General features: G+C 36.0%; 4 protein-coding genes across 6 annotated transcripts; 2 read left to right on the forward strand and 2 right to left on the reverse strand.

The window, feature by feature from the left end:
- The first annotated feature begins 10,853 nt into the window (after window positions 1-10,853).
- On the forward strand, window positions 10,854-13,004 carry LOC110921375 (TVP38/TMEM64 family membrane protein slr0305). Of its 2 annotated transcripts, none has more exons than XM_022165695.2 (4): window positions 10,854-11,426; window positions 11,629-11,865; window positions 12,301-12,518; window positions 12,593-13,004. In XM_022165695.2, exons 1-4 carry the CDS (start codon window positions 11,190-11,192, stop codon window positions 12,774-12,776), a joined length of 876 nt encoding a protein of 291 aa, XP_022021387.1. In that variant the 5' UTR covers window positions 10,854-11,189; the 3' UTR covers window positions 12,777-13,004. The 2 variants fall into 2 exon arrangements, with proteins under 2 accessions (XP_022021387.1, XP_022021395.1); XM_022165703.2 differs by having other exon boundaries at window positions 12,301-12,349; window positions 12,593-12,732.
- Window positions 13,005-39,433: 26,429 nt separating this feature from the next.
- On the forward strand, window positions 39,434-41,164 carry LOC110895407 (protein FAR1-RELATED SEQUENCE 1-like). The gene is made up of 3 exons (XM_035982157.1): window positions 39,434-39,445; window positions 39,806-40,198; window positions 40,541-41,164. Exons 1-3 carry the CDS (start codon window positions 39,434-39,436, stop codon window positions 41,162-41,164), a joined length of 1,029 nt encoding a protein of 342 aa, XP_035838050.1.
- A 17,040-nt stretch (window positions 41,165-58,204) lies between these two features.
- LOC110921391 (probable aminotransferase ACS10) lies at window positions 58,205-61,760 on the reverse strand. 2 transcript variants are annotated; one of them, XM_022165713.2, is made up of 4 exons: window positions 61,102-61,760; window positions 60,504-60,629; window positions 60,001-60,161; window positions 58,205-59,240 (listed from the first exon to the last, which is right to left on the reverse strand). In XM_022165713.2, the coding sequence occupies exons 1-4, from the start codon at window positions 61,561-61,563 to the stop codon at window positions 58,403-58,405; spliced, it is 1,587 nt and encodes a 528-aa protein (XP_022021405.1). In that variant the 5' UTR covers window positions 61,564-61,760; the 3' UTR covers window positions 58,205-58,402. The 2 variants fall into 2 exon arrangements, with proteins under 2 accessions (XP_022021405.1, XP_022021411.1); XM_022165719.2 differs by lacking the exon at window positions 61,102-61,760 and adding an exon at window positions 61,014-61,019.
- A 1,794-nt stretch (window positions 61,761-63,554) lies between these two features.
- On the reverse strand, window positions 63,555-64,721 carry LOC110895416. Its single transcript, XM_022142730.1, has one exon. The coding sequence runs from the start codon at window positions 64,719-64,721 to the stop codon at window positions 63,555-63,557; it is 1,167 nt and encodes a 388-aa protein (XP_021998422.1).
- Window positions 64,722-72,089: the final 7,368 nt, after the last annotated feature.

The following is a 72,089-nucleotide window of genomic DNA, read 5'->3' on the forward strand; positions in this document are numbered from 1 at the left end:
GATGTTGAGAAATAAACCTGATTTTGACAATTTATCGCTGAGTGATTTTATTGAACAACTCGAAGCTCAAGAGATGGAACAATGAAAGATAGCAAGAATGAAGAACCATGATGGTGAACAAGACATTGGTCTGTATTACAAAGGTGGTGTTGGTGATAAGACCAACATTGCGCCAAAGATTGAAACTGCTTTCAATGCAAAAAGCTCGTCTGGAAGTTCATCTCAAAGATCAAGTAGCAAAACTGGATTTTCTTCATATCCATCGTTTGATCCAAATTTTTCAGCAACAAAGAGTGGCAAAGTTCTTCAATGCAACATTGCTTTAAATCTTGAGAATGATCAAAATTACTCGGAAGAAGTTGCCAAAAGTCATATGTCTCTGTTGGTTACTGTGTTAGAGTCATATGGAAGTTTGGTTGCAGGTAGGATTGGAAATCCGATGCTGACAAAAGAGGATTATGATTAGATCGATGCTGAGGAGATGGAATTGATGGATATAAAGTGGTGTTTGGCGAGCGTGTTAAGAAGAGCTGAAAAGTTTAAACAAATTACGGTAAGAGATGATTTTCGTGATGCAAATGTTTCTACTTTAGGATTTGATAAATCTAAAGTTACTCGTTTTCGTTGCAGGGAGAAAGGGCATTTCAAGAGAGAATGCATAAACCGCGAAGCAAGTGGAGTTCAAAATCCATTCAGCAACAATGATTATTATCGAAAAGCGATTTATCATCAAGTTGCTCAACAGCCATATCAACAACAGGAACCACAAACTGCACATGCTAAGAAGGCGATTGAAGAGTCATCAAAGAGAGCTTGTTATGGTATAATAGATCAAGATGATGAAAAATTACCAGAAGGTTTTAGCTGGGACAATTACTGTCCAGACAAAGAATTCTTGGCTAAAGCTTTTGTTGCTAAAGTCGTTGAAGATGATGAAGATGATTATTGGGCAAATAGTATGAAAAAACATTTAAAGTATCTAGCTGAGAGAGATGCTAAGAGAGATGTTGAAAATGCTCGAATGGCAAAGGAAAGGGAAGTTAAACAACAAGATGATAGTGATGATGATTATTATGCAGAAAAAATGAAAGAGCATTTAAATTTTTTAGCAGAGAGAGATGCAGAAAGAATGAAAAGTAAACATGATGATGAAGAAGTCCAAGTGATAAAGGTTAAAGAAGTTCCAGCTTTCAAGGTTGATGAGAAAACTGTTGCAGAAAAGACACCTGAAATCTGTGAAAATTGTGAGACAGTAAAAAAAACAAAACAGCGAGTTGATTCACAACATGAACAGGTTGAAAGAATCGTATGATGTTCTGAACAAAGCTATGAATCAATACAATGAATCAAGTAGTGAACAAGCAACTACTTTGAAAACACTTCAAGGAGCGTTCATGTCGAAGCAGTCATGCATCAATCATTACATTGATAAATGTGCTGAACTTGAACACAAGTTGGAAACCCAGAGAATAGAGACTGAAAGGGTTGAGAGATTATTGAGAAGTTAGTCATGTGCTTCTTATGTTATTGACAGGATTTACCCCACCGTTGAAGGCATGAAGGCATTTGAAGAATTCACATCTGAAGTGAAGACTGCTGAAACAAAAGAAGAAAGTGAAGTGAAAAATTCTGGTAAGAAACAAAGTGTCAGTTACAACAAGTGTCTACCTCCGCTTGAAAATGGATATTCTCCACGAAATCCAAATTCAGAAAGAGTCAAAAAGGCAACCAACTTACAGTGGGAGTCTGAGTCTTCAGAAAATTTGCCAGACAACATTGATGTTACTTTTACATCGTCTGACACTGATCATGAGTCCGTGTTAATAAAGAAAGTGGTCGATCAGGTGTTGGATAAAGATGAAACGGAGGACTCAAAGTCAGAGTCAAAGTCTGAGTCCGACAATTCAATTCCAACAGTCAAAAAGAACAAACGGGTTTATAATAAAGAATTTCTGTTATCACAAAATAATTTGAATGACGAAATATTCAAAGTAGCATATACTTTGAATGATTCTGACAAATTATATTCTGATGAAGAATTTCCAATAAGAGGTGTTAAAACTGAAATGATCAAAAAGATTTTCAAACTAACAGAAATTAATATTTCTGAAATAAAAGATGTAAATCTTTCTAAAAAACCTAAAAAGTACACCTCAAGAGTTCAACAAAAGTTAAACAAGAAAAGAGGTTACAATTCTGGTTCTGGTTATCAAAAGAAACCAAACCATAATGGTAATTTCAAAAAGAAGGGATTAGGTTTTACTCCACCAGAAAATTATAAAAATGAGGAAACTTATAAACAAAAAATTGTTTTTGTTTTAGGAACATCATTTGAAAAAGAAAAAGAAAATCTCTTCAGGAAGCAGACAAACAAAGAATTCTTTGCTAAGAAGAAAGAGGAAATGAAGAAGAATGTTGCTCAGAAAAAGGAGACGGGAACCTGTTTTCAATGCAAAACAATTGGTCATATTGCCAGGAATTGTCCAAAGGCAATCCAAACAAAACAGGGAGTCTCTGAAAAATTCAAAGAAAAAGTTGTTGAAAATGAACCACCAACAACCACCAACCAAACAATATAAAGTTTTCAAAAATTCAAAGTTTGAGGTTGGTGAATGTTCAAAGAGTGGTTACAAAAGAAAAGCAAAGCTTAACAACAAAAAATGGGTTGTTAAGAAATCTGATGAAAATTCTAGCAATGATTCTGATTCGTCAAAATCAGAGGAGCTATTTTCAGGCGATGAATCTGACTCATCAAAGTTAGAAGAGCCACAGGTTGAGCTAAAAAGTGAAAATTCAGTGCCGCCATTGGATGATGAAAATTTTCCACCATTGCGGGCTGAAAATTTAAAATCAAAAGTTGGCAAGGTTGAAATTTCAAATCAATTTTTTCCTGAAAAGAAAGATTTTGATATTGAAAAGGCCTTTAACCCCACAGTTCAAAATATTTTTGGAAAAATGATTGACGGGAAAGTCAAAGGGGTAAAGGAATTTTATGAGAAGAAAACGAAGAAACCAGATGAAGATGGTTCATCCCAGGTTAGTAACTGGGATAGAACTTATCATGACTGAGAAATCTGGACTTGCCGGAGCTCCCAAGTTGGTAATCGTGGAGCAGGAATCAGCATCATTATTGAATATGTTTGTTTGAGTAAACCTACAAGTGGTAGAAAAGTGGGTTTTCACCTGCCAGTGGTTAATCAAGGTCATTAAGTTGAGCTTGATTTAACTGTTATAACAAATGGTTGAAAAACAAAGTGATGAGTTTATCCCTGACCTACAAGTGGTTGGCAAAATTTAACAAAACTTATTTTCTGGAAAAACCATTTTGATTAAAACAAACTTAAGTGTTTTGAAATCATAATGGGAAAATAGTTTGTTGTCAGGGGGAGTTCTGATTGTTTATGCCAAGTGGATGGCGAATTGAAGCAATTCACAATAGTTGTCATTTTGTTGTATAGTTTGTTTTCAAATTTTCCTTGAAAATAAAAAATTGGAACATATTTTTTATTTTAGGGGGAGTAGAAAATTTTAGAAATTTCGAAAATTTGAAAAATCCAAAAACATGATAAAATCTCAAAATCCAAAAACATTAAAAATTTAAAAATGAGTTTTGTTGAAAAAAGAGGAAATGATAGTACATCAGTGGACGATCACAGCACGCTAAAGAAATGAAAAGTCAAATGTAATAAATGATCTCACTGCCGATATGCCAGTAGGTTTTTACACATTCAGTAGAGTGTTTTCGAGATAAACCTAAATCAAAAACTTACTTATATCGTGGGGAACATCTTTTGGATATATGGGTAACCCCCGAAATCTTGTTTGAAAGGTTTCTATTTCTGAAGTACTAGGTCTTTGTGCGTGATGATATCTGGGGTATTATACCAGGACTTCTGATTTTGCGGAAGCAATAGCCTAGTCCTCGTATAATACTTTATACAGCTTTAATTTTAAAGCTCACCCTCAGCATAAAAAATGATAAAACATTGAAAAATGCTAATCATGTGTTGTTGAAGAAAATATCCCTAAACGGGACACACCTAAAGACGAGCCATCATCTCTTTGTCTGAACGGAAGTTCTAACCTGAGCTCTCATGGTCTCGCATTACCTGCTTACAGATATCATTAGTGTACGTTCACCTGTAAGACTGAATATAGAAGTCTGGATACGGGAGTATATTCTGAGGTGGTACACGCGAATAAGTTTAAGTGCGTAAAACACTAAACTCGTATCTCGAAACAATTGAACTTTGTGTGAAAATTTAAGTGGATCAATATACTGACAATCTAAGTGAATTGTTTCGAACTTAAAATGTTTAAAGCTTAACGGTGTTAGTGATTTGTCTCAAAAACTGATATGATCCTCTTACACAAACTCACAAAAATAGTGTCTGTAAATATTTCTTTAATACATTTCATTTAAAAGAAACCAAAAAGATTTTCAGTGTGTTTTAGCATAAATTTTGAAAAATTCAGAAAGATTTTCGACAATTGATGCTGAAAAGCTGATTTTCAAAATTCCGAGTGCTAAACATGATGAACAACAGGGTTGGGAGAGTTGGTTTTTGAAATGAAAAATTATATTTTTCAAATGGTCTTCAGAGATTTTAACTGTTAAATCATTCTGAACGATACCTGCAATGTGGCTTCTAAATTTGTAAAATTTTAAATTTGTGAAATTTATTGTGAGGTAGAGAATGTGCAGGTATGAAGTTTGCAAAGAGCCAGGTTACAATCTTAGAACTTGTGAAGAGTTATAAGAGCCAGGTTTCTGATCTAAAGCCTGTAGATTGTAAATTCGAAACTGCGATCCCAGCTTATCGAAAGGGGGAGTCTGAAGACAATCAAGAGGGAGTGGTTAGAGCCAGTGTTAGTTTCTGGAACTGTATCCACGCAAGATGCTGATGCTGAAAAACTTAAGGAATCAAGAGACCTGGTCAAGAGAATTAGAAAGCTCAAGAGCCAGGTTGCGATTCTGATCCTGTGAAGAAAAGTGAAAGAGGAAAAAAGAGAAGATAGATTCAGATTGAGATTCAAGAAGAAGAGAAAGAGATTGATTGAGGATCCGTACAATGGAGAATCTTTAGAGAGAGCATGAAGACTGATAAAGGCTGAAGATTTGACATACCGAAGACTCGACACCAAAGACTTCGTCAACATCCAAGGGGGAGTCTGTTGGTGCATATGTCTGTCGACTTCGTCTTGTATCGAGTCTTGTTTTAGTTTGGTTAGATCAGGGCACGATATTCGAGAAAATGTTGAAATTATGTAGGATAGTCCGTTTTCGCACGAAATGGCAATGGCCATTTTGTACGAAATGGAGAAGCCATTTCATGTGAGATCGTTTCGTGCGAAATGGGATTCCCTATATATACGTGTCTTGTGATTTCATTTGTAACGATTCGATTCCGGTAGCGAAGCTTTGTCGAAGTGTCTCCAGCATTGTAAAATGATCTGATATCAATATAGAGACAGTTTAAAGAGAATCTTCGTGCATTCCAGCTGAAATAACTCTGATACGTTTGTTTCCGCCACTCGTATTAGACAAGATCTCTTCTGAACGACTCGTTTGGTCGTGCAAACGATTCTACAACTATAATATATACAAGCTTCCTTTTTAACTAAATAAATAGGGTAAGTCCACCCTAATCGGGGCTATGTAAAAAAAACTAACTAAATATGGTGCATTACACATTTCCTTCAATATGTACGAAGGGGATGGATCATGAGAAAACTGGTTTAAATGAAAACCAAAAAACTAACTAAAAAGCCTAAAAAACATACCAAAATTTTTATTTTATTTTATCTTTTTGAATTTTTTTTAATAAAATCACTATATTTTATGTATAAAAAATTTTCAAAATTTGTTTTTACTGCATATGTGCATTAATACGAAAAAGTCTAAACCACCTAACCCACCCCCCACCGACACCCCCCAGAAACCTAAACCCCCCCACCCCCACCCTCCAAAAACCTAAATCCACCCTCCCACCAAAAGCCTAACCCCCCCCCCACACACACACACAACAACAAACCTCAATAGGGCCGTTCAAATCGCTCGCCGCTCGCTCGACGCTCGTTCGGAAATTGCTCGGAAAATGCTCGTTCGATTTGACGCTCGGTTGTAAATGAACCGCTCTGCTCGGTTCGGTTTGTAAATGAGCAATCCGCTCGGCTCGGTTCGACTCGAATTATTGATTTAATGAGTGTATATATATATACATATACACATACATATATAAACATGTATATACATAAAGATAAATTATACCTATATATACACACACCTATATATATACACACTTACACATACTTATATACTTAAATATAAATTAAATTTATAGTTTTATATGTACCACTTTATTAGATTTCGGTCCACTATATACAAATTTACAACTATATCTTTACGTACTAGCCCAACCACGCCAATAAAAAAATTAATATCAAAACTAAAAGTTAAACCCTAAACCGATAAATGACAATCTGTTCATCACCTCAATGTTTTATGTCGTTACCCTAAGTCGATCGTCTCCTGCTCCCAATGTAACTGTTCACGCAATACGATCATCGCCTCGCCGGCCACAACATTGTTATTCACAAGGAAAATACAGTGCCATGAAATGTGCATGTTTTTAAAGACATAAAAAATTGAGACCCAACATTGTCACTATTTCTCTCAGCAAGTTTAAATCGGGCGACATGGTTGTCCAAATCACTTGAACTTCGCTCGAAGCTCGCTCGGAATTTTTACTGCTTGAAAAATGCTCGCTTGATTTGAGGCTCGTTTTTAAATGAGCCGCTCCGCTTGGTTCGGTTTGTAAACAAGCCAAGCACGAGCAAAGGTCCGCTCGGTTCGGTTCGGCTCGCCTCGTGAACAGCCCTAAACCTCAACCGTATGCACCTCAAAGGCAAATGCCAAGGCAAGCGAGTCAACAACCAAAAGTACCATTGGGTTTTCCAAGAAGACATAACCACGAGGTAGTAAGGGGAATTGAAGCTCACTTTAGACCGGTCATTACTAATAACACTTCTCCGGTGGTGATTCCTCAAAATCACGAGGGAAGAACGTTTGAGGTAAGGACAAATTCACTTCAAAGTTTGCCAAATTATAAAGAGCTGGCAACGGAAGAACCACATTTCCATTTGGAAGCGTATGACTCCATTTTCAATACTATTGGAGGTCAAGACTTTTATTCGGATGATGTTAAGTTAGTGCTTTTTCAATTTTCATTGGAAGATAAAGCGAAGAGGTGGTTCAATACTATTGGAGGTCAAGGCTTTTCTTCATATTTAACCCTATTTGTTCCTATAATATTTACGATACCTTCCGGTTCTTACGTCCGGTCCGACCGGTTGGACTGGTCACACCATTGAACCGATAAGAAGACCGATTCGACTTCCGGTCCGATTCTGAAAACATTGGTTCTAAGTGTTATGCAATTACACCCTTAGCTACATGGGATGTTTTGATTGGCTAACAAATTAATTCCACACAAATATCTATACATATCCGCCCAACGACCCATGACACACTTTCGTTTTAACCTTTTACGCCCCATTAAAAACGTGTTTCACAACGTTGCACTTTAAACCGTATCACATTGTCTAAATTGAAATGTAAACCAATGAGTGGTGGTCTATTGGCAAACACAAAACATTTAAACACCAGGGTTTTGAAAAGGGAAGGTCCCAGGTTCAAGTCTCAGTGACAGAAATTAAAATAAATTTGCCGTTAAAAATAATTGATTTTTTCCCATAGTGGTGTTGGTGGAAAAAGTAATTAACAAAATGGTGTTGTGAGAAAAATATTTACCAAAATAGTGTTTTTAAAATGTTTATTTGTTTCTCACTCCTACCCTTATTGGATAAACACAATTAATTAAATAAATATCAGATTAATCATGTTATTTGATATCTCATGTAACTTACTTTTTTGTTAAGAATCTTACTGAAACTTATTTTTTATTTATAAAACTTTAGTTTAAAAAATGATATTTTGAAAATCTAAAAATCAATAATTAATAAAACAGAACCTACTACTTGTCTTCAACTATACCCTCATTACACTGTACTAAAAAACAAACTCAAAATTCACTCAAATAACAAATTATATTGTGTTATGTTATGTGTTGAACATATATTCAACTAGCAAGTGCTAATATAACAAACTATATTATGTTGTTTATATAAAAAAATAATATAAGCGGAAGAAATTATGAGAGTGGTCGTATATAGATTTGAGTGATTTTTTCAGTTTTTTTTTTCTTATTAAATAAAGAGGGTACAACTAATGTCATTCAAATCATATGTGGGTTATTTTTAATTTGCTACAGATTTTAATATCTTTATTGTAGGTTTTTTTTAAGTAGATTTAAAAAATAGTCTTTTTTCAATATTCTTAAAAAGATAAATTTGGTGAGAGACTCAATAAAGCAATAGTTATTTAATGAATTGGGCTTATCTAATGGGAATGGGATTGAGAAACAAATTAACTTTCAAAAACACTATTTTGGTAAATATTTTTCTGACAATATCATTTTGGTAAATACTTTTTCCACCAACACCGTTATCAGAAAAAAACTAAAAAAAAAATGAAATGTAAAAGGTTATAAAAAAATTCTTGAACAAATTTCATAAATTAACGCGTGATGCTTTAAATCATAGGTGCCACTTGTCAAATCACCTGCACTTTAGACAACTCCATGCACCACTAGAACCCAATCCAATCACAAACAGCTGGCGACGCTTTGGAGTGGAGGGAGTCACATACAGTCACGCTACAATCTCCTTTAACTCAACAATATCCTTTAGCTCAACTATTGAAAGAAAATAAAAATAAACGGATTTCAACGTTTAATTGTATTATTTTTTCAACAATAAATTTCACCGGTCATAAGTCAGCCTATCATATTTTGTTCTAAATTAAAAATTTTAACGTTAACGCAAAATACACACACTGACACACACATATCAGAGGGTGCCCGCATGATGCGACGAGTAATACGGACATTGATAATTACGTGACATGTTAACTTTTTCTGGAAATTAAAAAAAAAAAGAAAGAAACTACGTAATACCATATACTTAAATTAAGGTGAATAAAATGTTCGGGTGTAATTCAAGCAGAAGACAAATCAAATCGATCAAAGCTTTACAAGAAAATAGGGCAGAGCATGAAAAAAAAACTTAAATTGAAGATATAAGAAGGTGTAACTAAAACGTTAACACTAAATGGCTTGTAACGTAGTAATATTAAGGTGTGTTGGAAAGGTTGCCCTGTCTTGAGATTGAAGGTTCAAGTTTCATGATGAATAAATGTGTAAATTTAGGGATAAGATTAAAGGGGCGTGTTTGCTAGCCGTTAAAAATAATTAAACACTCACCTTATGATCACCGCCCCGGTCCTAGCCCCTCACCCCCTTTTTCCTAGTGCATCGCCACTTTGAACTACCTAGGTCACACATCACGACAATCAAACTACCTAGGTCACACATCACGACAATCAAACCACCATAACTTTAATTATGTCACTCTTGTCTCCGCCAACAGGCTTGTAGTCTAGTGGTATTAAGGTGTTGGAAATGTGGAATTCTCCTTGAGTTCAAAAATTTTAGTCACATAGTGGACAAAATGTGTAGATTTAAAAGTAAGATAATAGTAGTATGAGAGTTAGCTATTCTAAAAAAAACTTGTCTTTGTAGTCATCGATGATTTTATCAACACTAGCCATTGTTTCTAGCCCCACCTTCTCTTGCAAATCTCTCTCTCATTTAGGGCGTAAACGTCGAGCTCAAGTTTGAGCCGTTTAACTAATGAGAGCTTGAGCTTGAATTTGGCTTATTTCAAGCTCTATTTTTAAAACTCGAGTTTGGTGCGTTAATAGTTTTTCAAGCTCGAGCTTGGTGGGAGCTCTGTTCATTTATTATTAATTTATTATTTTATATAAAAAAATAAATAACTATTTTTTAAATGTGTTTTAATTATATTCATATATTTCTTGTTATAATTTTTAGATATGACATACCATATTGTTTAGTTATTTTTTTATCATTTTGTTTCTCTATAATAATAAAAATATATATTTAATACATTAAATTAAATTTATAGATACAAGAGGCTCTAAGTCAATTCGTACTCAATTAGTGAAGCTAAAGCTCGAGCTCAATTTATTAACAATTTTTATTTTTTTAAATTGGGATATTGGATTTAAATAACCTTGACTTTCACCAATTGGCTGATAGCACTTCCAACTATCGATTTGTATCACAACACTCCCAACTTTCAACTTATTTTCCTCTGACACTCCCAAACTAACTGAACCCTAAACCAGTTAGCTGACATCAGATGCCATGTCAACAAACCGCCACATCAGATGTCACGTCAGCAAAAAATGCCCCGTAAGATGCCACATCAGTAAAAAAACTAAATGAGTCTTGGTTCGGATTCAGTTAGTTTGAAAGTGTTAGAGGAAAATAAGTTGGAAGTTGAGAGTGATATTGTACAATTTATAAAATAAAAGTGTTATCGGCCAAATAGTAAAACTTCGGTTTATTAAAATCCAAAATCCCTTTTAAATTTAGAGGCTCAAACTTGTTACAAGTTGAACTCACTTTAAGATTTTAACTAGACAATCACATATAGCTTCCAATTAGGTTAACTCCTTTACACTACTAGTCCCACACTCTCTCTCCAGCCAACAAACCCAACCCCAACACCCACCAAACACAACCCAACCCACAATATATACACACTCAATTATAAGACATTTATTGGACATTGTATCCTTCTCATTGACTTTAGTCGGTATGAGTTTTCTATCATTCAATATTCCCTTTCTAATCTTCTTTACTAATAAAAATAACAATAAACAAAATAAATACAATTAAATAACAATAAACAAATAAATACAATTTAATTATAGAATTTGGTTGGTGAATTATTATACAACTAGACGTTGCATAATTAAATATTCAAACCCTATATAACATCATCACACACTTTATCTTGCCCTTGCAGTCACTCTACCTCTCACAATTGTTTCCAATTTCATACCTTTATCTTGCCCTTACTCTTCAATTTCTTCTTTGATCCAATCCCTCAAACCCCTTCAAAAATCCCATTTTAATTCCACCTTGATCCCACTAAATTCTGCTCAATTCACGTGATTTTGATCACCATTAGTTGTTATTATGACTTATAAGGAGAACAGTGATGTTGTTACGTTGATAAAGATCGCAATTGAAGAACCCAGAGATGATTACGTGGCATTGACCGAAACAGAGGAGTTGGGTGGTGGTTGTTGCGGCGGCGGTGGTGGTGGTTGTGGTGGGTTTTGGTGGTGGATAAAGCTTGTGGTTGTGATTATCTTTGTGGGTTTTTGTGGGGTTTGTTTCTTTTTATGGATTGGACCTTTTTTGATGAATAAGGTATGTTAATTTGTAATTTATTATTTATTTGAAATTAATTATTATTTTAACAAAATTTGTTACTGAATTCAGTGAATTGTGGATGTAAGCTATCATTAGTAACTGACCCTAATTTGTGTTTTTGAAAAAAAAAAATTCATAATTTGTGTATTAAGTAGATTTAATTTTAGATTTTTAATTGCTCTGTGTTGTTCTGTTTTAGGGGATTATTCCAGTATTGAATTGGGAAACAGAGACTTTTAGCAAACCACTGTTGACAGTTTTGGTATTTGGTTCAGTGGCTTTGTTTCCAACAGTGTTTATACCGTCTACTCCGTCGATGTGGGTGGCCGGAATGAGCTTCGGGTATGGTTTCGGGTTCCTTCTGATCATCGGTGGAGTGACGATCGGTGCTTCACTTCCTTATTTTATTGGGTCTCTCTTTTACCACAAGATTCAAGTGAGTATTATTCTCTTACTGTTTAATTGTGGTGTTTTCGAAACTCTGGTAACCAGATAATCAGTTGATTTAAAATGTGCACGTAAGAAGCGCATAATGCATTAATGCGCACATCACATAATGCGGTGATGAGATCACGTTGATGCGCATGTGACGTGGTTTGATGAGGCGCCTTATGTAGTTAACCAGTATTTGAACAATATAAAGGCGCATCGGTATTTTAGTGTTTGAAAGTTAACAAGTTGAAATATTATCTTTAAATATTTTTTTTAGTATTTGTTAATAACAAACGCCTCGCATATTACTTTAAGCATTGGCTTTTTGGATCAAAATGCATCGGAAGGGCCACACAGTAAATACAGATAAGCACAATGCCAAACATACAATTGCTTATCTTATAATTCCATTAATGTCACACGTATCGTGGCTATGCAGGGGTGGTTAGAAAGGTACCCGAAGAAGGCTTCATTCTTGAAGTTAGCAGGTGAGGGAAACTGGTTTAACCAATTTAGAGCGGTCGCCTTATTGCGAATATCACCCTTCCCATATATGGTCTACAATTACATTGCCGTAGCAACTGATGTTAAATTCGGTCCCTATTTGTTGGGAACATTATTGGGAATGGTGCCTGAGATCTTCGTTGCAATATGCACGTAAGATATCCCACACATTACCATTTTCGCCCCGTTACACAACGTGGATCTTGATTTTGAATTGATTATTTCAGGGGTATAATGATCCGGACATTGGCGGACGCTTCAGATGATCAACAGACGCTTTCCGTGCCACAGATTATTTGTACGGTTTTTGGGTTTGTGTTAACTGTTGTAACCACTGTGGTGGTTACGGTTTACTCTAAAAGACGGTTGAGTGACTTGCAGAAGGATGAAGAACAGCTACTGCTGCAGTAAGATGATGAAGACAAACACAAAAACTAACAAAATAAAGTGTTTTTTTTTTATAAATTATTTGTACATAAGTGTTGAACCATATCTTTGTTTTGTTTCTTGTTCCAATTATAAGTTTATACCCTCTGGTAAGTTGTATATAATTGAAATAATTCTTCCATTTGTTATCTTTTTCGGGTTTTTGATGACCGAAAGAGGGATGTAATTACATGTTTTTAGTCTTGGAAATAATTGCAAGCTTACGTCTTTGAGGGTATTTTAGTCATTGCATGTTGCGAGCAACGTGAAGATATTAACATCAATATCAAATCTCTGTTAACATCTTTCTTTTTAATGACCGGAAGACGGATGTAGTTACATGTTATTAGTCATGGAAATAATTACAAGCTTACGTTTTTAGGGTATTTTAGTCATTGCATGTTGGGAGCGATGTGTACGTCGATATCAAATTTCTGTTAACATTGGTCTTTTAATGACCGAAAGACGGATGTAATTACATGTTTTTAGTCATGGAAACAATTACAAGTTTACGAGGGTATTTTAATCATTTCATGTCACGAGTGATGCGAAGATATTAATATCGACATCAAATTTCTGTTAATATCTGTGTTTTTTGGTTTTCAGTAACATATTCAGATATTTATTCAGATGGTCAATTTGTTTGTTTTGGTTTGGAAAATGATGTTTTTAGAAATATGGACTATGCCAATATGGACATCAAATTTCTGTTAATATCTGCCTTTTGGGTTTACCTTTTCTTGTCTTATTCAACATGGTTTTCGTCTTCTTCCTATATCGGTGATCTTTGTGAATGAGAGTCATCGATAGTGGATCTAGGGCAACACAAGTATATCAATTCAAGATATCGATTATGCCAACTTGCCATTGTCTTCGGTCAACGCAGGTAATGAGATTTTTTTGAACGACCAACTAAATCACCGGATAAGCATCCTGGGATGCTCTCAATCGAGCAAATGCATCTTCTCCTTCATAACGGTTGATGCATACTCGAGCCACCAATCCACCACTTCCGGGGAAACCCCGCCCGAAGGCCCATTGTGGTAAACCCGGGTTCGGCTCGGTTTCGAACTGACGACCTCCAGAGAGTCCTAGTTCTAAACTTCATTGCCACCACCAATGTCCTTCAAAGTGATACTAGTGGACGTTGAACTTGGGACCTCAAGGGGAGAGAAACCAAGTAACTAAGCATTAGACCAATTTGTCAGAACAGGTAATGAGATTCTTGATTTGTGTTCTTGAGAAACGGGTTAGTTCTCCCATGCTCCCTAGAAATAAGATTTTTAATGGAATATTTCCGGTTATTTGTTGGAAGTAGTCGTGTTGCGTTGGGACCTAATAGATGTTGCGATGGTGAGAAAGCAAAATGACGGTAGGCTTTTGTTGGCTCAACGTCATAGCTACAAATGCTAAGGCTACTCGATGTGAAGGAGGGTAGTCCTCAAAGGATGCTCCGTCACGTAGGATGGGTGTGAGGATGGGCCGGAAGTGGATGGACCTAGGGAAATGGATGATGGAGCTCTCTCTATATATGTGTGTGTGTGTGTGTTGTATGTATATGTGTGTGTGTGAGAAGGGGGAGGCCCGACTTGAACGGCAACAGGAAGACGTTCACGACGCCGACATCCCTGTGGAAACGGTGTGGAGGGCCGACGACGGTCCAAGACGGGCGGGGACGTGCCTCGTACCGTTTAGCCTAATGCAAACATGGCGATAGTGAATAAGGAGGGAGCTACTAGTATTAGCAATATACATACATACACACATACACATATGCACACATACACACATGCACACATGCACACATGCACGCACACACACATACACACATACGAGTGTATTGCTTATAACTCGTCTATGGCTGGTTCACCCCTCACGGATGTCTTACGCACATATTTATTTTTGCAACATTTTTACTCAAACATATGTTGTTTATAAGTAAGAATTAGTCGTTCTTGCTTCATAACTTTTATTTTCCTTTAGTATTGTTTATAGTTGTTTATCACACTATCTAATTTTTTTTATTTAGAGTTAACTGTCATTTACGTTCCTGTGGTTTGTCAACCTTTGCCATTTCAGACCAATTTTCAAAATTGTACAATTTTCCTCCCCGACATTCTCGAAATGTACCATTTCAGTCCAAAAACATAACCCTAGTTAAAAACTTTTTTTTAATGAAGGGCAAAACCGTCATTTTACATTTTCTTTTAGTTTTACTTTATTTATGTATATATTAAGACCCAGATTTATTTATAAATTAAATATAGGGTTGAGATCCCGTACAAACAGTGCTAATTGTAAGAACCGTAAAAACAGATCTGAGCCATTGATAGTTTAAATGAAGGGTTGGTATTGATTACAAATAAAACCCATATAATTAATAATTAATACTATCAAGTTAGGGTATTTTAGTCATTTAGTCATTTCCCATAAAATACTAATTCCACCAAGTTTTTTAAACTAAAATAACTTTTATATATTTCATTAAATTTGGAAAAAATTTATACCATAAAATCAAATATTTTTTTATCTTTAATATGAGTACCATATTGCTATACTTTTTTTAATTATAAAAATGACTTTTAAAAAAGTTACAAAAAGATGTTTTATAATTGTGCTAGTTACGTGGTTGGAATGTGCTAATATGAAAATGTATTGTGTTAATTTTAAATCTATACGTATGTTCTAATTTTATTATGTAATTCTTATGTGTTGTTATTTTTTTCCTTTTGTATTGTTATTGGGAGCCTATATATAAATAAATTTGTTTTCTACCAGTTATGTAATAGTATGTGCTATTTATAAAATTAAAACAAAAATATGAAATTGTGCTAATTATGTAATAATTATGAAATTGTGCTAGTATGTGTTTATAAGATTAAAAAAAAAATTGTGCTAGTATGTACCAGTATGTGTTGTTTATAAAATAAAAAAAAATGAAATTGTGCTAGTATAGAACAATATGTGTTGTTTATAAAATAAAAAAAATGAAATTGTGCTAGTTATGTAATAGTATCTGTTGTTATTTTTTTTTCCTTCTGTGTTGTTATTGGGAGCCTATTTAGAAATAAATTCGTTGGAATGTCGTATTTTTATTGTGCTAATGTTGTTTTGTTGGTGTTACCGTCGGATGCCCAGACGGTGGTGTTAAGAGAGTGCTAATGTCGTTTTTTGATTGTGCTAATGTCGTTATTTGATTGTGCTAATGTTGTTTTTTGATTGTGCTAAATTCAAATTCTGGTTTGAATTAATCTGCATGGATTTAGGGATATCTTTTTAATTTTAATTAGTTATAAATAAATAGGGTTAAAATGTCTAAATTATCCCTAAACTAATTTTTAATTGAATAACACTTGTCATTTATATATTGGTTCTTATGGTTCTTACAAACATAAGAGTTTGTATTTGATCTCATGCCATTAAATATATATAAAAATTTATAAGAAGTCAACCACCATTGCCGGTCAAAATCATACCGTTGCCATCTCCACTAGAACTTCTCTTCCCCGTTACATAAGCCTAAACCCCTCCCACTATCACTCCCTCCACCGCATTCGACGCCGGCACAACCACCACCGGACTCGATGCTATCAACGCCACCACAAAAACCCCTTCCACCACCTGCCTCTCGCCCCACTCATAAACACCGACAACCCACTAGCACCCTCCGGCGCCGGCTGAAGCAACGTGACGTCAGCGACGACACCTATACCACTCAAAACAGACACTCCTCTGTAAGATTAAATATATTATTATTGTAGTATTTAATCTTGTAGCCATATAATCATTTATATTATATAGATCAAAATATATTAAAACCTATTATATAATTAGTTGGTAATTGTTGATGGACCATATTATCCTTATTAACTAATTGGGTTTCATCTTGGGTAAGGAGATTATTAGAGAGATTAAGGGTTACACAACTTAGACAATTATCATAACATCATCATCATCATCAAAATCGCCCATCTCTCTCTCCATCTGAATCCACCCTTTAATTCGGTTTCACCATCATAATCATACACCCTAAGGAGGAACCAGATCAAGCTGACAATCATGTCAAACTCTATGGCTGCTTCTCTAACTGGATTCTCTGCTGGCCTTTCTACTGTCACATGTATTTCATTTATTTATGTTTTCCATTATGTTTAAAACTGAACTGATCAACATGTGGTATCAGAGCATATATTGATCAATCAGTTCTGTTTTGTATCCATTAATCTAGAATAAGAATCTGGAAAACAGAATTTTTGAAAACTTAATAATAATTCGAATTACTGTTCCGAAATCACATAACTTGTGAGTTAAAATTCGGATCTTATGTTTAATTGGTAAATCACTGTTCCGAAACCTGTTTAAAGAACTTAAAAATTTCAGATTTCAGATTCCACACGTTATTTTATATTTTTAGGGTTCATGTTCTTATGAAAATTCGAAAAAAATCCCTTATTTTGGAATCAATTTTGGATTATTGGGTGTTTTTCCTGGTTTTGATCTATGTTATCAACTTAAAGTTTTCGAAATCTGTTATTATTAATAAATGGATATTATTTTCGAAATAAATAGATAAACATTATCGACATTAAAACAGGAAGTTTGTCACCCATGATGCCTGAAAATTCGAATTTCAACCATATCACTATTAACTGCCAAATTAAGGATTTCGAATCTTGGAGAACACGTCTCGGATGAATCCGAGACTAATTCGAACTTACTATCTCGGACAGATCCGAGATCAACTCGAGCTTACACATCTCGGATAGATCCGAGATCATTCGAACTAACTCATCTCGGATGGATTCGAGATCATTCGAACTAACTAATCTCGGATGGATTCGAGATCATTCGAACTAACTAATCTCGGATGGATTCGAGATCATTCGAACTAATACATCTCGGATGGATTCGAGATCATTCGAACTAACTCATCTCGGATGGATTCGAGATCATTCGAACTAACCCATCTCGGATGGATTCGAGATCATTCGAACTAACACATCTCGGATGGATTCGAGATCATTCGAACTAACTCATCTTGGATGGATTCGAGATCATTCGAACTAACTCATCTCGGATGGATTCGAGATCAATTCGAATTTACACATCTCGGACATATCCGAAATCATTCGAACTTATCCATCTCAAACAGATCCGAGATCATTCGAACTCATACGTTTCTGATGAATCTGAGATATAACTTATTCAAAATCATAAATGTTCTTGAAATATCAAGATTTAATCCAAAATCTCATTACTTTATTAGGCTGTTAATATGAACAAAATTTTGGCTCGGGGCTTCGCCCTGAACCCCGTGCGGGGGCACACTGTCCCCCTGCAACCCCCCGTGAACTCACCCCGCGCTAACAGATGGTTTGCTATTAATAATTGGTTTTCTAAATACTTAACTAATCAAAATCAGATAATTTTTCACAAAAACCAAATAGCTTAACTCGAATGAACTTCTGATGTATCACTTCTGCCCAAAGGTGATTTAATGCATCTATTTATTGTTCAAGTATTATAAAAGCTATGTTAATTATGCATTACAAATGTGAATGTCTTATTTCTGGCCAAAGCTGATTTAATTCATCCTTGTCTAGCATACTTAACAAGTGCATAACTAAGTTGATTGTCTCATTTCTGGACAAAGCTGATTTGTCACAATTACTTTGCACACATTCTTAGATGATCACACTTCTGCTCAAAGGTGATTTATCTTCATTTAAGTAGAATCTTAACTAAGTCTATTATTTTGATGTTAGTAATAGACAATATCACAGCTTCATAACTAAAATTTATTTATGCCTGCCTTAGTATAAGATGCCCTTAGATCACATTAAGACTTCTTTCTTAGTATCATAATTCGCTCATCTTATTTCCACTCTCAGTACCCAATTGCAGGATTCCACCATTGACTGGTAATAACTTTGCTGCATGGAAGGACTCTCTCATGCTTACTCTTGCATTACTGGATTTCGATTATGCTTTAAGGGAGAATAAGCTGGCAGACCATACTCCTCAAAGCACTGCTGCTGAGCAGATGACAATGGAGAAATGGACTAGGTGTAACCGCATGTCTCTCATGTTTATGAAGCAATCCATAAGCAATGCGATTAGAGGAGCCATTCCTGATTCTGGTGATGCTAAAACCTATTTGGCTTGTGTGGAGGAGCAGTTCAAGGGAACGTCTAAAGCACACGCTAGTACTTTAATCCTCAAGCTGGTGACTACTAAGTATGATGGGAGGAGCGGCATTCGCAAACACATCATGATGATGAACGACATGGCCCATAAGCTTAAGGGATTAGACATGGAGATCAGTGATTGTTTTCTTGTTCACTTCATCATAACTTCGCTTCATTCGTCCTATGAAGCATTCAAGATCAATTACAACACTCAAAAGGACAAATGGACAATCAGTGAGCTGATCGCCATGTGCATGCTGGAGGAAGAGCGTATGAAGATGGATCGCACTACTGATGTTACAAACTTCACCACCTCCAACTCTAAGAAAAGGAAGAACAATTATCCAAGAAGGGATGCTTCCAAGGTCCAAAAGCCTAATCCTAATACAAGTGCACCTTCCAGCTCTAAGAACTCCTTAGGCAAACCCTACTGCAAGTTCTGTAAAAAGACAGGACAAAAGCAGAAGGAATGCCCTGACTTTAAGGAGTGGATGGCTAACAAAGGTAACGTTTTTTTCATAATACTTGAGTCCTATAATTTAAATGTTCCTACTAATTCTTGGTGGTTTGATTCTGGTTCTATGGTTCATGTAACCAATTCTACTCAGGGATTCCTTTCAATCCGGAAGCTTGGAAGAAACCAAAGAACACTCAAAGTTGGGGATGATCGGGAATTAGAGGTGAAGGCCATAAGAACTTTACAATTATTTATGAAAACTGGTTTATGCATTAAACTTTATGATACCTTATATGTTCATGAGGTAACTCGGAACCTTGTATCAGGACCACAGGTAGACATAGACGGTTTTGTTGTTTCCAATGGTCATCACAAACTCTCTATTCTCTATGATTCTGTTGTTTATGGTACTGGCATTCTGGATGGTGGTCTCTATAGATTAGAACTAGATGATGATTTTTCCAAATCTTTGTTTTCATATAATATTAATGAATCACTCACAAAGATGAAACAGAAACGAGACTTAGAGACTTCATTCATGTTGTGGCATCAACGTTTAGGCCACATCTCTAGAGAACGATTAAATCGACTCGTAAAGGACGAAGTCTTACCTCCTCTCGATTTCACTGATTTTGGAACATATGTCAAATGTCTTAAAGGTAAAATGACATCAGCGAATAAGAAAGGTGCCACTAGGAGCTTTAATTTATTAGAACTCATTCATACTAACATTAGTGGTCCCTACCAAATCGCTGGCATCACTGTACATACTTCATTTATCACCTTCATTGATGATTATTCTCGTTACATGTACTTGTGTCTCATTAAGGAAAAATCTGAATCTCTTAAAACTTTTAAAGATTATAAAGCTAAAGTTGAAAAACAACTAGATCGTCAAATTAAAGTTGTGAGATCAGATAGAGGCGATGAATATTATGGAAGACATACTGATGTGGGTCAAGCTCCTAGTCCATTTTATGAGTTTTGTAAGGATCATGGGATTGTAAACCAATACACCATGCCTAGTACACCTCAGTAGAACGGTGTCGCTGAACGAAGAAACCGTACCCTTTTGAACATGGTGCGCAGTATCTTAGCTAACACTAATTTACCATTATTCCTCTGGACTGAAGCATTAAAAGCAGTTGTTCATATACTCAATAGAGTTCCTTCAAAGTCTGTCCCTAAAACTCCTTATGAACTTTGGACAGGAAGGAAACCAAGTCTTAAATATATGAAAGTATGGGGCTGCATTGCTGAAGCAAAAATTTACGATCCTTTTTTAAAGAAACTTGACCCTAAAACAGTTACCTGCTTCTTTATCGGGTATCCTGATCACTCAAAGGGTTATCATTTCTATTGTCCTTCACATGTTACCCATATTGTTGAAACCAAGCGTGTTGCGTTCTTGGAGGATTTCAAGGCCTGTGGGAACAGTACCAACCCTTATGAAGAATTGCAAGAAGTACAAGACGCGGGGGGAGACTTGTCGCTTACCATTACTCCGTTTACTCATCTTGTACCTAATGCAACAGCTGCACCTGAAGCTACTGCACCAACTCCAATTTACCTCCACAAACAGAACCCATTATACCTCATAACGAAGGCACATCAAACGCTCAAAACCAAGACAATGCTGAACCCGATAATCAACTCAGGAGGTCGTCTAGTCCTAGAAGGCCTACTAATTGGGATGATTATGTTACCTACCTGACTGAAATGGATGCCGGAAAGCTCAATGATCTTATCTCTTATAATAAAGCCATTAGCAGTGATCAGTCTTCTGAATGGAATAAAGCAATGATTGATGAGCTTGAATCCATGAAGAAAAATGACGTTTGGGATTTAGTAGAATTACCCAACGGTGTTAAACCCGTAGGATGTAAATGGCTATTCAAAACAAAATTGGATCTGAATGGGAATGTTGAACGCTACAAAGCGAGATTGGTTGCAAAGGGCTACACTCAGAAAGAGGGAATTGATTATCAAGAGACGTTTTCCCTATCTCTCGTAAAGATTCATTAAGGATCGTTATGGCCTTAGTAGCTCATTTTGATTTAGAGCTGCATCAAATGGACGTTAAAACCGCTTTCCTTAACGGAGACTTAGACGAAGATGTTTACATGAAACAACCTGAAGGCTTTAAACCTGAAGGTCAGGAGCATCTAGTTTATAAGTTGAAGAAATCCATTTACGGGTTAAAACAAGCATCACGTCAATGGTATATGTAAGGCCCGCTTTTTCGTTTTTATAAAATAACATACAAGGGCGATTTAAAGTATAACTTTTTAAAACGTCCCAACTTTACCCGATTTAAAGATTGCAAAACTAGCAACACTAATAAATACTTTTAACAAAATTTGGGCATGACCCGTCCGTAAGACGAGCGTATCCCTGTTTTGTACAACTTCCAAATGATAATGTTCATGACCCGTTCGTCTAGACACGACTAAAACCCATAACATCAAGTTTTGAAAAGTATGACTACTGACAAGATTTTTGCAAAATAAACAAGTAATTGACCAAAAACATTAGTACAAACTAGCGGAAGCGCTTGGTATGACATATTATGAAACGTGCTCACTCCAACTCGCCAAGTCGCCTAAATTGAGGATTTACCTACATTCAACAACAAAGCTTTAAAAAGTTAGTCATAATACTTATTTCGCTTACAATACCAATATTTTAGTTACATTCGTTTATATGCTTTCATTTCTCTTACGCATTCGATTACCCAATTAAATGGGTATGGCATATACTCTCATAATGAGATACAAGCATACCACTTACGACCCGATAACATCGGGTTATTTGCTTTCAACATAAATCTTTCGTTCTATCTATATAACGGATGGAACATCATACATCCATAATTGCATTCGTGACCACCCATTCTAAACGGATGGCACCTTATTCTTACTCTACTTGTTCAACTCGAACTAGTCGATTTGCATAACTTGTTATAACCTTCGTTAACATGACCAAATCCGCAAGGGATTTGCTATGTACTTACTAACCACCATAATCATTATAACAAGGGTTGTGCTTCGTGATTATTAACAAAAAAATTTAAGTAAAGTTTTGTATGCAACAGAACATACCTCGATCTTGTGAGCCTTCTGGTTTTCTTAGTACTTGAACCTTCTTCCTTCACGCCTATATCAACACATTCATTCATGCTTTAGTACCCCAAATTTCATTCCATTATTTTCCAAATTACACATAATTATTCTTTCAAGCATTTCATCAAACACTTGGCGGGTTTCGTATTTGTGGGACACTAAGTACAAGTCTTCAAAGCATAATTCCTATTAGTTCATTTCAAAAATTCATCAACAATAAATCAAGTTCATAATATTCTTTTACCCTACATTCATTTGTCCAAGATTCAAGTACTACAACTTCATCATAAACCAATTTACTCATGATCACTTCTAATTTTTCATCATTCTATATCTCTAATATTTCATGTTAAATGGGTTTATGCAACAAGTCTTTCAAATTATTAAAATCACGCATAAACCTTATCCTATAGTGATATTCTTACATCTAATCATACATATTTTTGCATAAACACTTGGTTGGGTTGAAACCCACTTCCCATTATTCATCAAAGCATGAAATTGAACTTACCAATCTACCAAGTATGATGAGATAATCGAAAATTTGAAGGCATGCAGCTGATTCTCTTTGAATTTCTTTGTCAATTTGATGAATCTTTCTAGAACAAGGGTTTTGCCCTCGTTTCTCCTTCCCTGGTCGAACCAAACACACCAGAGTGTGTGATTTTGGTTTTTAATTCTAGTAACCCCTTTCTAATTAAAATTTTTCACATCTACCCCTCATAGTTTGTTATGTGTTTAATTTAATTCACTTTTCCATAACTTAACTATGATCTTGTCATATTTCATTAACCATGTTAAGTTGATTATTTATTCTTTTACTTATTTTATGTTAATCATTTTTGGGGTGTTACAGTATCTCAAGTTTGATGAAGTCATGAAGAAACAAGGTTTTATAAAGAATCAAGTGGATCAATGCACCTACCTCAAGATGAGTGGGGGCAACTTTACTATAAGTGTCCTTTACATAGATGATATTCTATTTGCAAGTAATAGTTTAGACATGTTGCATGAGTCGAAGCGGTTACTCTCGTATAACTTCGACATGAAGGATCTCGGAGATGCTTCTTACGTCATTAGCATTGAAATTCACCGAGATAGACACAAAAGGATCTTAGGATTGTCTCAAAAGGGTTACATAGATCATGTCCTTACACGTTACAACATGCAACAGTGCAAACCCGAGTCGCTCTAGTAGTTAAGGGAGATGTTTTCGGTTCATTCCAATGTTCGACAACAGAGGTTGAAAAGGAGCAAATGAGCCAGATACCTTACGCGTCAGTAGTCAGGATCCTGATGTATACTCAAGTCTGTACTCGCCCAGATATAGTTTATATTGCTAGAATGCTAGGCCGTTATCAAACTAATTCTGGCCTAGATCACTGGAAAGCAGCTAAGAAGGTACTTCGATATCTGCAAGGGACGAAAGACTATAAAGTGACTAATAGAAGAAGTGATCATTTAGAAGTGGTAGGCTATTCTGATTCTGACTTTGCCAAATGAAAAAATGACAAGAAATCCACTTCAGGCTACATCTTTATGTTAGCAGGCGGACCCATCTCATGGAAGAGTCATAAACAACAGTTAACCACAACTTTCACAATGATGGCAGAATACATTGTTGTTTATAACGCAACCTGTCATGAAATGTTGCTTAGGAATCTGATTACTGGGCTCAAAATCGTTAATTCCATTTCTAGACCATTGAGGCTTTACTATGATAACTCAGCTTCCGTTAGTTTCTCGAACAGTAACAGTTCGACTGGAGCTGGTGTAAGTCCCGTAAACCGGATCTTTCAATGATATCAAACCTAATCTTGTGAGAGTGCGGAATCCAATCACAAGATGATTCAAGATAAACCGGAAATGAGAAATAACAAGAACACCAAAATCACTTTTAACTCACACACGTTTCGATTACTTGAACAAGCAAAAACGTCTGGTATGAGTACACCACTACAAATCGCTCCCCTTCTCTAATTCTCTAGAATTGTGTAACTAGAAGGTTCAAACCTAAAAACAAGTTAAAAACTTGTTTATATACATAGACAAGCCCACTTCCCACATGGGCTCCCCTTGGGCCTGCTTGGCCCACATGGCCTAAAGCTTGGCCAAGTGACCTATAAAGGTCCAAAACCTAATATTAACCAACCCGGTAAGGCCCAATTCGTAACCATAGCTCATTGTATTAATTTGATGCGTTAGTCTCACACTTTAGGACCTAACAATCTCCCCCTAGACTGATGCCTCAAATTGTCTTCATAACAAGAATTCAGCAACATCTTCAACGAAGTCTATGGTTGTCGCAATGCTGCAGATGTTGTGGAAGTTCTTGACTTCTGAACTCTCAGCACTAGGTCTCTTTCTTCAGCTCTTTTGGTTAGCTTCATATCAGGATCTCGATCAACATCTTCTTGAAAGTCGTTATTAAAAAGAATGTGAGAGGAGGATTCTCAGCAGCTATTTTCTTCTACAATCTTTGTCTTTCAAGCAGGTTCACGGTACTTCTTCAAATGTACTTTCACTGTCAGACGGCGTTTCGTATTCGATTCTTCTGACTCGGGTGCATCTGTTGATTTGCTGCTTCAGGCTTTTTCAACAACTAACAACATGTCAGTCTTCATCAACCCCTGTTCTTGATTGAATTCAAGTTCTGCACATGCTCACAAACTCATAAGCAAACATTTCTTATGCAACAGGGAGAGTACCATATGAACACTAGGTACATCCAAGTACTTGTACTCGGATTTCACAATTTAAATTCTTTCAACTTTTGATGATCAGTCAAATCTTCAAGAACGGTTACATTTTTAATTTTTTAAGAAAAACAAAAAAAAACACTCTATTTTTGGATTTTTCATTTATAGAAAAGCAAGACGCTATTTTTGTATTTTTTTTTAAATTTTTAAGAACTAAAAACAAATAAAATACTCAAAATATAAACAACCACCATAATATACAATTACAATTGCAATGGGATCAAAATTCGTTCTCAGGCAGACTAAGGAACACTTTTCAGTACGAGCCTAATCAAACTGGTCTATGCGATTGCCAATATGTTTGTCCACTTAAACTTTAACGCTCAACTTTCAATTTTTCAACTTCGTGATATGCTTAAGGTAAAATTATACTATTATACCCGTGTGTCTCATTCCAAGGCATACCCCCGCGATCAAGGTAAGCACAACGATTCATCGTAGCAGGTGAGTATACTGATGTCATCCTTTAAGATATCCTAACCGTGTCTAGGTCTGCATATAATCTGTTTTATCATGTTTTGATTTCTTAACAATGAACACCCAAATAAATACTAATCAAATCCTGGAAATATAAACAACACACTCTATCATGCAAGTATCTTCCCTACCACATATTTCACAAGTCTAATCCAGATTTTTGAAATCTTAACTGTGAATAGGTTGAGAAGAGAACAGAATAGATCTTTTGCAGAGATGGTATAATATACAGATCAAATGAATTTTTCTCAATTTGACATAGGTTTCTTGGGGTTTCTTTTGGGCACTAGAGGGCCTCTTTCGGGTGTATTAGATCTATAACGCGACAACGTATAGCTAGGTCAGCATGTATCTGGATGCAGCAGAAGCTGTCGTTGCCTAGCACCTCCAGGTCAGCATATATCTGGATGCAGCAGAGGAGGTACACGACTTTTTTCAGAGAAGATTTCAGAATCAGATCAAAATTGTGTGTATCGGGACAACATACAGACATTCAAATAGAAATGAGCTAATTCCAAGTGACTTTCTTTCCTGGGGTCATGTACAATTTTAGTTCTGAACAGAAGGACAGCCAAGATATCCCCGGATGATTCAACAATATAAAGACCCGAAACCTCAGATGTTGGCTATCTATCAACGCAAGATTTAAGACCATAAAATCATACGCCGTTGGTATGTTACCCACATGGTACATAGTTCGTTATGTTTATATCACTTAGTATCTTTTATCATTTTGAGCGTCAAGCCTATCAACATATCGCAGTAGATCCTAGCCTTTTTAGCTATGGCACCTTACATGTGTTAGTCAAACCTTTTAACACGAACATTTATTTCACTTCCCATATCATGCAATTTCTCTTTTTGGATTTTTTATTTTTCAAATGTTTTTGTATTTTTCTCATTTTCTCCTATTTACAGCAAACTCTTTTTGGATTTTCTCGGTTTTCTCCCCCTAAACTATATATCTAGCTATCTGTCCCTCCCCCCCCCTAAATTTGTGCATAAATCTTGTATTTTTGCGCAAATTTACCATTTACTAGAGAAAGGACACTTTATATACAAAGTTATAAACTAAGAAAAAGAGAAAAATATTTTTGCTTAACCGTTCTGTCATCAGATTGAAGACTAATCAGTTTAAAATCAAAGTACTGAATTTAAACGGTACCTTTTGCTGATCATTTCTTACTTCTTTTATCTCCTCCAAAGGAAACATATCATCTGTAAAAAAAATTTGAACTTTTTGCAACAGTGAAATGTTACCCGTTTTATCCCTGGAACAACTGCTATCAACATTCCAGAGATTGTCAACAGCTCCTCCTTAGTTGTTCCTGAAAATTAAGGAGATTAGTAAGACATGGGTACCCAGGCCATCGTGGTCCTGGGATTTCCTGAAGCATCAAAATAAGACACTTCCTTTAAACATAAGTCCCCTTTTGTCTCAAGGATTGGAGACATTGTTGCTTTGGATTGGGTTTCCAAATCTGTTTCGGTCTAGCAAACGCGTTTGTTGCCTTCGGTTGAGCAACTTTAGCTGTTTCAGGTTTGTTAGTTTTAGAAAAATGTTTTTGTTCCTGAGAAGCTTTGCGTTTGTTTTTGGCAGCGTTCCAATCCCCATCAGAAGGTTTAACCTTGGGATTCACATTCTTCATTGCCTTAGGTGAAGATACCTTCATTGGCTTGAAATGATAGTTATCCTTAGGTGTAACCCTCTGATTTTGCATATAGTAGGGTACATAGGGACGCCGTGTGCAGTTTCTAGCAATATGACCCGTAATGCCACAGTTGTAGCAAGTTTGTCTTTTCATAGGAAAGACAATTTGAGAAGCTTGATTTGCTCTAGCAGGTCCTGAAGGATAAACCGGTCCTTTTTGCGTTGGATGCGCCTGCACGTTTCTCTTAGACGAAGACGAATTGGGGTGCTTGTATTTGTTGTTTGCAGAAGTCTTGTTGCTCTGAGCACCGTTTTCGTCTTTTCTCCCTTATTGGAGCTTTCAATCACCTTGTCACGAGCCTTATGAGATCGTGATTGTCCTTGATAAGTAGACTTCGTATGCCCCCGACTTTGATCTGCTCGTTTTGGCTCATTCCGCTTGTTGTGAACCGGCTCACAAACATCAGCACACGAGTGAGTGTTGGCATTTCATTGCACTTTTGGACGATGAACACAATTTCTAGCAATGTGTCCAGGAATTCCACAGTTGAAACATGTATGTCGTTTCAAAGCATGGAGATTCTGATAGCTAGCAGCATTAGCTGATCTGGTGGGTCTAGATGATCGAGCTTGCGTTGCCTGTGTTCCATGTGCCTTTTCTGAGTTCTTCTGTACCTGCTGATCAGAACTAGCACAAGCATGAGATTTAGATGGATTATGTTTTTTGTCTTTTATAATTTTATCAGAATCATTTTGAAAAGACGATTCAGTTTCTGTTTTAATTTCCTTTTCAGAAAAATTTTCTTGTGACTGTTCATTTATTGTGACCACCTCTTCTTTTACAAAATCAGATCCAGTTTTAATTTCTGAAGATGCAGAAGTTTCATCAACACATGTTTTTTCAACATATGTATCATGTGAATCTTCTTGAGATTTGCTTTCAGCCACGGTTTCCAATGGGGTCCCACTAGATTCAACATTAGGGACGTCCACTGAGACCGATTCAGAAGAAGAATCAGGACATTCTTGATTTTCTTGAGAAGAAGTTTTAGTGGCTTCACTGAATGTATCCTGAGGGACCTCACCTGTAACACAATCATCAACTGAAGAGTTAGAAACATCACAATCACAAGTATTAACTGAAAAACAGTCATCACCACACTTATTGTTCAAGGATTCAACACAAACATCATCAGTCTTGCCCCAAACATCAGGCTCACTTGACGACACATAAGCACAAAACGACTCAAACAAGGTTCTACCAAAAGCAATATCAGATTCAGTTTGTTCAAAATAATTTTCAGAAATATTAGAATGAACAACTGGTTCACTCCCAAGAACATCTCCACACTTTACTTCAGATACTTTATCTGCACATGAAGACGAAGCGTTAGGATCAATTGAGCCTTTAGAAACAAAATTTATTGAAGTAGATTCCTGTTTCTCAACTGGTCTGCCATTAAATGATGACTTATTGTTTTTGGGACCATAAGTCATTTTACTTTCATTCATCAGCTCCTCCTCAGTCATAGGTAAATAAGTATAATTGTCATTATAAGGAGGAGGAGCCTGATTGAAACCCAATCCACACCCTTTCTATTTCTTATATGCGAGCTGTTGATCACACAAGTTTCTAACTAGTTTGCTGGAAGAATCAAATTTCTTAATATTGAGTTCATTTATTTGATATCTATCTCTGATATCCTCCAGTTCTTTAGTTACATTGCATAATTTCTCCTGAACATATAAGAGTTAAGTTGCTTTTACACTTACATCATCCTTGAGTTTGATGATGTCTTTTCGCTGAGCTTCAATTTTTTTCTTTATAAAGTTTCTCATTTTTCGATAAAGTAAAGTTTTTATTTTTAATATCTTGATAGTCTTGAATTAGCTCAGCATTGTGTATTCTATAAGCTTCAACCCTTTCTCTACACTCAGGAGTACAGAAAACAGAAAGTGTATCTTCAACAGTCATTTCTTGAACCACGGGTTTGTGAAATATGAATGCCATAATTTCAGCGGGTGGTTGATACTTTTGTTCTTCACCTCAAAACACAAACCAAACGAGAATCCTTGTACTTGCTAACTCAAATACTTTGCATGCGAATGAACCCGTTTTCAGAACCGCACCTCAAAAATCTGTCAAAACCGTTATCACAAACAAACTCCTTTTTTTTTAATTAATTAATATATATAGATTAATCTAATTAATATTATTATTATTATTATTATTATTAATGATTATGTAGGGTAAAGATCAAATAGGAAGTTTATTTTGGCTAGGAAGTATAGGAAGCAATCTTAGCCGTTCATCATCTTTTTTTAAATTTTTGGACGCGTGGGCTTTTTCGTCTTTTTACATTATCATATCTTCGTTCTAATTCGATTATAGATTCTGTTACCTCTTTTCTTAGTTCATCACTCTCATAACAGAATTGAAGATTTCTATAACCCTAAATCGCCATCGATCGCAAATTCACCTCTTTTCAAACATTAATCTTGTTTCGTTCGTCAATTCGATAACTTCAATGTCTTCGTCAGACTCTGCTGGTATGTTTAGCTTCAATTTTGAGTAATTTTTTGTTATTTTGTCCAAATTTCATTGTTTTACGTTTTATAATTCGTGTTTCTGTAATTAATATTTGATTTTTCATAAGTTTAATTGTTATTGTTGTATAATTTAACATAATTTGTTTGTTTTGTTTCTTCATCATTTATTGCGTTTTAGTGAAGAGTTGCGTTTCATGATATTAATTAAATTATATGCATACAGACTTTTAGTTTAAGATTTATGTAATATAAAGCTATAACTGTTATTGTTGTACAATTTTTGTTTGTTCATCATTTGATGCGTTTTACTGAATGTATTGCGTTTTATGCTTTTATCCATAATAGTTCATATATAAATCTTAAAGGTCTGTATTTTTAAATTATTATTAAAATATTTTGAGATTTAACACTAAACACATTATTATATAGGTTGTATTGCGTTTTATGATTTTTTGTTAAGTGTTTCAGATCACATGATGCGTTTTACTGAACGTATTGCTTTTTATGCTTTTATAAACTTTAAAGGTTTGTATTTTTAAATTTTTATTAACATATTTTTAGGTTTATCACTAAAAACATTATTCTGTAAGAGGTATTGCGTTTTATAGTTTTTCTAATTGTTTCAGATAACATTTCCAAGTGGGAGGAACGTGTATGCATAAACAGTGGAAGAAAGTTTTTCAAACCTAAATTCAGTGGATCCATTACACCTGCTGTTGGAATGTTTTTTAAGTCATTTGATGAGGCTTTTGCGTTTTATCAGAGATATGCACTTGCTGCAGGTTTTTCTGCAAGAAAAAATACCTCTTGGAAAAATGTTGGTGGTTTAGTGAAAATAAGATATATTATCTGTTCAAAAGAAGGATTTCATGTTAGCAAAGAAATAGATTCTGGTTCAGTTGAGAATAGTAAAAAGATTGTTAGACGTAATAGAGGTTCAAAAAGAGTTGGATGCAATGCTCATGTGAAACTAATATTAGAGAACAATAATATGTTTAAAATCTACTACTTTGAAGAAGAACATAATCATATCTTTGTTGAAGATGAAGATGTTCTGTCACACCCCCAAATTACCACCTAGGGCGTGTCCCTAATGGAGGTGCAACGATCCAACAAAGAGCCACCAATCATATCAAACACAAGTTATAATGTATTGAAATACCCAATTGAAAGAAATGTATCGTTTAAAAAGTTAAACCAAAACCAAAGTATTGAGCGGAAGCATAAATGTATAAGTGCGTGTAAATGTATCGAAACCAAATCAATGTAATTGTTTATCATGACCACAACCACTCCAGCAGCATCAGACGGCAAGCTCCCAAGTTCCTTCAATAATTACCTACAAGCATGTAAACAAGTGTGTCAGACTACGCTGGTGAGTTCAAGGTTTGTTAACAAGTTATCTTACCATATGTATGTTAATGCGATTTAACGTTGCGATACAATGTTGCTTATGCTAGATACCCTAGGGAGTGTGCCCATGTGTATCCGGGGAGTGGGTACCCCTTAACGACCGATTGCTATGTTGCCTTCGTTAGATACCCTAGGGAGAGTGCCCATATGTATCCGAGGAGTGTGCCTCTAACAACCATAGCCATACCCAGATAATTAGTTCACGCCCGTCCTTACGGCCCGGTGTGAGGTTTCCCACCTAATAGCGCTATCAACTAATCACCCCCATTGCCCTCCAGGCAATAACCAAAACCGATTAAGTTGTTTACCCAATGTTTCCCTTCCAAATGTTTACCAGTTGTCCCAAACCACCGGGACGCATGCTTGAGAAAATGCAATGAACTCACCTTTGGTTTGCTCGGCAAGATTAACTACTTGCTTATCAGTGGATCAAACACGTCCTAGCATGAGTACCAATACCAATCAGTTTTTAAGTTGACTTACACGTTGTTCACATTTACACACGTAGTACACATTCATTAACAGGCATGATGTATCACTTAATCGTGCAAGAATTCCATCACTTAAAGTATGTTCACATACCAGGTGCTACACATATAAAGTTACACTTGGCATACCACGTTTCAATATTTCTAATAACATCTCACTTCCAACATACAACATGCTTAATTTAATATACGTGAGAGTGTGTGTTTGTGGCCCAAATTAATAAACCACTTCTTGAACCCATCAATTTATATTATCAATTCAATTCATTTACTTAAACTAGGTGACATGTGGTCCAGCCCACCAATGTTACCCAACTTTCAGCATCATAATTACCCAATGATCATCATCGATTACACAAACTCATAGTGCTGTTTTCTTTGACATCATACCATCATAAATTATGATTCAGATTATCATATATATCAACCAACATTAATGGAGTATAACATTAACAAACGTCATTTAAACATAAAATTCACACCCTACACTAATCATGAAATTGTAACGTACGATCGCGGATTACCGATTAACCTTACTGGCAATTTCCTTCTATAAGATCAGATCATAATCATAGACTAATCGTGTGTGTAAATCCCTAGTATCAAGCCATAATATTATGAACCCAATTATCACGAAAAACATACGCCCGAATATAATATGATCATGCACTCATCATAGGATCATGCTTAGCCTACACACACCCACATAATCACAGCACCTAACGTTCATGCATAGATATCAACACATCTCTCATACTATCAACCTTCCTAGACAAAGCCTTATATCACAACCAGTCATCTAACAGTTTGGGTATTACAAGGATTTTGCCATAACTCATAATGTCATGACATCAAATATCAATCATCAAATAACAAAATCGATCATAGCAACGTAAGACTCGCTTACCGGGATGATAACTAATCGAAAGGTTGAGTGTACAAGAGTGAGAAGACAAGCGAGGAGGAGGGCTTCAGATGAGAGCTTCTGTCGTCAGGATGTCCAGCCGGTTTACGTTTTCTTTAGGGTTTGGTGTGGGGGGAGGGGTTCTACTGTCGTTCGCACGTTTGAAAAAAAAATAGGGATTTGTTTACTTGAGGTTGAGGAATTCTTGGAATGTTACGTGCAGTTCCTATTATTATGAACCCAAATATCAAAACAAAGTGGGCCGGTTTGGAATTCAAACAAGTGGGCCGATAATATAGTCATGACTTATGTTAATTGAATATGTTGTTGTAATTGAACAAATCATATAATTACAATATTGGTTGGAATGATGAGGAATATTCGTGATGGTGATGATAATTGCCAACAATAGATTTTGAAAAAAAAAACACAAGAACTGAGCCGCATCTATCCATATACGCAAGGTTAGGCTCGGGCAAATCAAGGTTGGTAAATCTGAGTTATTTTAGAGTGTGAATATGTAGCCCACTACGTGTGCGGCCCAAGATGTCAATACGTTACTTAACTGAGTCATTCTATGCTTAGATTAACGGAGTTATCACGGAACAGAACGTTGTAACGCATTAGAGAAAGATAACGAGAAGTAAAGATCAAAGGATGGAACGTTACCGACCTTGAAAGTTCGGGTTGTCACATCATCCCCAACTTGAAAGAAATTTCGTCCCGAAATTTGACAAGTAAGCACAGAAGAGTGAAGCGATAGAAACTCAAATTAAACTATATGTAATACTACACAAATAATAATCACGAATAATAATCAAGCATTACACGCAATCACTAAGCATCTAGATAACTGCACAGACACCACGTAAACCAAATTGTAAAACAGGATTGTGAGGTCAGTTGGGTGTTACATCATCCCCAACTTGAAAGGGAATTTCGTCCCGAAATTCGCTAATGATATCGAAAGTCGGTCCCACCGTTTGAACAATCAGGGATAACAGAGCTTCACTTGATCTTTGTGTTCTCACAGGATCCTTAGTTCACGTCTTGAGTTCCAACGAACTCTCACGATTAAAATTTGTCTGTGTTAACAGTGGGTCTCTCAACAAGGGTATCACAAGTGTTGCGTCAAACAGACACTTCTTTAGGTTCGTGACATAAATGACGTCGTGTACGTTATCTAATTCGTCAGGTAACTCGGGTTTGTAGGTTACTCTACCGATTCCTTCCTAGACTGTTGAATGGTCTATCGTGATGTCAGTTAAGTTCGCCATGCTTCCCAAGCATTCCACACCTTCCCAGGGTGAGACTTTCAACAAAATAGGAATTGCTTCCAGCGTTTCCCAAGGTTATCAGCTTCCCCGACAGTCACACGTTGCCACCAATCATCTCCAGTAATTAAGTTGTCAACCATCTTGGTCTAACAAGAAGGTTGACCTTATCATCTATGTACCGCACGAACCCAGCTTGGGAATTCTCTTCCTTCAGTGCTTCGACTTGGACAGGGCAAATCTGATCGTGTAGGCTAGAGTCGATGGTGAGTTGCAAGTTCATACGCGTTTAGGTTCCATAGTCGTATTCGCTCAGGAGTTTCGTCCAGCGATGCCATCACAAAATTAACTCTCTCAATACAAAGGTGCACGGGAGGCCTCTTGTGATCGGTCTAAATGGTGCAATTGGTACCGTCCAAGTGATGCCCCCATCTTAATTCCAAGGACCATGGCTTCCACCGCAGGTCGTGAATCGAGCAGTTCTTCCTGTAGATAGTCCTTGCAACCCTCCTGGTGCAAGACGGTATGTAGCACGAGTAATCAGGGTTGCCCCTGTCGTGAGATCAAACTAAGATTCTGCCTAACAGTGGTGGAAGTAAATCTGTAAGCTCTTCGGGTAGCACACTGAGAGGAATCACGAACAATTGGTGGATCCTCGATCCTCTTTTCCTTAGCCTCAACATCAGTAATGGTTTCTAACGTAGCAGGGTGATCCCTCCGTAGACACTTCTGGGCCTTCATAGCTGATATGGCGCTAACCTTTGCACCACTCTGTTTCTTTAGAACAAATAACGATTCTCCACACAAAATTTTCTCCTCACAGGGTATGTCTGCGCGATCTCTGAATAACCAATCCACACTAACTACTGCATTGTAACCATCAGGGGTAGTAGAAAGAAGGCCGATGTCGAACACCTGTCCCCCAAGGTCGAGTTTGCATCCCAGCGAACATATAAGGCTTCAATTGACTTGCATCAGCCGACTCCACAACAGGTTCAGTTTCAAGGAGCATCAGGGTTAAACAGAACAGAGACGAAGCGAATAGCTACCCATCCAAGCTATCGTGTTGCTATTACGCCTGGTATAGCCTATGCCAATACTAAATGTCCTTCCATGAGCTTCATTTCCAGTGTTGTTTTCGTCACGAGAATTTTCAGTACTGTCGTCGTTCCCTTGGTTGTCGTCACCTTCGTTTCCATACTGTAAGCTACGATCACGAGTACCTTGATGTTGCCGCGACTGTTGCCTCTAATATTGTTGCCTGTAACGGTGTCCTGCGTCCTTTCACTAACAAGGTCCATCTTTTCACATTCCGTGCCACGTCCTAAGGCACTACTCATGGTGCGGTCGGTTACACAGTTCGCTCTACAGTCAATCGTCATCGATTTTGTCCCGATTGGTTCGTAAGAGTCGACTCCCATGTGTCGCTGACTGGGGTTAAGGATTCGATTGGAGTCAAATCATTGTTGTTCGTTGCCAGTAACTAGGGACGTTCAAATGCTGAAGCCGGTAAGGTACTACGTTTACCCTCTTGTCCATCGTTCTTGCAAGTTGACTGAGTAATACACGGTATGTCGCGAGAGTGTTGCAGAAGTGATCGCACTTCGGGATCTAAGTCGTTAGTACATTGGGTTCCGGCAAACAAGGAGGAGTGTGAGAGGTATAGAACAATCATTTGACGCTGAGCCATCCAACTCAGGGATGTTCGTACAAGCACCTAACATTCTACACAGTTCGCTAGGCGTTCAGATGTGTGATCAGGTGATACTCGATAGCATCGAGATTCGTAAGGATTCAGAAAGGGGTGAAAAGATCATGTTCGAGTAGGAGAAAATCACTGCTATGACTCCTATAGACTGCTGAGTTCTAACATAACATCAATTAACAGAGCGGAGCCCCTCTCACACTCGTTAAGCCTCACTGGGACTCACATACACCCCACATTATTATTATGTGTGCACCCATAATAATAAGGCAATTTGCATGCTTATCTCAGTGCCTCTTAACTCGCGCTAAAAGGTTCCCCGAATTCGAGCAATAAGACAGATGACGCCACAACATAGATCATGAAAGTTCAAGAAGAGTCGCACTCTTAAAACACGTAATATAGGTTGGTAACTTAGAAGTTCATACTACAGTGCTAAGTGTGCATTCACGTGTGATGCTATTCATATGCAAACACTAGATATACTATGCAATAGTAAACGAGAAACGAACCTTGCAGTCTGGAGCTCAGTGTCATGGTCATCGTTTGGATCAATTCGGTTATAGTCTGGTTTTTATGAAAACATTTTAAAACCAAATTCACTATAACCAGTGGCTCTGATACCAAACTGTCACACCCCCAAATTACCACCTAGGGCGTGTCCCTAATGGAGGTGCAACGATCCAACAAAGAGCCACCAATCATATCAAACACAAGTTATAATGTATTGAAATACCCAATTGAAAGAAATGTATCGTTTAAAAAGTTAAACCAAAACCAAAGTATTGAGCGGAAGCATAAATGTATAAGTGCGTGTAAATGTATCGAAACCAAATCAATGTAATTGTTTATCATGACCACAACCACTCCAGCAGCATCAGACGGCAAGCTCCCAAGTTCCTTCAATAATTACCTACAAGCATGTAAACAAGTGTGTCAGACTACGCTGGTGAGTTCAAGGTTTGTTAACAAGTTATCTTACCATATGTATGTTAATGCGATTTAACGTTGCGATACAATGTTGCTTATGCTAGATACCCTAGGGAGTGTGCCCATGTGTATCCGGGGAGTGGGTACCCCTTAACGACCGATTGCTATGTTGCCTTCGTTAGATACCCTAGGGAGAGTGCCCATATGTATCCGAGGAGTGTGCCTCTAACAACCATAGCCATACCCAGATAATTAGTTCACGCCCGTCCTTACGGCCCGGTGTGAGGTTTCCCACCTAATAGCGCTATCAACTAATCACCCCCATTGCCCTCCAGGCAATAACCAAAACCGATTAAGTTGTTTACCCAATGTTTCCTTTCCAAATGTTTACCAGTTGTCCCAAACCACCGGAACGCATGCTTGAGAAAATGCAATGAACTCACCTTTGGTTTGCTCGGCAAGATTAACTACTTGCTTATCAGTGGATCAAACACGTCCTAGCATGAGTACCAATACCAATCAGTTTTTAAGTTGACTTACACGTTGTTCACATTTACACACGTAGTACACATTCATTAACAGGCATGATGTATCACTTAATCGTGCAAGAATTCCATCACTTAAAGTATGTTCACATACCAGGTGCTACACATATAAAGTTACACTTGGCATACCACGTTTCAATATTTCTAATAACATCTCACTTCCAACATACAACATGCTTAATTTAATATACGTGAGAGTGTGTGCTTGTGGCCCAAATTAATAAACCACTTCTTGAACCCATCAATTTATATTATCAATTCAATTCATTTACTTAAACTAGGTGACATGTGGTCCAGCCCACCAATGTTACCCAACTTTCAGCATCATAATTACCCAATGATCATCATCGATTACACAAACTCATAGTGCTGTTTTCTTTGACATCATACCATCATAAATTATGATTCAGATTATCATATATATCAACCAACATTAATGGAGTATAACATTAACAAACGTCATTTAAACATAAAATTCACACCCTACACTAATCATGAAATTGTAACGTACGATCGCGGATTACCGATTAACCTTACTGGCAATTTCCTTCTATAAGATCAGATCATAATCATAGACTAATCGTGTGTGTAAATCCCTAGTATCAAGCCATAATATTATGAACCCAATTATCACGAAAAACATACGCCCGAATATAATATGATCATGCACTCATCATAGGATCATGCTTAGCCTACACACACCCACATAATCACAGCACCTAACGTTCATGCATAGATATCAACACATCTCTCATACTATCAACCTTCCTAGACAAAGCCTTATATCACAACCAGTCATCTAACAGTTTGGGTATTACAAGGATTTTGCCATAACTCATAATGTCATGACATCAAATATCAATCATCAAATAACAAAATCGATCATAGCAACGTAAGACTCGCTTACCGGGATGATAACTAATCGAAAGGTTGAGTGTACAAGAGTGAGAAGACAAGCGAGGAGGAGGGCTTCAGATGAGAGCTTCTGTCGTCAGGATGTCCAGCCGGTTTATGTTTTCTTTAGGGTTTGGTGTGGGGGGAGGGGTTCTACTGTCGTTCGCACGTTTGAAAAAAAAATAGGGATTTGTTTACTTGAGGTTGAGGAATGCTTGGAATGTTACGTGCAGTTCCTATTATTATGAACCCAAATATCAAAACAAAGTGGGCCGGTTAGGAATTCAAACAAGTGGGCCGATAATATAGTCATGACTTATGTTAATTGAATATGTTGTTGTAATTGAACAAATCATATAATTACAATATTGGTTGGAATGATGAGGAATATTCGTGATGGTGATGATAATTGCCAACAATAGATTTTGAAAAAAAAAACACAAGAACTGAGCCGCATCTATCCATATACGCAAGGTTAGGCTCGGGCAAATCAAGGTTGGTAAATCTGAGTTATTTTAGAGTGTGAATATGTAGCCCACTACGTGTGCGGCCCAAGATGTCAATACGTTACTTAACTGAGTCATTCTATGCTTAGATTAACGGAGTTATCACGGAACAGAACGTTGTAACGCATTAGAGAAAGATAACGAGAAGTAAAGATCAAAGGATGGAACGTTACCGACCTTGAAAGTTCGGGTTGTCACATATTCATTTCTTGCCGGCTGCCAGAAGTATCGATTATGTGAAAGAAAGTTTTATATCTGGATTGTCTGCAATCAATATTGGACCTGTTAAAGCATTCAATATTATGAAAACAATGTATGGTGGTTTTGGTGAAGTTGGTGCTAGTAAAGTTGATTGTAAGAATTATAGTAGGGATTTGAATCTTTACATCGGAGAGTATGATGCAGAAATGGTAGTTAGGCGTCTTATTAGGAAGAAAGAATGTTGTCCTGGATTCACATGTGATTATGTTATTGGTGAAGATAGAAGATTGAAAGGTCTTTTCTGGGCTGATGAGCAATCAAAAAAAAATTATACAGTGTTTGGTGACATATTTGGTTTTGATGCTACTTATAAATCAAACAAGTAAGTTTTTTTCATTTATTGCGTTATATATTCTATTGCGTTATATATCATGTTCTAATTTTTCTAATGCTTTTTTAATTTGTTTTTTATGCAGGTATGATTTGGTTTTTGTACCATTTACTGGTATTGATAATCATTTTAGGAATGTCACATTTGGTGGTGCATTACTTGGTTCGGAGACTGCAGATTCTTATAGATGGCTTTTAAGGTGTTTTGTTAATGCTTTTGGAAGTTAGCCTAAAGTTGTTGTTACTGATCAAGATGTTGCAATGAAGAGAGCTATTAAGGCTGTACTTTCAAGAAGTAGGCATAGGTTATGTATGTGGCATATATGGGAGAAATTGAAGACAAATGTATTAACTGCGTTTTATGATATAACAAACTGCAATTTTATATTGTTTTATTATTGCGTTTTATGTATTATACAATAATATCCCCTAACATTTTTATCAATAGAATTACAAAACAATTGCGTTTTACCATCAATGCATTATGTTTATCATTTTCAATATATTGGGTTTTAAATTATTGCGTTTTATGTTTAATAATTTTATAACTTTTTATTCAGGTTGGTCCTGCTTTGTCAGCAAACACTGATTTTAATACAAGAATGACTCATGTTGTTTGGAATGATACTATTATTCCAGAAGATTTTGAAACTGAGTGGCATTCAATAATGTCTACTTTTGGATTGGAAAATCATGAGTGGTTAAAAGATATGTACGATCTTCGATTTGATTGGATTCCTGCTTATTACCATGGAGAGGATTTGGCTGGACTTATGCGTACTACGTCAAGATGTGAAAGCGAGAATTACTTCTTTGGTCAGATTTGCAATCCAAGATGTATACTTGTTGAATTTTTCACTCATTTTGAGACTGCAATGGATATTCAAAGGCATGAGCATAGGAGGAATGATCATGATACAAGGTATATTGAGTGTAAACCCTGGAGTGACTTTGTATTGGAGAAACAAGCATCAGAAATATATACCAAAACAATTTTTTAGGATATTCAGATTGAAATTGATGCTGCCATTACAAAGTGTATGTCAAAGTCTCTTGATACTGTGGCTGATGTTCAATATTTTGAAATAAAGGATTTCAGACAGCCATGCACATCTTTTTTCAAGGTATTTTTTAAATTTATATTGTTTTAAATATCTATTGCCTTTTATTTTTCCATCTTTTTTTGCGTTTTATCATTATATGATCATATAGTTATATCTGTATTATATTTATTATTCATGGCGTTTTATATTACATTTCACTAATTTTATATAGCTTTTTAATCTTATTTACAGGTTCAATACAACAAACAAGAAGATGGTTTAAGTATAAGTTGTTCTTGCAAACGGTTTGAACAATTTGGTATATTGTGCCGCCATATATTTTACGTATTACGGTATGATGATATAACTGAGTTTCCTAGAAGATATGTTCATAGAAGATGGATGAGAGATGTTGTTTCAGTTGGATCAAATCATTCCAATATTCGGTTTGATGAAATTGGTAGGAATAGTGAAATTGATAAAGTTTATAGAGAAATCGTTGTTGCAAATGAGTATGTGGTTAATAGGCTGGTTGGCGATTTAGATGAACTGTGTCGTTACAGGGATCATATTAAAAGTTATATTGATAAAGCGGATGAGGTTATGGTTGCTGCGCCGCCTCCTAGTCGCAAAGAAAGATTTGCTGATATTGGAGGGAACTTAGAAAAATCAGATTCTATGATTTGTGTCCCGATCAAAATAAGGACCAAAGGATGCGGTGTACAAAAAAGGATCAAGTCTAATCGTGAGATTGCAATTCAGAAATCATCAAAGATCCAGAAATCGTGCGGTGTATGTGGTGGAAAAGGACATAACAGTCGCACATGTAAAGATAAGGTTTCTTCTAATGCTATAGGTTCTAGCAATGCAATGTAATTATGTATACAAATTATGTCAAAATCAGATATCAATAAGTAAAAAAAATTGTCATTGCGTTTTATGATGTATAGGTTTCATCTCTTTTTGTTACTGCATTTTGTGATATCCTTCATAAATATCAGTTTGTTTTGGTTAATTGCATTTTATGATAACAACAATATATTGTTATTGCGTTTTATACATAGAACAATATACTTTAAATGGTATTTTTTGATTATTGCGTTTTATTATAACACAGATCATAGATCAAATTAAACAACAAATGCAAGTGGATATCATAAACATTGCGTTTTATACATACAATAATATACTTTAAATTGTATTTTTTGATTATTGCTTTTTATTGCAACACAGATCATAGATCAAATTAAACAAGAAATGATGAGAACCCTAAGCTTCCATCAGGGATTTCCAAATCACTTATCAGCTTTTTTTGGTTAATTGCGTTTTATGATAACAGTATATTGTTATTCCGTTTTATACATAGAACAATATACTTTAAATGGTATTTTTTGATTATTGCGTTTTATTATCACACAGATCATACATAAAATTAAACAAGAAATGCAATTGGATATAATAAACATTGCGTTATATAGATGATGATAGTTTTTAAACAAAGATGATGTTTTCAAACGACAAAATTAAATAAAAATTACTAGCATGATCAGCTTCATGGATCAAAGTTTGTTTCTTCTCGGATGAGAACCCTAAGCTTCCATCAGGGATTTCCTCATCACTTTCAGATTCAACCCAAAGTTCAACCTGTGAGACTACTGCGTTTTGAAGCTTCTCTGCAAATTTGCTAGCAGAGTTGTTGATGATTGGTATTTCAGATAACTGCTTCAAAAAATTTAGATCCTCACTGGTAGATATGTCCTTTGGGTCATACATCTCCACATCACCATCGTCCCAAGTCACTGAAACTTTGAAAGTTTCCTCAATGAACTCCCAAGATGTAACATGGGTATCTTCAGTTGCAGTTTGATTCGGATTACCATATCTTTTGTGTAGAATTCTGAACAGTGCGGCTGTTTGATCTGTGTAACAAGAAGGTGGTATACCTATTTCGTTCATCCTTTTCAAAACATTTTCATTGCAGTTTTGAAGAACAGACGCAACGGAATAGTATTTTATTTTTTTTCCATCAAGGAATTGAAGAACGAAATTGCCTCTTTTAACCCACAAAACTGATAGTTGTTGATTAGCCATTTTAGGGTTTGTGTGTGTTGGGTATTTGGTGTATTTTTGGAGTATGATGAGAGCAATGTAAAAATAGTTTAGGGTTTCTGTTCTTATATAATCGATTGGTAGAGGAATTTGAATCAACTGTTTTAATAATAAAAATGATTATTATTTTATTTTTTTCTTTGAATTGATTGTTCAATCATACAGTATTTTATATCAGGAATCCAAAAGGCTTTTTAAGGCTTTTGGTCTAATCAACTGTATCAATTTCAATCATACAGTATTCATATATTGTATATTATTATATTTTTTTATAACATTTCGTTTTAGAAGATTATAATATATCATTTTTATGATTGTCCTTATTGTAATTATGTTTTTAATTTGTTTTTTGTGTTATAAAAATTGTAAAAAAAAATTTCATTGCGTTATAAATTATATTGCGTTATATGTTTGGAAATGAATAATTAGGAAAAACATTGCGTTTTATAATAAGTAGCATTTCAAAACATATTAATAATTTAAATAGACAATGTTGAGTTATAGCATACTATTAAAATGTTGCGTTTTATAAATTGTATATATATTTTATAAATTTTTTTCAAAATAGTGTTTAAATAATTTTAAAGGATACATATTGCGTTTTATAATAACAAACAAATAAGTGCATTTTAAATATATCATCAAAATATTGCGTTATATGAAAAAACATTGCGTTTTATAATAAGTAGCATTTCTAAATCAAAGTAACTAGCAAGATCAAGAAAATAATGAGTTATATTAAAACCATGCTAAATGAAAAAACATTGCGTTTTATAATAAGTAGCATTTCAAAATCAAAGTAAACCAGCAAGAGCAAGCCTGTCTTTAATCCTATCTAAACTAGTGTCATAAGATTGTTTTTTAAGTTTCGCACTGAGGTCTCGAAACTTCTTTGAGTCCTCAATAACATAATCTCTTTGTTTGTTGATTTCGTGCAATAATATCTTCGCGATGAACTTTCTTCTTAAATCTTCAAGTTGTGCGGTCTGCTTGTTGACTGGTTTTTTGTTTTTACCCTTCTTGATAATTGCAGGTTCTTCATATTCCATGTTAAACCCACAATCCCATTTTTCGACCGGTTCTCCATGATAACATTCCATATGACGCATAGTGAATATACCACAGTCAATGCCATTATATTGTCTCCTCCATTTCATCTGCATTCTAACAGGGGTTATTCCCTTTATATCATCTGCTTTTTCATGTCCAACAGATTTAAGGTAAGCTGCCAAAGCATTCCTCTACAGAAAAAAAAAACAAAACAAAAAGATTAGGTGGTTTATATTTGTGTTTTAAAAGCATAAGTAAGAATACTTACTGTATTTTCAAGCACATTCCCATATTTAGCTTCATTTGTTTCTTCTTTCGCACTGTTGTCAATGATGAATATTTGTTTCTCTTCAAGATTGAAGGAGATCACAAAGAAATGCTGTGAATAGAGAATCGGGACAAGGATAATTTTAAAATCCTTTATGCTTTTTAGCTTTGCACCTTGAAGAATTTTTTCTACGTTCATTGTGAATGCTTCTATCATCTTTTCTTTATTTTCAGTTTCTTCCTTGTCACTCGATGGTAAAGCCTGCATAAAATTAAACAAATTAACATATTATTGCGTTTTATGAAGGTAATAAAACATACAGCTGCGTTTTATGAAGGTAATAAAACATACAGCTGCGTTTTATTAAATTTCATTCAAACAAAGTAAGCATTGCGTTTTATTAAAGAAATAAAACTGCAACTGCGTTTTATAAAACTTCATTCAATCAAACTTCAAAATACTTCATTATACGAATACAGAAAAACTGCGTTTTATATATCATACCAGCATTCGAATAGTACAGAAAAATCTTGGAGTTTTGTTGTCTTTTGATCTTCTTTTTTCTTCTTCATTCAAAATATATGACCAACAATTGATTACTTCTCCGGTGATTTCCAATCCTGGCCTCATTGTTTCAGCAGCATATCTATATAGAAATACATGATGTTTAATTTCAAAGAGAGTATCCCTGCAAAAAAAAAATAATAATAATTAAATTATAATAATTTTATTTTTATTTTTTGTTTTAGTGTATATAAATGAATTTTTACATCATTTCTCCTTCTGCATGGAAAGCATATCCCGATATGTTGTTTTCGTGTGCCGTTCTTGCTTCCTTCATTGCTACTTGTCTTAGATAGTACGGTGAACAAAATACTTCTGGTACATTTTTCTCTCGATCAGGTCGTACCATCCTTGTGATTATTTCTTCTGTTTTGCTTATATCAGTTGTTGGTTGTTCTTGATGAACTGATTTTGCAGGTGTTTTATACGGATCTTCTTGTGGGTTGAGGAATGATGTGTTTTGAATTAGATAACTGCTTTCCTTTTCAGTATCCTGTTCTTCAATTCTATCAAACATTGTTTGTATTCCAGTAATTTGAACATCTTTTTCGATTGATTTATTTTCAGATTCCGCTTGAATTTCGGTTTGTGCAGCGTGGCGAGTAGCATCAACTTCAACTTCATTTTCATCAACATTTGAAGACAACTGGGAAATTTTCAAATCAAAGGATGGTACCCATTATCTTGAATTTTCTTTTGATTTGATTTTTTTTCTTCTTCATCTGTCTTTTTGATCATCTCCAACATTAATGATGGAGTTTCTTTGCTAAATGATGATTGTTCCATTGAAGGTTTTTCAATGTGTGTTTGCAGAATAGATGCAGGGTCATTGTCACTGATTTTTTCTGGATTGGAGGACTGGACTACAGCTTTGTTATCCTCATTGCGTTTTGCATCATCATCATTGCGTTTTATAATCAATGGAGTTGAAATGATTTGATTTTCAGTGTCTTCATTTTGGCTCAAATTTAGAAATCTTGATGGTGTTTCCATCATAGTTGAATCAATATTAACTTTCTTGTGCTTTTTTGCTTGATGGTTTAATTTTTCAATCAATGACACTCATTCGTTTACTTTGTTATGAAGAGCTTCACTGTTTGGATATTTTTCAACAATCTCATCTATGCGTGATTGGATGTTTTCGAAAATTTCTTCAAATCCTTTTAAATGATCATCCAAAACAGTCACAAGATATTCTTCATGTGATTTTTTATCTTCAATGTTCTTCATATTTTCATCGCCACTTTTTGTTGAATGAATGTCAGAAAGACCTTCACTTTGATTTTGTGATGGCATGAAATTACGCAGTCGGCTTTGACTGTCTACCTACATTTTATCTTTATTTCCTATTGATGGTTTAATGAAGAATTGCTCCCATGATCCTCCACTTTCTGTATGTGTTTTCTCAGTTTCATTGGTTTTAATTGGGCTGTTTTGAACATTTTCTTGATTCTCTTGATCAATCCAGTCTATTGCAGCTTTAAGTAAGGTGATTGGTTGTTCTTCAGCATCGTCTTCGTCATTTTCTTCAGATTCATTTTCAAAAATTTCTTCGTTTTCATTCTCTGATTCAGTTGGATAAACATAAAATTCATCCTTTTCATCTTTCTTTTTTTGTTTATTCTTTCTGACTTTTTTCTTTTTATCCATTACAAGACATCTCCCCTCATTTTGCGCAGCAATTTCCAATTCATCTTCAAATTCTTGTAATGTTGTAGAGTCAATTTTATCAAGAGAGAACTCTTTAGTGTTTTCAGCATCGTCAAATCCTTTTTTTTTGTAAGCATATAGTATCTGTATGAATCATTGCGTTTTAGAAAAATAATCAATTCAAATTTTGTTGCGTTTTAAAATATAAATCATTGTAAACAACTTACAAAACTAATGTTTTGTAACTTTAAATATATTGTGTTTTACAAAAACATTGCGTTTTACACTAGCAAAGAATAGTTTTAACAAACAAAGAATATAAACAAACAAAAATGAAAGATCATTGCGTTTTATAATATACATTGCGTTTTATAAAGTATAGTTTTAAACAAACAAAGAATATGAACAAGTACCCTAAACAAGCATTCAGCAAATATGTAGCAATAGTGAAAGATCAGATCTCATACCGCTAACAATGCAATAGGTCCATTGAAGAGCTTCTCATTTCCAGGCCATTGTCTTCTTGTACGCCTTAAAACGGTCAGAATATATTCACACCAATTAAAATCCTGGATTTTTTTGTCACTTTTCATTGATGGCAAGAATCTTTGATTAACATTACTACTTTGCATTGCCTCCGCCATGATCGTAAAAAATATAAGCAAGAAATTTAGTTTGAACAATCTTCCAAGCTCATTTCTTGATTTTAAATAACTAATCAAGTTGTGCGCATACATTCTCTTCAAAATATCTTTGCTGAATTGACCGCGCCAGAATTTAATTATAAGATCAGTGTCTTTTGGTCTCAATTTTTCCTCAATCTCTGTTTTTCCATTTGGTATTTGAAATACCTTTTGGATAAATTCAGCTGTGATCTTAATCTTTTCATCTCCAGTATTTATCTCGTCATTTTCAGCATCAAAGTTTTTTACCAGCCAATATCCGAATTTGCGTGGAACTGAATGCAGATTGAATTTTAGTATGCTCTCAAACCCTATTTCTCTAACAACATTCCTTTGCTCTTTTGACAAACCTTCAATATAATCTTTTAGATTATTGACTGCACATCTTATGTTGATTTTTTTTCCGTCGTAATCATAATATGGTTGTTGTTCTGGTTGTTCTTTTGTTTTATCTTTCCTCAGTGATCTCTTTGGTTTTGATTCTGCCTTTTCCTTCTTTTGATCTTTTGTCGGGTTAACTCTTGGTTGTGGATCAACAAAATCATCATCTGATACATTGAATTGTGTTAAAAACATATATTTTTTTTCATGAAATTTGTTAAATGTGTTTTATGTTACCTGAATTTACTTGTTGTTGTTCGAAAGTATGCAGAACAATAGCTCGACTAGATTTTTTATCCTTTGAATCAGAAACTGTCTCTTCTGATGATTCTATCACCACTTTCTTTCTTCTCCTTTTTTGTTTTTCCTCTTGTTTTTTAACTTTAAATAGAATAATGAAACAATGTTAATTAACAAATTTATGATAAAACGCATTAGCTAACACTATAAAGATAAAAAGCAGTGATTCACAGGTTTAAGATAAAACGCAATACTTTACATCCTATTATTTAACACACCAAATTAACATTACATAATCTCATTTTGTTTTTTATGATATATTAATATAAAACGCATTAGTGAACAATGTCAATTAACAAATTTATGATAAAACGAATTAGCTAACACTATAAAGATAAAAAGCAGTAATTCACAGGTTTAAGATAAAACGCAATACTTTACATCATATTATTTAACACATATTAATATAAAAGGCAATAGTTAACAACACATGTATCTCAGCAAGTTCAAAGATAAAAAGCAATGTTCTAAAATTCGATTACAATTATCATAATAATAATCTCGTTGTTTCTGCAAGTTTATTAACGTAAAACGCATTAATTCACAATATATAAATCCCATAAGAAGCATTAGCATCTTAGATCATAGTTTTAACATAAAACGCAATGTAGTCTCTACTAACAAAAATGTTAAGATAGGGGAAGATATAACTCATTAACTATTTTTCGGAATGGATATGATATATTAGGTCTACTGTACTTCATAAAACGTAACTTGAATTCAGTTAAAGAGCAAAAATAGATAAAATTACCATTGTCTGAAATATCTTTGCGTTTTCTAGTTCTTTGTTGTTTCATTGTTGATTTTCGGCTAATATTTTCTTGTTCATCTATGTTCTCTTCAGCTGATGATGTTTTTGGCTTCTTTGATGATTTAGGGTTTTCAGAGACGGATTTCTTTTGAGTAACTCGAATGTAAACCTTTAAATTATCTCTCAACGACGCCATGAACTTCAATGGAGTATGACTTTCTCAAATTTCTGTATGTGTTTGATCGTTCAATGGAAGTGTAAAACGTAATGCACTTTTTTTCGAAGCGTTTCTGTGTATATTCAACGGCGGTCATTTTGGAATTTGACGATAATACCCCTGAAACCCCAGAGAGCGTGTTTAAATGACAGTTTTTAATTTGATTTTGATCTAGACCGTAGATTGTGCAATTGGATGGTTATGATTGCTTCCTATCCTTCCTAGCGAAATAAACTTCCTATTTTATCTCCACCCTGATTATGTAATGATGACCTAATGATTAATATTATAATTATTATAATAATTAAAACCCTAATATGACAAATACAGAAGACGTGTTGTCTTCTTCGTTAATTTCCCGACACTCAATCCGTCACAACAACTATATGACTTCTTAATTTCTATTTTTCCCGACACCAAAACTATCACGTAAGAAATTAAGTGATGATATGGTTGCCGCAGAAGAGATGACCGGAGATGGTGATGAACGGAGAGATGACGATGACAAATGGTGCTCGTGATCGGAGTATGACAAAGGTGATGAAGACGGTCGTTAATGGCAATGCAGCGGAGAAGATAATGATGGTGAACGAGGAAGATGATGTCGTTTGTCGCTAGAGAAGATGAAGTTGCAGGTTCCGGCGTAAAGATGATGAACGTTGAACGACGGACGTGGTGGTTATGGATATGACAACGGTGGTGATAGTGACCGGAGAAGGAGTTGCAGGTTCCGTGATTATTGTTGCGACTCGAAATCCGTAGATGATGATGATGGTTGCGACTCGAGATAATACAACTCGAGACCTTTGTTGCGACTCCGGAGAATGCAACTCGAGACCTTGTAGAAGATGAATGGAGGTTGCGACTCAAGAACTCGGTTGCGACTCGGAACCGTGGTTGCGACTCGAGACTGTTTAAGGAGATTCCGAATCGAAACCTCTTGTTGCGACTCGGAACAAGACGATGAAGTTGATAACTCGAGACCTCAAAAGCAATACTCGAGACCAAATTGTTGATGACTCCAGACCTTGAGTCGAGACCTTGAAAATTGCTGACTTGAGACCAGTTATGATGAGGGACTCGAGACTGGATATCAATTGAGTCGAGACCGGCGATGAAGATGAGTCGAGACGGTGGAGAAGGTTGTTGTGAGTCGAAACTTGTTGATGAGACTCGAGACCTCTGTGGACACCAATTAACACTTTAAATCTTCTGACTCGAAACCTGTGAAAGCTCCTTTACACGTATTTGATCAAGGAAGTTGAAAACTATTTTGAATTTCCAATTTTTAAATAAGGAAACAAATAATTTTAAGCAAACTAATCAACCAGATTTTTCAAAAAAGTTGGGATTGATTAAATCCTTTTTCAAACTTATCAAAAATTTCAAATCTTAACAACTTTAGAAAAATCAAAAACACCAAAATACACTAATTTTTGATAGAATTTCGATGAACACTACGAATATCGCGAAGAACACGAAGAACACCAACCCAAAAATAATGAAAATCTTGAATCTTTGATATCACACCGAGCCTAGAAATAGGTTCTAATGGCTCTGATACCACTTGTAAGTCCCGTAAACCGGATCTTTCAATGATATCAAACCTAATCTTGTGAGAGTGTGGAATCCAATCATAAGATGATTTAAGATAAACCAGAAATGAGAAATAACAAGAACGCCAAAATCACTTTTAACTCACACACGTTTCGATTACTTGAACAAGCAAAAACGTCTGGTATGAGTACACCACTACAAATCGCCTCCCCTTCTCTAATTCTCTAGAATTGTGTAACTAGAAGGTTCAAACCTAAAAACAAGTTAAAAACTTGTTTATATACATAGACAAGCCCACTTCCCACATGGGCTCCCCTTGGGCCTGCTTGGCCCACATGGCCTAAAGCTTGGCCCAAGTGACCTATAAAGGTCCAAAACCTAATATTAACTAACCTGGTAAGGCCCAGTTCGTAACCATAGCTCATTGTATTAATTTGATGCGTCAGTCTCACACTTTAGGACCTAACAGCTGGTTTATATCTCGATACAAAGTATTTGTTCGTACGTGAACGAGTTGAGGAAAATAATCTTTGTATTGAGTATATTAGTACTAAAGATATGCTTGTGGATCCGATGACAAAAGGTCTCTCACCTAAAGTTTTCGAAGAACATGTTTCGAATATGGGATTTACTAAAGACCTTATTTAATAGCATATTGTACTTACTTATGTATTAATTAATGAAGTTTTCTCAGTTTGATTTTGTATGTCTCTAACATATGTTCTGCCAGTGTAATGACATATAGACAAATATAAATACAAATCGAACGCTAAAGGGCTTATGCATATTTTGAGCATAACTGTTAGGTTTTAAATTGAGGTTGTAGTATGACTAATGGGGGTCCTGAGTCGAATGATGATTCAACGGCTGTATTTCTCTGCTATGGTTCTTGGTTTAAAGCTAAAATGAGTGTTAACTCCTGATTAGGCTTATCTAATACTCATGATAAATGATTAATCGGCTAAGTGGGAGAATGTAAGATTAAATATATTAGCCATATAATCGGTTATATTATATAGATCAAAATATATTAAAACCTATTACATAATTAGTTGGTATTTGTTGATGGACCATGTTACCCTTATTAACTAGTTGTGTTTCCTCTTGGGTGTATATATAAGGAGATTATTAGAGAGATTAAGGGTTACACAACTTAGACAATTATCATAACATCATCATCATCATCAAAATCGCCCATCTCTCTCTCCATCCGAATCCACCCTTTGATTCAGTTTCACCATCATAATCATACACCCTAAGGAGGAACCAGATCAAGCTGACAATCATGTCAAACTCCATGGCTGCTTCTCTGACTTGATTCTCTGCTGGTCTGTCTGTTGTCACAGGTATTTCATTTATTTATGTTTTCCATTATGTTTAAAATAGAATTGATCAACATCCTCTTCCTCTCCGACGAGTGTAAACAAGGTGTCAATAACATCGGCGCCGGAGGAGATTTCGAGAACGTGTGACCGAAGAGAATTCGAGGTTCCATTGGTGATGTTGACTGGTGATTTAGTTTGTTTTTGGAGATTGGTGGACGGCTGCGGGAACGACGTATTGGATCGTCGGTGGTGCCGACTGGTGAGTCTAGTGGAGGGGGTCTAGGAGACAATGGGGGTTTGATTGTTGGTGGTCATCTTAATCCACCATCATTAAGTTTGAGTGTGAAGGTAGGTGTTGATCGGTGGTGGATTGGTTGTATAGGATCTGATGAAGGTGATGAAGGTTGATTGGTGGATTGTTCTAGAAGTTTGGAGGGATAATGAGGGAGTTTTTTGGGAGGGATAGTGAAGCGGGTGTTAAAAGGGACAATAAAAAAGGAAAGTAAAATAAAATTGGAAATGACAATTTTGCCATTTATTAAACTAGAAGTTTTTAACTATGGTTAGTGTTTTGGACTCAAATGGCATGTTTCTTGAATGTGAGGCAGGAAAATGGTATAATTTTAAAATTTGGTTTGAACTGGCAAAAATGAACAAATCACGGGGACGTAAATGACAGATAACTCTTATATTGAGGATATAATGAAAGTCGTGGGTGCTAAACTTTTATACTTTATACTTGTGTCAAGTTCACGCATCTAATTTGTTCATGTAACTTACTTTATTCCATCAACGTAGGCTAAAAATGTCGTACGCAAATAACCACTCGTGCGTCATCTTTTTTTTTCCATGTATCATTGCGAAAACTGTTGGAAAAATTGGTGAAAATAGCAATTTTCACAAATATAGGAAAATGATTTTTCCTATTTTGGACTAAAAATAAATATAAGAAACAGAGGTTTCTTTATGTATTTATTTGTGGGTTTGTGTTCTATGTTGGAAGAGCTTCGCAACGATCTAAACCACGTCCAAAATGGAGCTAAGATGAATGAGATATCGATGCTCAAAGTTGGGTGTTTGACACATTGAATGCTGAAACAAAAGGGAAAGTTGCACCTTGTCCCACATAGGAGGAGAGATGAAACTTAAATGGGTATTTAAGTGGGAACTCTCCATCCTTATTGTTTCATGGAAGTACACACTAAGTGTACTCGCGAAGGGTGCGGAGCACCCTAACTCGCACTCGCACACGCGCGCGCGTGGCGTGGGCGATGAGGCGCAATGTGGCGCTTTGATGGCGCACTTTGCACTTCGCCCGCTTGAGAGCCGCCTTTGTATTTTTGACCATGTGCGCGTGGTGGAGTACAAGGGTTGCAAAGACCAGGTGGTTAGTGACGTGGCATGCAGACCCTGGAGGGTCCGCGCGCAGTAGCGCATGAAGTGGCAGTCTAGCACGTCTGCGTGCGAGTACATGTGGCATGAAGGCACGCGGTTGCGCGCATGGTGCATGGGCCCTGATGTGTCGTGTGCGGCGCACCAGAGTGAGCCAATACGGCGCGACTGTGTGGCGTGCTCGTATAGGCTCACAGGTGACGTGGCGCAGGCGCGCATGGACCTGAGTCAGAATGGCGCACGCGCGCATGGTAGTGAGCCAAAACGGTGCATGCGCGCATAAGCGTGCAGACCTGCGCGCGCAAGTGCGCGCGCGCACCAGTGTGTCTTGCACGCGCGCGCGTAGAAGCTTCCAACATTTAATGACGAAGCAGTTTCAGTTCAGCATTCGAAACTGACGATTCGACAGTTTTAACTGCGAATTAAATGACGTATTAAATTGCATTGAAGACGTTTAATGCAATTTAAACCTCTCCTTTAATTCCTTTTGACCGTTTCGAATCAGAGGCTGTATAAATACAGCCTCATAGTCATTGCAGAGATACACCAGCAACACAACAGCAAATTCAACTTTCTCTCAACAGCTTTCTGATCTTCTACTTGCTCTCTTCAAGGTAGCCTTCGGGTTGTAGGTCAGCTCCGGCAGTACTACTGCTCCGGCTGTTGTACCCTGGGAAACAAAACGAGTACTCCTGGGAGACTCGGAATTTGTTTTAAGGGAAGCGTGTTGAACACGTGCCTCAGTCCATTTTCATTTCTGCTTCATCTTCATTTCTTGCATTTCAATTATTTTAGTTGTAATAGTACTGTAATTCTGCTTTCTTCTATTTCTGTATTGTAATTATTTGAATAAAATTGTTTTATTTTATTTAATTACGCGAACGGTTCGTACAAAAACTAGGGGTGCAAACGAGCCAAGCGGCTCGCGAGTTACTTGAGATCGACTCGAGAAAAGCTCGAAATAAGCCGAGCCTTATCGAGCCCGAGCCGAGTTTGAGCCTAAAATAAAAGCTCGTTTGTTTATCGAGCCCGAGCTCGAGCCTGGCATGTGAAGCTTGTCAGGCTCGTCGAGCCTTAGCGAGCTTTAGTGTAAAAGAGCCGAGCCGAGCCGAGCCGATCTTATTTAAACTTGTTTACGAGCCGACCCCGAACCTAAAAATAAGCTTATTTAGTAAACGAGTTCGAGCCCGAGCTTCAATTATCGAGCTCACGAGACTGAAAAGTCTGTTATTTATATTTCTTTATATAATATATTAGCTAATAGATAATAAACGAGCCGAGCTCGAGCTTGAGAAAATACCAACGAGCCGAGCTCGAGCTCGAGCTCCCATAAGTTAATCGAGCTCGAGCTCGAGCCTGGTCAAGCTCGGGCTTGGCTCGGCTCGTTTGCACCCCTAGCGAAAACGTACGTTCAGCTAACAAAATTCAATAAACATTATTTGGTCTTGTGATTCTAAAGGCATTTGATATGTTTGGACCACCTTTATCAATAAAGTACCATGAATGCATAATGATATTATCATGTATTTAGATGAATTATGGATTAGTGGTTAGCATTTCTGAACTTCTCATGCTAAAAGGGAAATCTAATAGAGAGATACACGAACAAAACAAGTGGTCCATGCCTTTCATCTGTGTATTAAGTTTTGTTAGCTGAACTCCATGTCTTTCATGTGTGTATTAAATTTTGTTAGCTGAATGTACTTTTTCTCAATGATATACCGAAAAAAAAAGATGACACACGAGTAGTTATTTGCGTAGGACATAATTTTTAGCCGACATTGATGGAATAAAGTAAGATACACGAACAAACTAGATGCGTGAACTTGGCTTCTATACTTATTGATAGAATTATGACGTAAGTATAAAAGTTTAACACACCCACGAAAAATGTTAGTTTCGTTATTTCCTCAATAAAAAAAAATATAGATGGTGTGATAAACAACTATAAACAATACTAGATAAAATTAAAATTTATGAAGTAAGAAGGGCTAATTCTTACTTATAAAACATCATATGTTTTGAGTAAAAACGTTGGAAAAATGAAATGTGTATACCGTGAGGGGTGAACCAACCATAGACTTTTAGCAATACACTCATAGGGGAAGGTTCAAATGAAAACCACTAGTTATTGTGAAAACTAGAAAACTAACTAAAACCCACTAAAAAGGAGGGAGGGAAGACTTTTAATGAAGGAGGGGTAAAATTGGAACAAAAAATATATAACTTTTCAAATATTTCCCATTTCTCCATACGTTATCATTTTAAAACAAAAATGGCACCATAAGATCACAAATTTTCTTATCTTTCATTCAAGTATATTCGAGCATATTTTTTATGACATAAAAAAAGATTTATGGTGTCGTCTTGTTTTCAATACTATTATTATAGTAGTGCACATGTGCAATATAACATGTACTACAATGTGCATTACATGCTTAAAATTAGCTTTTTGAGTCTAGTTTAGCTTTTAGGGTTAGTTTTTTTTGAGGTTTAGGATTAGGATTAGGTTTTTGGGTGTGGGGGGGAGGGGGGTTTAGGTTTTTGGGGGTGGGGGGGGGGGGGGGTTAGGTTTTTTTCGGGTTTATGTTTAGGGTTTAGTTTTAGGTTTTCGGGAGGGTGGGGGGTGGGGGGGTTTAGGTTTTTTTTTGGGGGGGTGGGGGGTTTAGGCTTTTGGTGGGAGGGTAAATTTAGGTTTTTTTTTGGGGGGGGGGGGGTGGGGGGTTTAGGTTTTTGGGGGGTGTCGGTGGGGGGTGGGTTAAGTGGTTTAGGCTTTTCGTATTAGTGCACATGTGCAGTACAACCAAATTTTTTTTTTTTTTTTTTTTGAAATTTTTTTTCCATATATAAAAAGTAGCGATTTTTCTAAAAAAAAATTGTAAAAGAAAAAAAAAATTTTTGTATGTTTTTTAGGTTTTTTTTAGGCTTTTTTTAGTTAGTTTTCGAGTTTTCACAATAAAAGTGGTTTTCATTTGAACCATCCCCTACACTCATATGTCAGTATGTATAATGCTAATACTTGTAACTCCCTCGTAATTCACTATCGTCATGTTTGCATTAGCATTTGTAGTTACGACGTTGAGCCAGCAAAAGCCTGCCGACGTCTTGCTTTCTCACCATCGCAACATCTATTAGGTCCCAACGACAACGCCATTACTTCCAAGTTCCAACCAATAGCCAGACGGTAAATTTATGGTCTTTGATTGATCCCACAACTACCAAGAAGCTGAATCTTCCAAATTCTGCAACTTTTCTGCATGTTCTCCATTACCCATTTCAAGAATTCTTGTTCCTTTTACCAACCCACAACCTTAACCTTGTAAAAATACAATTTTTAAGCACTAATGATAATTGCATTTCAATCTTGCTTCCAACCCACATTCTAAAACTTGAAAATTTCCAATCTTTGCACTTCTAAATCAGATTCACAAATGAGTACACACAATGTTGCTTTCCAGACTTCCAGTCACCTGCCACTATTTTACTTCAATTCAAAGGTAACATCCATCACAAGTGACCCCTACAAAGTTACTATAGTATAATTTCATGGGATCAGAATATAGATCATTCATTGTAGTGATTACAGTTGTGTGTTTTGTGATTCTTTTTAGAATGTATATAAGATTGTGCTATGGGATACTAGCTTAGCCGCCGAATATGGATCATTTTAGAGATTACAGTTGTATGTTTTGTGAAAATAACGTTAAAAGAGTGGGATAGTTAATCATGCATCATGTGGTGGCGTTGATAGCCGAAAGACAAAGGGGGTACATGCACTAATCGGCATTTGTCTCAATTGCTGAGTGTTATGTGCCTTATGTCCAAGGCTTGATACAAAACTACTATGTAGAGTCGAGCCGGCTCCATAGGCTTGGCAACCTAGGCACGGGCCTAGGGCCACCAAAAAATAAGGGCCTCCAAGTTTTTTAAAAGTTTTTATATAGTATATGTATTAGGCCCAAATAAATACATTTATTTCAAAATTAAATTGGTTTTTCATTGAAAGAGCCCAAAATAAATATTGTTTAGCAAAAAAGACCAAGTTTCAAAACCAATTTCGCCTTGATTTCCAACTATTACAACATAACAACCATCAACCTAATCATTAATATTTAGCGGTCTAAAGCCCCTAATACAACCGCAATCATCGTTCCCACTTCTCATCACAATCTGCCTTTAATTTCTAGGCTATCGGCTATCACTAGACGAAAAAAGTAAGGGTAATCACCCATGGCGTCGGGATTGGAGGAGAGTTTATCGACGAAGTTAGGGCCCTCACTTCATAGTTCGCTTAGGGTCTCCAAAAATGTAGGAACGGCCCTGCTACTATGGAGTCGGGGGTCTCCTTGGAGGCAGTCCCTCTATTCCTACAGGGTAGAGGTAAGGCTGTCTACATCTTACCCTCCTAAGACCCTACCTTAGCTTTGCTATTGGTGGGATTTACCGAGTATGATGAGTTGTATGTTTTGTGATTCGTTTTTGGAAATGTACATAAAATTGTGATATGGGATACTAGCTTAGCCGGTGTGTTGTCTCCGGCATTGTCGGAATTGAAATCTTTAAGGATTCTCACCTTGTTTAGGGACGGATTTACCGGAAACATTCCACAAAATTTTCAAAAACTCACTATTTTATGGATGATCAATGTTAGTTCCAGTGTCTTATCTGGTCCACTCCCTATGTTTATAGTGGATTTGTTTAGCATTTGATTTCTTGATTTGTCGAAAAGCAAGTTTAAGGGACAGTTTTCATCATCTTTGTTCAAGTTTTGTGAGGAAATTAAGTTCATTCCACTGTCACATAACAATCTTTGTGGTACAATTCCAATTATCATCAACAATTGCTTGTTACATGAAGGGTTTGATGCATAATTCAACAGTTTTAGTGGTGTGAAATCCCAGGTTTAGTTAGTTTACCTGTTTTTAAGAAACAATATGTTAAATGGAAGTGTTGTAGAACAAATCTCACATAGTCAAAGGTTAGAACTTTTGGTCATGCCAGCAATCGTTTCACTGCGACTCTACCCCCCCCCCCCCCTTTTGTGTTCTTAAATCAGCAAATTTTGAGTTGTTTCAATATTTCTTGTAACGGGTTTGAACCGCAGATTCAAGTGATTTAAACTTGTGGTCAAAAATTGCAAGGCAACGGTCTGCAAGATTTTAAACACTTGATCTGTTATATAATGCAACAGCTTGAAGGTTTTAAACACTTGATCTGTTATACAATGCAACTGTTATATTTTGTGCTTGATAAAAAATAATACAAATTCCATGTAATCTGCGTCAGTTTGGCGAACCTTGGGGCAACGGTACGTTGCTGCCATGTGATCTGGATGTCATAAGTTCGAATCTACACAGGCTCCGTTATCCCAGGACTTGGCCAAAAAGGTCTTATTGATTGACTGATTCAAGCAATGAAATTGGATAGATTGGCACATCTGAAGCACCTTTGATCGCTGAGGTCATTAACGTCCTCAAGTTTGTACACGTCGGGTCAGGGTTGGGGCCCAGTTCTGGTACATATAAGAAGGTACATTCTTTTCTGTTCACTTTGTGCTTAACAATACTAACGGTTTGATTATTTTTGAAACCGTGAGAACCTATTAACGTATAACCCATATGACCCTACAATACCCTGCTAACCAATAGGATCAGATAAAACACAACTTGTGCCGAGCAAAGTCATTTTCATTATTGATTAGCTACAAGAATACATGAGACACTGCTTCACATAATACACATTGATAAACCATGAATAACTACCTACAAAAACAATATAAACAAACAAAATTTTCAAAAAAATAACCATTTATAATACAATTAAAGGGCAGGAGAACCTTCACACACTTCTTTCTTTCTTCTTTCTGATCACAAAACCTCCCGAATTCGTTCCATAACTAACGGAACCTGCTTTTCGGTCAAACTCGCAAAACAGAACCTAAACCATCCTGGTTCTATACAATGGCAACACGATCCAGGAGTCGCGTTAATTTTCGCCACATTTAACAACTTTTCCCACAGCTCAAGCTCGCCTTTTTCACTATACGGCCGTATAAACCCGCTCATATCAGCCCAGCAATACGATCCGCGACTGCTTTTCATACACTTGATTCCCAACTCTTTCAAACCACCCACGAAAAGATCCGACATTCTTTCAACCCGTTCTCTATTGATCTTTATAAACTCCCTGACGAATCTCGAATCGTTGAACATCGAAACAAGTAGTCGTTGAGATAAAGACGATACCGACGAGAATCGCATCAGTTTCTTTGATGCTTGTAAGACGGTTTGGTTGAAAGAGTAAACGACCCCGACTTTAAAACCGGGGAGCGAAATGTCTTTCGACAATCCGTAAACGATATGAACTCGTTTTCGATCGTATTCCTCAGAGTTGATGATTTCAGCCATACTAACAAATTCTTGATTTTTATCGTCGATGGGGCCCACTAGCGTCTCGTTGGCGATGACGTGGATGTTTTTCTCGGTTGCAAAGTCTAAAAGATTGTAAAGGGTTTCGCGGGTAAGCAGATTTCCAACGGGATTCGACGGGTTTGAAACTATGACCCCTTGAACTTTGAGACCGCGTTTTTTCGCTTGGTTGTATGCGCGGTTAAGAGAAGCGGTACTTAAGCTGAAGTTATCGGAACTACGACATGGGACGGGTATGATTTCGACTCCAGTTCGCCATTTGATATCCCTATCGAGACTGCGAAAATATAATTACAAACCATCATGCATTCAGTATTAACATATGGCATAAATTAGAGGCGAGTAAAATGCCATTTTCGTCCCTAAGGCTTGGCCATTTTGCGACTTTCGTCCAAAGGTTTGTTTTTCCGCATCTGGATCCAAAAGGTTTGAAATCTTGTCATTTCCATCTGGCTCGTTAACTCCATCCATTTTTCTCCGTTAAGTTAGGAGTATTTCGGTCTTTTTTACTAACTTAAAGGGAAATTCGGTCTTTTTCACTTTTTGTAAAAAGACCAAATACCCCCTAAAAAGACCAAATTGCTCTTTAAGTTAACAAAAATACCCCTAACTTAACGGAGAAAAATGGATGGAGTTAATGAGCCAGATGAAATTGGCAAGATTTCATACCTTTTGGATCCAGATGTGGAAAAATAAACCTTTGGACAAAAGTCGCAAAACTGGCCAAACTTCAGGGACGAAAATGGCATTTTACTCATTAGAGGCATATCATATCAGTTTTGAGGTCAAACATGATGCTTTTAAGATTGAAAATTGAAAAGTGTTTTCTCATGAAAATAAAACAGACATCTTTGTAATCTCTAGCATTTGTTTCGGTGTTTAATGGGGAAATCGAAAAATGCTAGAAACTTACACGACTCCATGTCATCATGAAGTTGAAAAGTCGTATGCTTGACCTCAAAAGTCAACCTGTATGGAGTAGTATCAATACAGCGTATTCAAGTCCAGATCAGGGTTGCATCAGAAGGAGGACTTACTCAGGCGAATACGGAGAGGGAACAAGAAACGCGTTTCCAAGGTCAGCAAGGCAAAAAACAAGCATCTCGATAGCGGGTGATACTCCAGAAGTCAAATTCATTTGTGATGGGTCGAATAACACGCGCCCTTCCATTACTTGAGACATGAATCCGGCAACTGCCTGTTGTACCAACAAAATCAGTACAAAATGGACAAATAGACTGGATGATCCAGTAGTTACTGTCTTGGTTTTAAAAATGCGCGCATTAGGAGTGCATAATGTGCGCATCACATGATGCAGCGATGAGATCAGATCACATCACGCCATGTGATTCAAGTGGCGCGGTTTGATGTGGCACTTTATGCAGTTGCCGGTATTTGAACAAATCTAACCAAAGATGATGAAAATATCTTATATTTTAGTGGTTAACTTCAAAAGTTAACACGTTTTATCTATAAATAATTTCTCGCTACGTGATGCGCACGCATCAGCTTTTTAAAACCAAGATTACTAGGAAATTACCATTTTAAGCTCCGACAATCCATCAAACGGATGATACGCGGTTATCCCATTCATTTGCAAATCTTGGCATACGATCGAACACTTGGTGTGCGCCATTAGCCAATCTTGAACCACATCCAATGACAACTACATCTCACAAATCCCAAATGGGAAATCAATATCTAGATACTTAATCCACACATTCACCAATAAAGACAATCAAACACAATTATTTCAGTAAATGTACATGTAATTATGTAATTTCAACCAAGTACAATAAAATAGCAGAGATAAACGGGCAACAAGCTACGCCGCAACCACTTTTGGATAGCAAAACCGATCCCACTAAAGACAAAGTTATGAGTAGTAGGGATCGAGAAATTATCACAATCATTTCAACATCCTATAGCATTATAAAAAACTTGAGATGATATCTCGACTTGTGTGTGTCATGACCCATGCTACTTTTGTGGTTTAAAAAATATTAAAAAAATAAAATATTATAAATTTAAATAAATAACGTGAAAGGACCTTGTTTTCATTCAATCCAAGCTAAATATGTGGATTAAAAAATTAAAAATAATTAAAATTAAAAATTAAAAAAACATTAAAAAATAACCTTGTTTTCATCGAATCCAAGCTGAATAATCCCACCAGGATTACAAACCTCATCATAACAATCCAAACAACTCTTCTCCAACCCAACATAATACGGATTATCAACCTGTTTAATTACAAAACTAGCCCTGGAAGACACCTGACTGTTACTGCCACGTGGCGACCAAATCGACCTAACTGACTGAACCCTTTGCAACCCACCTCCGGGAGGCTCAATCTCCGGCAGCTGGGGCGGCGGCGGGGCGGCGGAGTCGTCGCCGGAGCGGTTTTTGGACTTTAAATAAAGCTGGAAGAAGTAAAAGAGAGCACAGGGGATTATTGAGCCGAGAATTAAACCGCCTCCACCGCCTTGAACTACGCCTTGTAAGGGTACGATGACCCTCATGTCGGTTACAACTCCGGTGGAGCCACTGGTGGTTGTTGGTGGTGGGTTTTTGGTGGGGTTCTGGAGGTGTTGTTTCATTGTTGGAGCATGGTGGTGGTTGACGGAGTGTACGGTGGTAGTGGCTGAGGTTGTGAGGAAACAGAGGAGGGTGACTCTCTCTCTCCTCTTTCTCTCTCTATATCTCTCGATATATATGTGTGTATGTATATACGTGTGTGTGTGTGTGTGTGTAATTTGATATTGTGAAATATCGATGATTTTTGCGCCATTTTTGGAGCCAGGGAGGGAAAATACAAAGTTTTCTTTTGTTTTAACATAAATAATTTTATTTGATAAAAATGATATTATTTTTTTATCATCTAACTTGTACTTGTTTTTATGATGGTGGGTGTAAAAAGAGAGATGTTTCGCTTTTATCAACTATTTAGCATGGTTATAAAAATGTCGACTAGTGTTCGATTAATAAGTAATTGAAGGTTCATCGATTAATGGTTGATTAATCAATAGACGGTCAATGACGGTCCTATTCTGACCAAATTTTGGCTAGATCTTGGCCAAATTTCGACCTTATAAATCCCCGTCAATTACTTAAAAAGATGGGTCAATGATGGGTTAGAACATGTCTACTTTAAAAAACTACGTATAAAAATGTTTGTGTACATGTATACATGTATAACTAAAAGTTATATATAAAAACTTCAATCCAATTAATTCCGATTAATCTTTGTTAATCCCGATTAATCACTAGTCGGTACCCTCCCGACTAACGCCTAGTGATTCTTACAACAATACTATTTAGGGAGATACAAACTAATCATTTAGCTTCACATCACCATTTTTTAGTTTTTTTTTTTCTATTACTTACCCCACCACATTTTACGTTACTATAACACACCTTATTGAAAGGTGAAATATGCCTTCCTGCATTGTCGATAATATGACAACACTTTTTCTTCACTTTTCACCTCTTCATAACCAAGTATTCTTAGTATGATTTGTATTTTTTTAGTATTGCCTACATATAGGATAGTCTATGTACGCATATGTATTATTCACTTATTTTTTTTTAAATATTCATTAAACCAAATGTTAAAGTGTTTAATAGTGTAATAAAAATTATTAAACTAAATGTTAAAAATGTTTACTACAATATGTGGAAAAGAACATATAAGTTCATTGAAATAAATATTTTTAACTCATTCCATTTGGTGATGATTCATTGGTTAAGATTTGAGGTTGTCTCATCTTGACCGATAACCATCAACCACAAATTGTTATAGATACCATAGAATCCAAGCAACTCGCATATAACCTTCCAAACATCCAAGGGCCCTCTTCAATTTTCAGAATCTTGATTTATGCATATTGCTTTAAGCTACATGTGATCAGAAAAGGGACGAATTGAATAACGGCTCAAAATGGTTCAAATTTTAACTCGGATAAAAAAATATATATATATTGGGTTTAGATGATTCGGTGGTTCAAATTTTAAATTGGATAGGAAAATTATTAGGTTTAGATGATTCGGTGTTAATAATATCAATTCAAGTTTATATGTTTTGGACTTATTATAAAAAGGTTTTATGATTTGTATAGGTCGTAAGTTTAGAAGGTAGAACGTTAGAGGTTGTTATATTTAAAAAGAACACTAACGTGTAAGTTTAGAAGGTAGAATGTTAGAATACGAACACTGACGTGTAGAAGTAGTCTTCTCAGTTCTCACGTCTCTTTCGCAATCTGTGATATTTTCTATTTGCATCTTAAGTTGATCAAGGATTTTAAGTCTTCCTTCTTTAATCTATAATGATGATTTATAGCATTGATGAAGATTATGTAGGCTTAATAGTCTATTAGTTCTATTTTTTTTATTATTTGAAAGGCGATGTTTCCTGAGGCTCGAACCATTGACCTTCAAGGAGAGCCTCGAGTCAACCCCTATACCATATTGTTTGTTCTTTTTTTTTTTTTTTTTGAACGGCAAACTCGCTTTATTTATGCAAATAAAGAGCCAGCAAGAAGCTGAGAAACAACAACCAAAACAAACAACGACAAAACGAAAACAAAGGGAATTACAAAATCTCAACTACATCAAACATCCTCCATTTTTCCCAAGCAGGCGCTTTGAGATTTGAACGATTGCAAATCCATAGGAACGCATCTTCTTTTACCAGCTCAACGATCTTCATGATAGGAATGAAAGAATCGTCAAACACTTTCGCATTCCTCGCTACCCAAATTCTCCAAATTGTGGCGACTATGATGGTGCGAACTAACTTCTTCCAAACCTTTCCACCAGGGGCCTCTTTAATGTAACTCAACAACTCGGAAAGAGATTCGCTCCGCGACGGGAAACTAATCCGGATCCAGGAAAGCACATTCCACCAGACACATTTAGCCCACATACAGTTGAAGAAAATGTGATCCGAGTCTTCGAGAGCTAAGCCGCAGCGGGGACACGACACGTCGGACAAAGGAATGCCTCTTAGAGCTAAACCGGCTCTAGAAGCAAGCTTCCCAAGTATCGCCCTCCAAAGCAGATGATTAGCTTTAGGCGGGGCCCAGGAGATCCACTCGAAACCCGGAACGCAGCTCGGGTCAGCCCCCAAAGTTTCTTCGATGTCGCACCTAACTTGCTTTACCGAGAACACATCATCCGATTCGGTCCGCCATATCCATACTCCGTTCTTGACAACCAGATTCTGCTTGATGTCTACGCCCATCTTTAGTAGCTCCGGCTCCATGCTACCGATATCTTTCCAAACCCCGGGCATCGACTTAGATACCGGAATGATCTGATTATCCGCAGAGAATTTATGAGTAGAGGTGATGACTTTACACCATAGTTGACACGGATAGGCTTTGAACCGCCACCACCATTTTGTCAACATCGCAAGATTAAAATCTTTAAGCCTTCCAATCCCCAAACCACCGGACTTTTTCGATCTCATCATCGACTCCCACCTGACCCATCTGAACTTCTTTTTAGAATCCGATATACCCCACACAAAATTTCTTCTAATCTTATCGATGTTATTGATAACACAGTTAGGCGCCAAGAAAAGAGATAAGTAATACGATGGAATGCTTCCCAACACGGACTTTGCTAACGTTAACCTGCCAGCGAAAGACAAGTGTCTCGCTTTCCAACTTGACAGTCTCGCACTCACCTTATCCACAACGGGTTTCCAAAGCTTAGCCCTTTTCATATTAGCCCCAATTGGGACTCCCAAGTACATGAACGGCAAAGCCCCTGCCTCACAATTCAAAGTCGACGCCAACCGATTCACTTCCTCACTCCGAACTCCGACCCCAAAAAGCTTACACTTCCTATTATTTATTTTCAGACCATATTGTTTGTTCTAATTATATATCTTGAACATGTGTTCGGTTTAACACTAATATTCTTCTTTTTGTTTAGTTGAGCTGTGAATGTTGGTTTGATTCTTAATTTCTAGGCTATTATCGAGTTTCGGTGTTGATTGTTCTTTTTTCCTTATTTTGGTTCTACATTTAATAAAGAGGGTTTGTCAGCGGTTGTCTTGTGGTTTCATCTCTAGTTTAGGTTTTCTAGAGTTATGTGAAGCATTCAAAGTCTATCTGGCAGTTGGTTTGGCCTGTGGTAGGTTGTTTATCATTTTGACTAACATGAGAAATTTTGGCATGGTAGGTTTCATCTCTAGTTTAGGGTTGTTTGAAGCATAATTAAACTTCACAGAATTATAGGCATGGTAGGTGTTGCTTTATCATTTTGGCCAACATGAGTAACACCTGTTGTTGAAGCAAAAATTTAAGGTTTTCTATTAGCTAGGTTGTGTTTTTTTTAACCATTTAACTCACACACCTCTAATATGCGGTTAATCTCCATCTTCATTCATTATGAGACTTGAACCCTCAACCTCACAAGAAGGGACATTTCGATAAACCTTGGTATCGCTAAACTACAAGCCATTTGCTCTCTAGCTAGTTGGTCATGTCACTTGTCGACCTTCTTGTTTTGTCCAAATCCCTTCTTCAACAATCTCATGTGTTAGGTAGGGGTAAATCCGTCATTGTGACTTGTGAGAATGAGTATAGTCAAAAGATATTCTTATTGTAATTTTAAGGAAACTAGAATTACGATCCGCCGCATTGCGGCGGGGATTCTTTAGTTATAACTAAGTCGATTTAGGACGCACACGTTATGTTGAACCTGTCAAACGGGAAAAAATAGACGATGTAAAAACGTTCACCCACACACGCACATTGCGTCGTGTTAACTCGCAAAATTTAGAACGAAACGTAAAAACGTTAAACCAAAGACGCACGTTGCGATGTGTTAAGTCACAAAATTTAGAACGAAGCATAAAGCGAAAAATTTGTAGAAAATGAAAACTATAAAGGACCAAAGTTGAAAGTAAAAAAAAGTTGTGAGGATAGATTTGCAAAAGATAAAAAGTTTTGTGTTAAAAGTAAAAAAAAACAATAATTTTGGGTTAAAAGTAATTTATGAAATACTTTTGGGAGAATAGTAAAAAAAATCATATGCATCACCATTTTTTCTTTGGAAAACACCCAAAGCCAAGATTACACACATAAGTAAAAAAAATCAAAGTGGTTAAATCCCAAAAGATGAAAACTTTTGAATTAGAAATGAAAAATCAAATGAATGAAAGGGGTTAAATTGAATAAGATGGAAACTTTTGAATTAGAAGTGAAAAATCAAATTAATCAAAGGGGTTAAATTACCAAAGATTAAAACTTTAAACTCAAATTGTCAAAAATTAAAACTTCAGGGTTAAAAGGGAAACAAAGATTAAAACTTTAAACTTAACTTGCCAAAGCTTGAAACTTTAGGGTTAGAAATAAAAAATTCATTTTTTATTTGAAAAACTCATAAAGCCAATTGTACAACTACTATATGCATAAAGTAGTTGGTTATTAATAAGGTTTTAATTTAATAGATAAAGAATTGGTATGTTTAAGATTCTATTGTTTCTTATAATGGCCGATATGTTTATCAATGGCGAAGCTTCAAGGTGGGTTAGAGGTGGCCCGGCCCCGACGAACTTTTCACTTGTAGTATTAATTTTATCAAAATTTTTTGATTTTTTTCAGGGTAAAATATTAGATTTTTAAAAGTGCAGTTCCTACTAATTTGGATTTTGAGAGTCTCATCCTAACTGATTTTCGTTCAAGCTCCGTCACTCTACCACTGATTATAACTTCATAGATTTAAATTGCTTAAAAGTATCTTACAATAATATTACAATAATAGGGTAATAGGGTAAGATCAAATAAAAAGTTTATTTTGCCAAAGTAAATGAGAAGGAATCTTAACCATTCATTTTTCAAATCGATTATTAAGGCCATGTTTGGCTTGGCTTTTCAGGAGTGACTTATGACGTTTTGAAAAGTCAGGATGGAGTGACTTTTTGAAAAAATCATTTTTCCTCTCACATACACCCTTAATCCAAACAGACTTTTTGAAGCTTATGACTTTTCAAAAAGCCAATAAGTCAATAAGTTTCAAAAAGCTTAGCCAAACATGTCCTAAGATTAAAGTGTAGAAGAAAAAAGGAATGCAAGGGTATCTTGGGAAAACCCTATTTATGGACTTTCTCTCTCTCCACATACAAGGCACATGCATATTTCACCCTCATTTTTTAAACGTTCATAACTTTTTTATACGACATTATTTTTTCATAAAAATTTCACCGTAAAATCGAGCGTCTTTTTATCTTTAATTTGAGTACCATATTGCTATATAAAATATGAATACTAAAAACTCACTAAAATGTGTTGTATTGTATAACAGTTTTTTGTTCTAGATTTTTGTACTATATTTTTGAGATTAATATTTTGTGCTGAATTTTTTTGGTTGAAATTTTTTTTTCCTCATTTTTTTGTGCTAGATTTTTTTGTACTACATTTTTTTTGCTAACTTTTTTCGTGCTATATTTTTTTGTACTAGATTTTTTTGTGCTATATCTTTTTGTACTACAATTTTTGTGCTAGATTTTGTTGTACTAGATTTTTTGTGCTAGATTTTTTTGTACTATATTTTTTTGTGCTAGATTTTTTGGTTGTATTCTTAAAAAAACAAAATGGGTGTCACATGTCATTTCAACTCCTATTTATAACGACAAAAATGTCATTCCTTCCTACTTATTATAAGTGCCACATATCATTATCACAATACCTTTTAAGCTATTTAGGCAAAATCCACTTTTTAGTTGACCCTTCCCTTTACAGTAATAACATAAAGATTCTTAGCTATATTTGTTCAAATATATGATTCTTGATGGAATGATGGTAGTGATAAGATTATTTTGTCCTTTCGAACACCAACCACATCCAATCAAAATTGACATCCCCATACCAACGACATCTATGGAACTCTCAAGGCTTTTGGAGCTCACACTTGTTATCTTATCTTAATCAACAACCATATATCAGACTACTTAATCTCATTTTATTTTATTTTTTAATGTTTATAATATACCACTGAATATTATTGGGAACTTAGCATGGGTAAAAGTTTAATTTATGGATAAAAAAGTTATATTCAGCTATTATCCCTTGTTAAAATATGTATGTAAAACTGTTACACACGCTTCGCCCACATAAGACCTACCGTACTGGAGCGTTTTTCCTCCCTGATACCGCCCCAAAACGCCGGATCACGCCGGCACCTCCATTACATGTGGGCGTGTTTGGCTCCTTTTTGGTTTAGGCGTTTTATAAAAAACGCTGGATGGGCTATGTGATTGTCCAATCATATTTCACTTTGCATCAATTGGCCAATAAGAATTTTAATTTTTTTTTTAATTTTATTTTATTACAAAACATAATGCCCAATAATGCCCCGTCCCCATTACACCCATTTTAGAAAACGCCCAATAATGCCCCATTGCTGACTGGGATGCCACATGGCGCAAAATGCCCAAGGGTGAATAATGCCCACTACGCATGGTCTAATTAACTTCATCGCTGAATTACTGACGCTTGGGTTATTCACCCGTGGATCTTGTCGTTGGTGAAAGCCTTCTTGTAGTGCCGATGTACATGGTTTTGATTTTCTGTATGTATATTTATTTATTCATCTCCATTTGTGATTGTGTCTAATGGTATTTGGGTTACAATACGGGATTACGGGTTATGATTTGGTATTAGGGTTTGAGGTTACATGTTAACCACAAAAACACATGATTTGGGGTTACTATGTAGGTTTTATATTAATAAAACAAATAACAACCTTGAGGACTCGAATGAAACCTTTAAGTGGGGCGAAGTCAGGTAGCAAAAGATGCAACGGAAGTGGAGATGGAAGTGAGAGTTTAAATACTATTAAAAATGTAGTGCGATGTATGTATTCACTAAAAACATGTATACGCGTGGTGGCGTAAGTATACTTCTATAAACTCTTTGTCATATTATCATAAGACCTCTATTTTAAATACAAATAACAATAATTGATGTGTTGGAAATAAACTTCGTAGTTTTCCTTAAAAAAATTATTGTTTTTTTATCATTGATAGTAATAATTCATCTATGGATTCCCAAGAAGATGTATTGTGATGTTTGAATCTAAACTACAGTGGGGACATGCTAACATCAATCTGAACCTTGTTCCAAAAAATGTCTAGTTCAAGAATGTGGTCCTTTTTTACTAACGTGTTCATTAGCATTCGACTATGTGCTACTCTAGGGAAGTTGATAAGCACAAGTAAAAAACAAAAGAGGCACAAAAGTCATTTTGTTTGGTGATCATGATAATACTCTCTCTATTTAATATTACATAGGAAAGTTATATGTTAGATAGGGCTCGAGTTGATTGCTTGGAGCCAAGCTAACCTAGCCACCAAGTATACGAGTCACTCGGTTCACTTGTCATGATATAGTATGTAATTCTATAAACCCGATAAGAAGTTAAGAACAAATGTATTCAAGTTGCAGAGTCGTCTCTGAAAATTCACGTACCATGTTCAAGCTCGAAAAAATGTGTCATTCCGTAATGTTTTATTATTATTTTAAAAAACCAAATTAGTATTGGGCTCACTAAATCTAATGACTAGTGAGGTCAATTCTAAACCATAAAAATGATTTGTAAATTGGCCTATATTGGAATTGGTATGTGTATACTATTTAAAAAATAACATATGTATATCGAATTTTTTAAAATCATGTGTCCCTCGAAATCTCGGGCCTTGTGCGGAGGTCCTCTCCGCACACCATCATAGACACCACTGAGAAGTTGCTTATGGGTCTGGCCTGATTCAAGTCCAAGGATATGTTCTATGAACTGGTCGAACCTACTAGGGTGAACAGGGGTCAAGCGACCTCACATTTTTTTGACATTTGTATTATATATATACCACCAAAAATTGATTGACCCTGACTTTCTCATACATTAACCCCATTTAAATAAATGGTGCAAAATTGAATTAAAGTTAATGCATAGTAGAATAGTTAACCTTGTTTTCTCTGAATTAAGGTAGTGTTTGGTATGCAGGAATGAGAGTTAGAATGGAATAGAATGGATGATTACGAGGGAATGAAGAAAAGAGTGTTTGGTTGGTCAGTGGAATGGAATCACCCATTCCAAAATGTATTTCATTCCCTCAAAATCATTCATTTCACCCCCCCCCATGTTTTTTTTTCCATTCTATCCCCTCTTGCACCATTCATCAACAACACCACAACCCACCACCACCACCACCACCACCACCACCCACCACCGACGCCATCGCCGCCACCCGCCACCCACTGCCGCCGTCGCCACCCACCGCCGCCGCCGCCACCCACTCGTCACCATTATCACCCACAGTTGCGACCAACCGCCAACGACACTCGCCGCCGCCGCCCACCACCATCGTCGACGCCACCACCCCTACCGCCACCACCAACTGCCATTGCCGCCACCAACCGCCACCTCTGCTGCCACCCACCACCAACGGCCACCTTGCCACCACCACCACTCGTCGTCGTCGCCGCACCGCCACTCGCCGTCACCACCACCCATCGTCGCCGCCGACACCCACCACCGCCACCTATAACCACCCACAATCACTACCACCGACCACCACCACCACTCACCGCTGATTTTATTACTCCGTTTTTCTTGCCTACCGAACAATACACAATAATAACTCATTCCATTCACACATAGTAACCAAACAGGACATGGAATGGTAATGATCCATTGCATTCCCTCGTCCATTCCATTACCGTGTCCATTCCATTCCTCCGTCCATTCTATTATAACTAATTATCCGACGAATATCTAGGGTCTGTTTGGTATGGGGTAATGGAATAGATGAGAGAATGGAATGGACGAGGTAATGGAATGGACAACGGAATGAAATGGATCATTCCATTCCATTCCATTGTGATGTTTGGTTACTCATATGTGAATAGAATGAATTATTACTTTGTACAATTTGATAAACAAAAAAAGATGAAGTAAAGAAACACAATTGTATTAAAAACGACAAAAATATAATTGACTCAATAATAATAATAATAATAATAATAATAATAATAATAATAATAATAATAATATATTAATGATAAAAAATTAGTAATAGATTTTCATATATATTAATATTAGTATGAATATTAATAAATATAAATATAAATACAAATAAAAGTATAATAATAATAATAATAATAATAATAATAATAATAATAATAATAATAATAATAATAATAATAACAATAATAACAATAACAACATATTTCTTTCCATTCCTTGAGGGAATGGAAAAAAAACACCTACATACCAAGGAATGGAAATTATTATATTTGGAAGGAGTTACATTCCCTTGGAATGCTCCATTCAATTACCACATGATAACCAAACATGATTATTTTCATTCCATTAGAATGATCCATTCCATTCCACATTTCATTCCTTCATACCAAACGCTACCTAAAGGTTGATGGTTCAACCCCTCTTCAAGCATTTGTTTATATTTTTTTAAGTATGCACTTCTTAAGTTACTAGTCATTAAAGTTTAAAAACAGTGGAGTGATTAACATTGTTTTCCATAAAAAAATTAGGTGATCAAACTCCACTTGAAACATTTTTGTTTCTATTTTTTTTCCTTTCTAGAAGCCTTTTTAAGTTACTTGACTTTTTTTTTTTGTACCGGACCTTTTTTAAACAGGAGCCAATGAAAACATGATTCAATCTGGTAAAAAGAAACACTGAAACTAGATTGGTTTGTGACCTAAATCAATATGTTAAAATATTTCAACGACCTCACACGATAAAAATGCAAACCGAAAAACGTGGATTCGCACATAAAATGAACCTTCACCACGAGACGCGATTAGGCTCACTACTTAAGGATGAATGTGGTGTTGCAATTTTTTTATTTTTATTTATTTATTTATTTAATTTTTTTATGAATGATGATGATAAAGGCGACACTTCAATATTTTAAGTTGGTAACTCCTAAAATCTAAGATTATCATGAAGATATGAACATATATTACATAGGCCACAGCCCACGGGTACCTATAGATGGATTTGGGCCTATCTTTATATCTTAAGATACAAATGTATGGGCCGTATGGTCTACCTTGATATGATAATGCATTAATGCCGAGTGAGAATCAGT

The sequence above is a fragment of the Helianthus annuus genome, chromosome 2 (assembly GCF_002127325.2).
Source record: "Helianthus annuus cultivar XRQ/B chromosome 2, HanXRQr2.0-SUNRISE, whole genome shotgun sequence".
NCBI classification, from domain to species: domain Eukaryota; kingdom Viridiplantae; phylum Streptophyta; class Magnoliopsida; order Asterales; family Asteraceae; genus Helianthus; species Helianthus annuus.

What these genes read in the sequence shown, in the direction of transcription:
- LOC110921375 (XM_022165695.2), top strand. Translation starts at nt 11,190, where the DNA reads ATGACTTATAAGGAGAACAGTGATGTTGTTACGTTGATAAAGATCGCA. An exon ending in GACCTTTTTTGATGAATAAG is followed by an intron (nt 11,427 to 11,628) that starts GTATGTTAATTT and finishes GTTCTGTTTTAG; the next exon opens with GGGATTATTCCAGTATTGAA. An exon ending in TCTTTTACCACAAGATTCAA is followed by an intron (nt 11,866 to 12,300) that starts GTGAGTATTATT and finishes GTGGCTATGCAG; the next exon opens with GGGTGGTTAGAAAGGTACCC.
- LOC110895407 (XM_035982157.1), top strand. An exon ending in GTAAACCCTGGAGTGACTTT is followed by an intron (nt 40,199 to 40,540) that starts GTATTGGAGAAA and finishes TCTTATTTACAG; the next exon opens with GTTCAATACAACAAACAAGA.
- LOC110921391 (XM_022165713.2), bottom strand. Translation starts at nt 61,563, where the DNA reads ATGAAACAACACCTCCAGAACCCCACCAAAAACCCACCACCAACAACC. An exon ending in TTGGATTCGATGAAAACAAG is followed by an intron (nt 60,630 to 61,101) that starts GTTATTTTTTAA and finishes TGTGAGATGTAG; the next exon opens with TTGTCATTGGATGTGGTTCA. An exon ending in CCCTCTCCGTATTCGCCTGA is followed by an intron (nt 59,241 to 60,000) that starts GTAAGTCCTCCT and finishes ATATTTTCGCAG; the next exon opens with TCTCGATAGGGATATCAAAT.
- LOC110895416 (XM_022142730.1), bottom strand. Translation starts at nt 64,721, where the DNA reads ATGTACTTGGGAGTCCCAATTGGGGCTAATATGAAAAGGGCTAAGCTT.